At 41.8% G+C, this 72,089-nt stretch overlaps 2 protein-coding genes across 4 annotated transcripts in view; both read right to left on the reverse strand.

The window, feature by feature from the left end:
- Nucleotides 1–222: 222 nt before the first annotated feature.
- Nucleotides 223–33,282, reverse strand: BLOC1S5 (biogenesis of lysosomal organelles complex 1 subunit 5). Its single transcript, XM_039526368.1, has 5 exons — nucleotides 32,961–33,282; nucleotides 31,049–31,131; nucleotides 23,034–23,163; nucleotides 20,876–20,934; nucleotides 223–1,735 (listed from the first exon to the last, which is right to left on the reverse strand). Exons 1-5 carry the CDS (start codon nucleotides 33,061–33,063, stop codon nucleotides 1,556–1,558), a joined length of 555 nt encoding a protein of 184 aa, XP_039382302.1. The 5' UTR covers nucleotides 33,064–33,282; the 3' UTR covers nucleotides 223–1,555.
- A 27,552-nt stretch (nucleotides 33,283–60,834) lies between these two features.
- The window catches only part of EEF1E1 (eukaryotic translation elongation factor 1 epsilon 1), a 26,725-nt gene continuing 15,470 nt past the window's right edge, over nucleotides 60,835–72,089 (reverse strand). The window contains exons 3-5 of one of the 3 annotated variants that reach the window (XR_005595066.1): nucleotides 71,108–71,203; nucleotides 70,631–70,744; nucleotides 61,011–61,143 (exon numbers count right to left, since the gene is read on the reverse strand). Coding sequence is in view for 2 of the 3 variants with exons in the window: in XM_039527391.1 (XP_039383325.1) it covers nucleotides 68,959–69,129; nucleotides 71,108–71,203 (267 nt within the window). In the remaining variant the exon portion in view is untranslated. Of the gene's footprint in view, nucleotides 61,144–68,870; nucleotides 69,130–70,630; nucleotides 70,745–71,107; nucleotides 71,204–72,089 lie in introns of those variants that run through there. The other 2 variants (XM_039527392.1, XM_039527391.1) reach the window with 2 other exon arrangements.

Genomic DNA, 72,089 nt, shown 5'->3' on the forward strand with positions numbered 1-72,089 from the left:
AGGTTCTCCTCACTTTTTATATGTGGAATACTTTGGAGCCATCTATTTTTTTTCCATCCACAACAGAATTAACAACATTCCACCATGCTCCAGTGTCAGCAAGTGCTCTTTTCAGTCCAGGTACCTGATGATGATTGATGAAGCTGTCAGGCCTACAGTAGCGGATAGAGCAGTTTGGCAGGAATTCAGTGTTATTGAAAGAAATCTCAAATACTTATTCCATCTCCTCTGCTAACTTTAATCACATTATCAACTTGCTGCCAGGAATGGAGCCTTGACACCAAGCCATAAATTTACACAGGCACCATTGTCTGCATAGTGCAATTCCAACACAGATAATGAGCAAGTTCTGTTTATTTTTACCTGTTTTTATTTTATATTGCATAGTACTTAAAATAATACTTGAAAGATCTTCCAATCTCTCAGGTTAGCTTGCATCAAGTTTCATTCTGTTATTGCATTTAATTTCACTTGGTTTACAAAAGGATAATTAAGCTAGTCATTCAGTTATATTGCTATTACATGAAGATTTTAAATAAAAAGAAAAGACCACAGTGATCACAGGAGCTCGCAAATACTCCTGTTAATCAGAACACAAATTAATACTGCAGATGCTTCACTTTTAATGCCACTTACTTGACTGCCATGCTGACAAAAACAAAGATCTTTCCTCAACTGTATTAAGGTTATCACAACAGATTTTAGGTAATAAGTCCGAATAAGGTGGGCACTGCTCATCCTACTGAGTGCACCAATGGCAGGACAAATACTTAAGGTAAATACCATACCTGATAAAAGGCTAATGGAAGGACTGATATACTTTTAAAAGTTACTTTTAGGTGGTTTGGGTGGGGGGAGGTATTCTTAGGAGTGTAAAGCTACAAGAATGCTATGAGCCAGTTACACAGAGAAAAATCATGGTTTCCTGTGACCTCACAGCCACTCCTGTGGTGCCTATTTTAGAGAGCAATTAATATCTCAACTCGACTTCATAACAGTGCAGCTGTAACTGTACCTGAGTAACGCATTCTAGCCTTTCAGAATCCACTGATTTGCAAGACATGCTGGTTTTCCCAAAATAACTGTTAACTAGTGTGTACATCCTAATTTCAGCCAAGCATGGCTTGCATTTATAATACCTGCTCTCTATGGCAGGGCTGTGGCCTTATACAGAGAGATAATTTAGTTTTTGTTTTCTTTCCCGCAGACTTCCTCCTGTCTTCACAAGCCAAGGAATTCTAGTTTGCAACTCCCGAAATTGATGTAGCCATGGTATAAAGGCATTACTCCATTTCTAGACCTGCCTGTCCTATAAACTAAGATAATGATAACACTAATCACCTTGAACAAAACAAGCTTGTAGAGGCACTTAAAGTTGGAGGTATGCAAAACTCTTCTTGCTAAATCAAACTTTTGTTATAGTTACAGCAGGATGTGGGGGTTTTTTTTAACCTCTATTTTGATTAGGCTTTCTGAAAGAACCTCAGTGTTGTTCTGATAAGTCTGAAGCAAGAGAGTACTGGCACACAAAACAACAACAACAATGAAAAAGGTCTTAAAAAGAAGAATATTTAGCCAGGTCCTTCTCCATCTCAGCATATTGTTCTTTAAGGCGCTCCATAGCTTTTCTGTGCTCTTCATCCACTTCTGCTCGTTTGTTGTGTTGGTCTTTCATGAACACTTCCCAATGGGCTAGACGCTGCTTTTCACCAGCCATTAGCGTGTCAGTCTGAAGCTGAGAGGAGAAAGGGAAGTTATAGAAACCGTTTCTAGATGAAGACAGTGGGTTAATGCAGATTTGATGACCTTACAAAAGCAAGCATATTAAAGAGTCCAACTTTCATTCCAGCATCAGAAAGTAAAAGTTATATTCATCTAGTCACACTGCACAAATCAAAAGAAAAGTGATAACCATGCAGCCTCACCACAGAACTAATGGCAACTTGCCTCCTTTCTAGACTAGTCACCAAAAAAAGAAAAAAAATAATAATCAAACTCTAAAGCTAACACTTCCATTCAGCTACAATCCAAGTAATTTCTGTTATCTGATGTTGGAAAAACTATTCTTAACACTACTCCTGATCTTAGTATGGCCTACTCCACTTGCCCACATTTTGTTTTAAAAAAGCACTTTTGATCACAGGAATATGCTATTCATTGTAATCTCCATCTTGGTTACGTACACTGCAGATATGTAGAGTGGAAATGGACACAGCATTATCTTGTTCATGTTGAAAGAAACTGGCCAGACCCTCAGACAGAGAAATTAATCATTTAAGCAAGATTTTTTTTGGCTATTTCAGCATGGCTTAGAGTTTGGAAGGGGAATTGTTTAAGTAAACTCCAGCTCATTTTAAAAAAAAAAAGTCTTAGCCCAGTTCTTTCTGACCAGCCACGGAGCTATGCCTGGCACAGCAAAGTCAAAGATAGAATCACCTATGGCTTAACAATGCTTTCAAAATACATCTACTTTGTGTTACAAAAGGCTGATATTGGAAAATATTGTGCCCACTATATTTCCCATCTGAGAGAGAGAGAAATAAAGTAGAATTTTAGGGCATCAAATGTGTTCATTTACTGTGTGCATTTGCACTGAGGATTCCTGACTTCCAGCACTGGAAGCTAAAAACAGAGGTGGTTCTTCAAACATCACAAGGACAAGTGCAAAATCATTGCCTCTTACAACGGCTGAAATCCCATCACAACTATAAATATAGAGTGCCTCAAAATGTAGTACAACAGACCAAGATGGGTAACAAAATAGTGTGTACTATACACCTCTACCCCAATATAACGCTGTCCTCAGGAGCCAAAAATCTTACCATGTTATAGGTGAAACCGCGTTATATCAAACTTGCATTGATCTGCCGGAGTGCACAGCCCCGCCCCTCCAGAGCACTGCTTTTCCGCGTTACATCCGAATTCGTGTTATATTGGGGTAGAGGTGTACATTAGTATACTTCAGTCCATCCTTCATTGTGTTAGTTCTATTTTTCTGTTGGTCATTACCTTACACACCAAGCTCTGTATAAAAATTAGTGTTTTGGTAATTGAAACAAGAACATGTTTACATATCTCAATGGACATTTTAAAACTAGTAACAAAAAAAATTTCTAAAACACTATAATGGTAAGGTTCTATATTACCACCAGAAACAAATCTTGAAGGAACCTCTAAGGTCAAAGGAAAAGACAGACCATCTTTGTAGTTCTTATTTTCATATTTTGACTTTTGGGAATTGGTAGATTGTTTCTCTCTCTTAGCCAAGAAGTTCTCACTGTGCCTAATGGTTTTTATACATATTTACTATCAGTAATTTTTCCTCAAGCTTCCACATTACTCATTGTTTTTGGTAAATGGGATTCTGTTCACCTCCTTGTCTTGAAAGGAAGACAGTTCTAAAGAAAGGTGTACAGACATTAAAAGATGAGCTTTTACCGAATATTTGTAAGCAATAGTAATAGCCTGACCTTCTAGTGTTTTATTCCAAGAACACAGAAATCACAACAACTCTGTACAGCACTTCAGTTCTGTTGATCCTCCATGGGTGAAGGTATATCAGCATTTTCTATCCATCAGCTACTATTTTCTACATAGAGTAGTTCAGCATAGGAGCAGTACAATTATGCAAACTCATATTTATCCAATATTTTAGCAAATTAAGATGGATTGACACTACATGATGTCTAGCTTGTTTTTATTTCTCCATATTATGGATTTAGCTTTTTCATGCAAAAATAAATCATGGTGTGAACATGCTAATTTTACTACATAGCACTCAAAAGTACTGTTACAGTATCACTCATTGAAAAGTTCTGCATATCTCCTATACAAAACAGAGCAGCTGTTAAAAAAATATGTACCTATAGTCCCACCAAAGAGCTGGAATTTCTACACCTTTTCAATTTTTGAAGTGTTAATGAATTGTTTATGCAGTTATTAATACTGTATCTGAATGATTATAAAGTGCCTACCTGTAAATAACCACAGTTCAGACTGGACTAGACTGCACCCCTGATGACATGAATGGTTTGCAGGGAAAACAGCAAGTATCACCATGTTCTGCAGTACCATTTCCACCCATGTATAAAGTCACTGAGCTGATAAAACCACTGGACATTTGGGGAGCCTTAGATATAATATTATATCTAAGGCTCCCCAAACGATTTAGGATATTAAAAACCACTGGTCAGAAGGCAGAAGGTTGCTTCCTTCCCCACCCTTTTTCCTTCTGCTCCAAAACAGGTCTTTCTAGTTTGTCTTGGCCTAAAAGAAAGACATTGACAAAGTGACATTAACAGCCAGGCTCTTTGGGTTCCTCAAAAATATGATCAAATAGGATTAAACAATTTAATACTGAAAAACAATTACTGTAATTTTTACCGTTTAAATAAATACAGGCAGTGTACTAATGAGAAAGTAAATATATCTTAACAGAATTGTCCTAACTTCCATAGAGTAATGATTTTATGCACAAAATAAAAATGAGTCCACAGGGTTGTAAACGGATCCACAATATAAACGGAGACTTGAAGATACGAATATGAAGATATGAATACTATACATTTTAAAAATCAGAACGCAAAGATGACATTAACACTAGCTTATGCCACAGCAAACAAGCAGGAATGATCGGGTGACAAACAGTACACAGTAGTGTGTTCATTCTCTCCAGACATATAATGCTCTGGAAATTTCAACCCAAAAAAAAGAGACTCAGTGGTTTGGGGGTATTGAGCCTTTCACTTCTAGATCACAGGTTCAAGCACTGACCTAACTCAGTAAAACCCTTAAATCAATGCTATTTGATGGCTGTTGAGTGGCCTGTATAAAATGAGTTTATGGTCTCAAGAGGACAGGTACCCATATCACAAAGAACACTGCCTTGACATACCTTTGGCAGTCTCAGCAGGTAAAAATGGAAGTCCTGGGCACGAAGAGTGAACTATCCTCTTTCCCCTCTATTTGAAGGCCCAGGCACACAAGGTGGGAATGTATGCAGAAGCTTGCATTGCTGCTTCCTGTGAATGGAGGATTTGGGTCTCCAGGGCTGTCAGTCCTGCACATTTGACACATGCTACAATTTTAAAAAGTACATAGCCCATGTTTTCTCCTACTGTTTCAGGGAGTTCCCTTCCTCCCCCCAAAATGTCTGCATTACCAAGAGGTAGCTGCATGACTCCGTCAGCCTTAAGTCTAACATTTTATTCACTGACACCCAAAACCATCTCCATCAACGCACCTACAAAATTATATTCTAATTTACCCAACTGCTAGTTCTGTCATTAATACTCTCACTTCTGGCCAGGAAATTCAATATTACTCTCAACATAAAAACATAACAGGACTATGTACATTACTAAGCCTTAACAGGAAGCTTCTTGTCTATGCAGCTGGTCTTTAAGAATGACAGCATGAGCAATAAGAAGAAGGTTCTTTGGTACTTGACTTAATTTTACTAGGTAAATCGATATTCACCTATGGTGAAAAAACCAAAGGACTGCACAACCTTAAGGTATACTATCAGTCACATACAGCAACTTGAAACTACTCTGGTTCATATATCAAGTGAAGCAGCAAAAAAAAAATATGATCATACAACAAAATGGCTTTTATCTCACAGCTTCCAAGGGTATGTCTAAACGATGAAATCAGGTCAATTTTATAGAAGTTGATTTTTTAGAAATTGATTTTATATAGTCGATTGTGTCTCCCCACTAAGAGCATTAAGTCTGTGGAATGCGTCCACAGTACCGAGGCTAGCGTCGACTTTCGGAGCGTTGCACTGTGGGTAGCTATCCCGCAGTTCCCGCTGCCCATTGGAATTCTGGGTTGAGCTCCCAATGCCTGATGGGGCAATAACATTGTCACAGGTGGTTCTGGGTACATGTCATCAGGCCCCCCTCCCTCCGTGAAAGCAACAGCAAAAAATAGTTTCTTGCCTTTTCTCCTGGGTTACTCGTGCAGATGACATACCATGGCAAGCATGGAGCCTGCTCAGCTCACTGTCACCGTATGTCTCCTGGGTGCTGCTGGCAGATGCAGTACTGCAGTGCTACACAGCAGCATCCCCTTGCCTTGCCTTGCCTTGCGGACGGCAGACTGCAATACGACTGCTAACCGTCGTCGTTGTCCTGTGAGTGCTCCTGGCCAACCTTGGTTAGGTTGGTCGGGATCCCTGGGCAGACATGGGTGTTTCTGGCCGACCTCAGGGAGGTCAGTAGGGGGCGCCTAGACAAAAACGGGAATGACTCCAGGTCATTCTCTTCTTTAAGTTTCATCTAATGGAGATTCAATCCTTCCTGGTATATCATGCCAGCTGGAGGCTTCTGCCTCAGGCTGCTCTCCCAGTCAGCAGCACCGTGTGGTTGCACCTACCCCAACCTACCCCTGGCTCCCATGGCTCATGAAGCCTGGACAGTAGTAAGGAGCAGTTCAACTATAGGCTGAGCAAGTGCAGAATGGTGATAGAATGTGCCTTTGGATGTTTAAAAGCGCGCTGGCACAGTTTACTGACTTTGTTAAACCTCAGTGAAAGCAATATTCCCATCATTATTACTGCTTGCTGTGTGCTCCACAATATCTGTGAGAGTAAGGGGGAGATGTTTATGGCGGGGTGGGAGGTTGAGGCAAATTGCCTGGCTGCTGATTACGTGCAGCCAGACACCAGGGTGGTTAGAAGAGAACAGTAGGGCGCGCTGCGCATCAGAGAAGCTTTGAAAACCAGTTTCACCACTGGCCAAGCTATGGTGTGAAAGTTTGGTTTGTTTCTCCTTGATGAAAACCCACCCCCTTGGTTCACTCTACTTCCCTGTAAGCCAACTGCCCTCCCCTCCCCACTTTGATCTCTGCTCGCAGAGGCAATAAAGTCATTGTTGTTTCAAATTCATGGATTCTTTATTAATTCGTCACACAAATGGGGGGATAATTGCCAAGATAGCCTGGGAGGGGTGGCAGAGGAGGGAAGCACCGGGGGGGGGGGGGGGGGTGGCAGAGGAGGGAAGGACAAGGCCACACTGCACTTCAAAACTTACTGAATGCCAGCTTTCTGTTGCTTGGGAATTCCTCTGGGGTGGAGTGGTTGGGTGGCTGGAGGCCCCCCGCACCGCGTTCTTTGGCGTCTGGGTGAGGAGACTATGGAACTTGAGGAGGAGGGTAGTTGGTTACACAGGCGCTACAGCGGTGGTCTGTGCTCCTGATGACTTTCCTGCACCTCAACAATACGCCGGAGAATATCAGTTTGATCCTCCAGTAGCCTAAGCATTGCTTCCTGCCGCCTCTCATCACCCTGACACCACCGATCATCTTGATCTCACCATCTCTCCTCTTGCTTCTGCCACCTGTCTTCATGTTCATTTTGTGCTTTCCTGCACTCTGACAGTGTCTGCCTCCAGGCATTCTGCTGGGCTCTTTCAGTGTGGGAGGACTTCATGAGCTCAGAGAACATTTTGTTGTGAGTGTTTTTTTCGCCTTCTAATCTTCGCTAGCCTCTGGGATGGAGATGATACGGGGAGCACTGAAACATTTGCAGCTGCGGGAGGAAAAAAAGGGAGTAGTATTTGAAGAGACACATTTTAGGGAACAATGGGTAGACTCTTTCACAGTGAACCAAGCTGTTAACATTACATAGAACGTATGCTTTCTTTAAAAGGTCACATTTTGCCTCTTATATTGAGGGCCTGCCAGTTTGGTGTGAGAGATCACACACGCAGGGCCAGTGGGCAACAGAATTTGGCTGTTGGGTTGGCCATTTAAAAGGAGGGGCTGCGGTTTTCAGGTTAATGTGCAGCACAAACCCAACTAACCCCCCCGCACTCCCAATTCTCTGGGATGATCGCTTCACCCCTCCCCGCACCGTATGGCTAACAGCGGGGATGATTTCTGTTCAGCCACAGGCAAACAGCCCAGCAGGAACAGCCACCTCTGAATGCCCCCTTAATAAAATTCCCCTATTTCAACCAGATGACCCTGGGAGTACATCCAGGAGAGCTTTATTGAGATGTCCCTGGAGGATTTCCGCTCCATCCCCATACACGTTAACAGACTTTTCCAGTAGCTGTACTGGCCACCAATTCATCCCAAGTTTTCAGGGCAAATCAATCATTAAACAGGCTTGCTTTTAAACCATGTATTATATTTACAAAAAGGTACACTTACCAGAGGTCCCTTCTCTGCCTTCAAGGTCCGGAAGCCCACCTTGGATGGACTGAGAGGGTACTAGATCCAGGGTGAAAAACAGTTGCTGGCTGTCGGGGAAAACGGCTTCTCCGCTTGCTTGCTGTGCACTATCTTCCTTGTTCCCAAAATCCACATCCCTGTTGTGTGAAAATCCATTGACGGAGTCCATACACAGGAGTGGGGTAGTTGTAGGGGCACCCCCTAGAATGGCATGCAGCTCATTATAGAAGCGGCATGTCTGCGACTCTGACCCAGAGTGGCCATTTGCCTCTCTGGTTCTTTGGTAGGCTTGCCTGTTCCTTAAGTTTCACGCGGCAGTGCTGCGGGTCCCTGTTATAGCCTCTGTCCTTCATGGCCTTGGAGATTTTTTCAAATATTCCAGCATTTCGTCTTTTGAAACGGAGTTCTGATAGCACAGATTCGCCTGCCCATACAGCCATCAGATCCAGTACCTCCTGTTTGGTCCATGCTGGAGCTCTTTTGTGATTCTGGGACTCCATGGTCACATGTGCTGATGAGCTCTGCATAGTCATCTATGCTGATGAGTTCACCACGCTGGCCAAGCAGGAAATGAAATTCAAAAGTTCACGGGGCTTTTCTGGTCTACCTGGCCAGTGCATCTGAGTTGAGTGCTGTCCAGAGCAGTCACCATGGAGCACTCTGGGATAGCTCCCGGAGGCCAATACCGTCGAATTGCATCCACACTACCGCAAATTTGATCCAGCAGGGTCAATTTCAATGCTAATCCCCTTGTCAAGGAGGAGAATTTTAAGAGCCCTTTAAGTCAACAAAAATGGCTTCGTCGTGTGGACGGGTGCAGGGTTAAAATCGATCTAACACCGCTAAATTCGACCTAAACTCGTAGTGTAGACCCGGGCCAAGAGAGAAAGGAGAAATGTTTGGAGTTTATTCTCGCCTTAATTGTTTTATGGAAATTTTCCAGCCTTGTTAACTAACACTATGTTCCAAAAGAACCAGAAGGGAGGAAGAATCTTTCACCAAACACAGTTTAGTCACTGCATAGATAAAAACTAGGAGGATCTCTCCGTAGAATTCAGAAATAACATTGATACATTCTATACTAACAAACTAGAGGGATTAGTACACTAGCTCCCTTTAGTACTGTACTACATGCAAAAAATATTAGCTTGCAGATAAGGGTTATATTATTCCCTATATCATCCTTAAACAAAATACTTAAGTACATTAACATTAAAAACACCTAATCCCTAAAGGAGGGAAACAGCAAGTAAAAGTAGAAGCAGCAAAGAATCCTGTGGCACCTTATAGACTAACAGACGTTTTGCAGCATGAGCTTTCGTGGGTGAATACCCACTTCTTATTCACCCACGAAAGCTCATGCTGCAAAACGTCTGTTAGTCTATAAGGTGCCACAGGATTCTTTGCTGCTTCTACAGAACCAGACTAACACGGCTACCCCTCTGATACAAGTAAAAGTAGTTTATTAAAATGTGAAAATCCATTTCACACTTTCCAACAACATCCTTAAGTAACCAGAGAGATTTAAAAGCTTTTCAAAATAGACATGATCAATCATATAACATACTAGAGATATATACAAGAATTTTCTTCAAAAATACACTGCCCCACACCCACACCAACTCCAGTTATCTGATCTATAAGGCACACTTGAGTGACTCTTAGTATAAACAGGTGAATTTTCACAAGTCAATGTTATTAGGTGATACTATGAATTCTAGGTACAACAAAACATTATACAAATTCATCAATACCATATTTTAAGATTTAAGGCAAGTTAATTTTTGATGGCCACAAAAATAAAATGTGTGTGTTAACAGCCTAGGTACAAGTCCATTTTGTGCATGTCCTGGTAAATTTTCATGACAATTTGCAAGATTGTGGAAAAGTACTAAGTTGTTTTCATCTTAAAGGAATGTTATTTCAGATTATTTCCAATTGAGATATTCTCTTCCTTGGGAACCCTTCCATACCCCATACCCTCACTTCATATTTCTCACACCTCAAAGTCAAACCACTTGCAAGCCTAGGGCATAAACGTAACCATATGTATTAATGTATAAGATAGACAAAGCACTAACCTCTTAGTGCTGACAATTAAGACTCCCTGTTTTGAAGCACTAGTTGATTTTCACATCATGCTGAGTAAAAGCTACACAGCACAAGGATTTTACAGTGCATATCATTAAAAGGTGACTGATTACTCAAGATATGCAATAATCTCCCAGACAAATATAGCCTCTCCTATTGCTAATGTAAGCTACAAATTTAAAAAAAGAGTGTTTAGTATACTAGAGTTTATTGATACAGGTATGACATCAGGCAGCCAAACTTTATGTCCAGACATTTAAATCTCAATTTGTTTATATGAGCACTTACTTGAGTTCTCTTATGAGTTAAAACAAACTGTGATGAATAAAAATGTCAGAAGTTTTAATGTTTCATTCTGCAATTGCTATAGGTTCTCAGAAATACTAGGAAGTCTGGCATTCAGGAAACGTTTACTAGCTCACTGTGGAACCTGAATACATCACCACTTCCCCGTGCTTCGGTCATGTCAGCTGGAAAACTAGTTAAGAAAAGATGTCACTGTAGAAAGGATAAAGACAGCTCAAACAAACTATCCTTTGTCAATGAATATTGATACTTGTACGTAGATCCATGTGTTGAAGAAATACCTTACTGTTTGTTACCAGAAATAAATGGCCAACAAAGGAAAACTAGTCTAGTTTGTTTAAAATAAAGAAAATTTCAATTAAAACAAGAATATACTATAGTGTACGGGGAGACTTTGGCAAACCAGTAAAGTTCCTAAAACCACTATGGCTTATTGTTAAAGGCGGCCTAGTCAGCAAGCTGTAAATTGGCCATTCAGCAATCTCAGCTTGACCAAGGCAGGAAGAGAGGGCATTCTGGGTGCCACAGAAAGGGCAGCTTGACCCCGCGTCCTTCCTGATAAGAACTGTGTTGAAGTTGCTGATACATGCATTTTAAAAGAGCAGGATGTACCCTCAGGAATGACTGTTGGGGTCTCAAGGCTGCAAACTCTGGAAAGACCCACACCTGGTTAATCAATAATCAGAGGAGCCTCTTGCTTGATCATTGAAACTGCTTACTTAACAAGGTGTCTTTAAGGGACACGTCATTCTATTACTAATGTATAAATAAGGCGAAAAAGCTTGAGACAGTTGGACTCATTCAGAGACTCTTTTTGGACTCTTCCTCTGGATACACCTTCCGTCTGCCGGTGGGGACCGCAAGATTTGGCCACCGGAAGCCTGCCGCTGTGTCACTCGAAAGCCACACTCAGCTTTGGTAATTATCAAGGGCTGGGGGTGTTTTACTAATCTTGTTGAGGACGTGTGCAAGTGCTTAAGACTACGTAAAGTGTAGTTTTAAGTGAAAGCACTCGTGTGTTGTCCTGTTTGTGCCAGCCATCTATCGGTCGGACGGCCATGTCTCCCCTGATTTATTTCCTGACACCTCCTCGCACAGAGTAAAAGTTACCAAGAGCTTTGGGTTGAAAGAACCGTGGGTAACAACAGAGGATACAAGATGGTTACTTACCAACATGACTGTAGTTCCTACCTGCACAGTTTCATGGTGTAGGAATATGTACACCCATACATGCAATTTCAAAACTTTCCAATAGCAGTGTCCATTAGAGCTGGGTATCCATATGTTTATGTCTTTATGTTTCCCCATTTGAGAATATACCAGCATAGCACCAAATGCCACTCAGTTTCTTCCATTCACTAAAGAACCTATTGTAAAACTCTGAAATAGTGGGGGAGGAGGATGGGAATTGTGGACCCAGGCAGTCAATTTTCTCAAAGACCCAATTAGTATAGTAAGTATCTACTTTGTCCTTCTTTGAAAATGCATGCAAGTAGGTGAGTGACTAGCAGCTCCGTAGACCACAATGAGGAGGGTCTGAGGACTGCTTGAAAGAGATTATAGGTCTAACTCTCCCAAGTTGAGTACACAAATCGAAATGCTAACTCCAGGGAGTAATGCTGTAAAATATGGATAGAATTCCAGGCAGCAGCTTTGCATATACCCTGCATGTTGGAAGACATTTGAGACATGCAATACAGATCACCTTAGACAAGGAGGAATGCATCCTCGGGCCAGTTGGCATTAGCATCCCTGCTTACTCAAGTGTGGATGCAGAGTCTGATCCAATTTGACAGTCTTGGAGTGGAAGTTCACTGGCCCCTGGCATAATCTCCATGTGCTATACATACTCTGGGTGATTTACAGAACAGGTTAATCTTACTCAGATAAGAATTCAGAGTCTTCTTGACATTTAGACAATGCAACCTACTGTTCCCACATGTAGCTGAGAAACAGGTGGAAGCAGAGGTTCACCACAAGCATGTTAGACTGATTTAAGTGGAAATCAGAAGTCACGTAAAAAAGGGAACTTCGGGTGAGAAAGAACATGGTATACGGTAGGTCAGGGGTAGGCAACCTATGGCACGTGTGCCGAAGGCGGCACATGAGCTGATTTTCAGTGGCCCTCACACTGCCTGGGTCCTGGCCCGGGTCCGGGGGGCTCTGCATTTTAATTTAAATTTTAAATGAAGCTTCTTAAACATTTTAAAAACCTTATTTACTTTACATACAACAGTAGTTTAGTTATATATTATAGACTTATAGAAACAGACCTTCTAAAAAGGTTAAAATGTACCGGTATTACCAGCAGGCGAAGCCTTAAATTAGAGAGTGAATAAATGAACACTCGGCACACCACTTCTGAAAGGTTGCCGACCCCTGCGGTAGGTCAACCATTAGTGTCTACATCTCATAAGCTCTTTGGGCCAATGTGATTATCATTAAGAACAGTCTTTGGTAGGATATGGTACAGAGAGCAATCAAACCACATGTCAAGTGGTGGTTCCATTAGTTTGGCAAACCCATTTAAGTCCCAAGACAGCATTAGCTCCCAGATGGAAGACAACACATGAAGCAGGCATTTTAGGAATCCTGGCACTGTAGCATGTGAGAAAACACATTAAATCCTGAATTGAAGGATAAAAGGCTGAGACTGCAGCCAGGAAAACTCTTTACAGAGCTGAGGGAGAAAAAGGATTGTCTGAGATGAAGGCAGTATAGAATAAAGAGCATGAAAGACTGGTAAGGACCAGAACCTTTATCTTGCCCAGATGCAGAAATACTTCATAGAGTAGAAATATCTTGTGGAAGATTTTTTGATGTCCAGCAGCTGACCAATACATCCAAATTAGACCAAAGATTATTCAATTTACTAATTAACAAAAGATCTCTTGCTCTTTTGTAGTTGGTGCTGGATTCCACTTCCGTGCCAGTACCTACAGGAGGCAGAACAAAACTGAGGGGGGTCTTTGGAAAGCAGGGGCTAGTCCCTCATCAACTGTCCAATCAGCTTTGATTCTAACCCCCTACATCTACAGACAGGCTACACTGAGGATCTGTGGACCTAGCCCTGAAAAAGAATACAAGATGCCCACCCAGTTAAGGACACATGTATGTGCTAAGTACTCCTGCTAATCAGCCTGTACTGTGAACATGGTGGTATAAACTGGATTTTATGGAAGGAAGCTCATGTGCATCACAGTTCCAGTGGTAATGTTGACTGAAATTTTGACATCTGCATTATTTATTTATTTATTTAAAAGGCGTAACACGTTAGCCTAGCAGTCTGGTGGCCAGGCATTTCAGGTCAGCAGGAGCTAGAACCACTGTAAAAACAGCAATCTTAGATTCTTCATGTGCTTGAGCTCCTCACAGCACACTTTCAGCTAATTTGGTTTATGTCTGTGGAAATCAACTCTCTGAAGTTTGTGGATACCATAGTGAAGTGGTGCTCAGACTTTTCCAGTTGCACTCCCTCCACCCCCCACCAGTAACAGAACATGTCTGCGTCCCCCTCCATTACAGCACAGCCAAGGCTTCCTCAGCAGTGGAGCTTGGACTGAAGGTGGAGCTGGGGGTGGAACTGGGGATGGGAGCAGAGAGAGAATGAGGGCAGAGCTGGACTGGAGTCGGAGCGTTGCGCTCCCTCCCTGGCCCCTTGGGGGCTGGCCAAGGCTTGGAGGCAGAGCAGGACTGGGTTCTGAAGAGGATTGGAGGAGGAGCTGGTCTGGAAGTGTAATGCTCCCTCCCTGACGCTGATGGGGGCTGGCCCAGACACCACCATGCGTCCCCCGAATGTTCCTCTGTGCCCCCCTGGGAGGGTGCACCCCACAGTTTTGGGACCTCTGCTTTGAACAACTGGGGTACTGGAGTGGGAGCCTTACAACATTAATTTGTAATTTCAGCAATGCCCGCAAGAAATATCCTGGATTCTTCATTTCCAGAATTTTCAATTTTTATTTTTTGACTCCTCTACAAAGCTAAAGTTAAATTTAGATAGATACATTTATAATCTGTTCTAACGTGCCACAGAAGCGAAAATATTTACTATAACCCAAGCATTTGATATTTTTCTGTAGATATTTAAATTCAAGTAACAAACCAAAAGATCTTTATGGAATTCTGCACATGTGTAAATATAGACTGTCCAAATGAGAACCAATGTTTTCCAAAGCTTATTCTTCCTGTCTTAAGGGATAATAAATATTTGAAGACTGGGAGATCTGGATGGAAATTCAGCTACCTCTGGACACAGAATAATAAAACAGAGCAGGCTTAACATGTAAATACTACAACCTTTGTGGGAAGCTGCGCTTCCACTGCCTATATATTCTGAAAGGAAAGGGAAATAAATTAAAAATGAAAATCTACTAGTGTTTTAAAATGTTAATATGAACATATACCATAAAAATACTGGCTTTATATAGGCAAGGTACCTGAAGAACTTAATACACAGCGGATTGATTTACTAGGCAGTGAAGTTATTAGATTTAGTAGTTAATCACTATGCGTATTGGAGGGGAGGTGAAGTAAATGAGAAAGCAAACATATTAGTTTTTCATTATTTCCCCAGCTGAGGTGCATACTGTTACTGTGTCATGTAATTTCTGAACCATCTATATTCACCAGGTCAAGGAATTATGTGTAGCATGGAAGGTTTGTATTTTGGAAGTCACTCCCCCTTCTATAATAATGCAGGGAACTTCCACAGATAATTAGAAGTGGCACATTCCTAAGCATACAAAACTTAAGATATTGCTAACTTGAAGTTCCTTTACAATATAGGTAACTCCAGCTGTGAAGTGTCTATTACAAATAACAAAACTAAAACTAAAAATGCATCAAGCACTTTGAATAAATTCATATTCATGTACTAGGAGCTAGAAGGATTAGACTTTCTGTAATCTTCAAAAAATGTCAACACATCTAGAAAACTCCTTTTGACTTGTTAAATTCAAAGCCTTTGCTACTGCAAAGTTATAAATGACGCCTACATTTTTAAAGTGCAGTTATACTAATAAAAGCAACTATGAAAACAGCACCTTTCCCCCTCAGATTTGTTCCTTATATGTAGTCACAGTAACAACTATTTACTTTTCTATAAGCTTTTACTACTTCATATTTCTGTTAGCACTGTGGAACCAATGCAGCTACTGGAACGTGAGCTTGATTATATTCTTGCCTAGACACAACCAGCAGAATAAACTCCTCACCACCACCACCCCAGGAGAGTAGGGGTATTTTTAGAGAAAAGTTTTAAAACTTCCAATTGCAGATTCTGGATTGCAAATAAGGATGAATAAACCAGAAAGAACCAACTTGATTTTCAAATCTCACCATAAGTTTACAGGGCTGCCAGTTAGAAAAGACATTTTAACTTGAAAACTGACAATGTTTGACACTGGATAAGAAACACAAAGAATGAACTCACTTTAATGTTTTTTTACAGAGTAGTTTTTCAAAGTATAATCTAATTTTAACTCTTCACTTCTGTATTGTCATTTGTGCAACAATCCTAATTCAACAGCATGAGACTGCCTGTACAGAAATTCTTTCATTGTACTGAAAAAACTTTTAGAAAGTTCTATAATTTAAGTCCTTAGTTCCTAAAATGTATGTTAAAATAGAACGCTTACCAATTTTTTAATGCACATTCTAATGTTCCAAAAAGCAAATTAAGTCAGACCTAAGTAAATTAAAGACAGCACTACCTACTAATCACAATCCAATGATCAAAGAATTCACACACCAGAAGCCCCATGATTTTCTTTACAGATGTTATTTGGCCACAGTACAATGCATCATCATATATGTAATAAGTTGCATCCTGACCTAAATTGTTGTAGTATTGTATCCTTGTGTCTAAGATGTCAACACACATGATATGCCAATGCCTCCCTACGTGTGGAAGAACTGAAATGCAAGTTCATATATGCACACACAACTACACCTGATCAGAAAATAAGTCTTACATAATTCATAGTATTGTACTAGGATATGTAGCCAGGAATCATTAGGCAAAGTCATATTTTAACTCCTGGTTAGCTATAATTAAGGATCTATGTCTTAAGTATTAGACAAGCCAATAATTTCCTGCTGTTCAAATATGCCCACAGCATTTCATGGCAATGTGGTACTGGGCAAAAATTTAATTAAAAAAAAATTGAAAAAAAGCCATTTAAAAAGAAAATGTATTAAAAAGACACACTTTTATATAAAGTTCTGTGACATCGCTCTGCAGAAAAATTAATGACACTCATAGGAAGAATAAAATATAGATGTATTTTGTTTACCCAGAGATAGAATGAATAAGAATTTTCAAGTCCAATTTTTTTAAATAAAATAATCCTCAACTGTCTTTTAATGTCCAAAACAGTTGGATTAGCACCATTTGCAGTTTCTAAGCGACAGTGGCAGGGAAGAGATGACATTTAAAAACAGAAAGCCATGTTATGACCTTTGTTAAATTCTGAAGCTGAAGTGAATTAAGCCACACCAATGCAACTATATTGGCAAATGAAAAAGATATTCCATAAGCAAAGCTACATTAAGTGTGTGGTAAGGTTGCACTGTTAGAAACTCAGAAGTCAAGATAAATCAGAGTTAAGGTTATATATGCAACTCCACTATGGCTCCTTGTACATACACGATATTATGGGTTTCAAGATGATCAGGTACCACAGTGACAGGTATGGCATAAGAATCCAATCGGCAAAAAAAAAGGAATATATAAATCATATTCTAAAAACGTTTGCAATGAATGGGATAAGGGAGATTATATCTATATCTCTTTTCCATGTAAAACAAATACTTTAAAAACATTAAGTTTGCAAAGCCAAGCACTCAGAAGACAAGAAATTCTAGAATTAAGACTGCCTGTTCCTGATGCAGGGTTGCATAATCAATTAGGCTGTTTGTAGGACCCTTGCCACATTCTTAGTTTTATTTTATTAAAATAACTTTAAAAACCTCAGAATTTCTGTTGTGTGCAATCATAACCACCATCACATATCATTCATCATCAGGGTTCAGACAAAGGATTTCAAGACCAACAACACTGACCTCTAATCACAAAAGTTACAGTTACTAAGAGAGTAACTTCTGACAGCAGTAATAGTTTGTTATCTTCAATGTGGACCACCCATTAGAGAAGAGAGTGATACTTTAATAGATTCTAAGGCCAGAAGGGACCATCATCTAGTCTGACCTCTTGCATAATACAGGTCATAGACTTTCACCCAGGTTGAACAAGTTCTACTATGCTATAGAAATGGCAATTTCTCCTGGCTGTTCATTAATTTGGCAGAATCTGGAGTGATTTTCACAGGGATAGCAAAAGGTACCTTGCTATCCCCCTATGAAATTAAGTTTTTGCTCTACATTGCAAAAACACTTAATTATTAAAAATTCTGAACCCTTCCTGCATCAAACGTTGCTTAGTGGACAAACAAGGCTGTGCCATTTCTGTCTGTCTATCTCGACTCACTCTTTGCATGTTCGCTGTCATTCAGTCCCATAAGTTTCCCTATGAGTGGTGTTTGGAGGCATTCCTTTGGTCAACCCCTTTTGCATATTCTTCCAGCTGTCCAATAGCACACACACGACATGGTGGACTCTCTGGTTTCACTCTTAACATGTCTCAAATATATCCATCTTCTTTTCTGGGAACTTCACAGATAAAAAGGTGCTGAACTCTCTGACAAATCATGGTATTTGTTATACATTGATTCCATTTAATACCTAGTGTTTTTCTAAGGCATTTGTTTTGCATGGCATTTAGATATCTGTCTGTACCATTTGGTGGATTTCCAGTTGTCACATCTTACATTAAGATGGAACCAACATTTGAGTTAAAGATTCAGTTTGTTCTTTATGACCAAATCTTGTTTAAACTGGTGAACGCAGCCTCCACCATGCCAATTTGTGATGTTATTTCCTTGTGGGCACTGCCACTGATTTGCACTTTACTATCAAGGTATGAAAATTGACTCACTTCTTGTATTCCTTTGCCTCATAAATCAAATACTTGAGTTGGGTGTTGCTGGGTTTCTCAGATTTATTTTTCATAAGTAAGTATTAACCCTGTTTTATGCGATGCTGGACAGTCTCCCAGGTCTTTACTTGCATATTGGCTGAACTGTCATTGAAAGCTATTGTCAGCAGCAAAATCGAGATCTTCTAGAGTACTGTTGAGACATGTGATACGTGTTCTGAATGTGTTACGTTTTTGGCAATGCCAAAACCACAACCACATGAAAAAAAACATGAACCAAAAAACCCACACTTTGGCAAAGATACCCATTTTCCCCTAACCTCACTCTTTGAAACAGTTGAACTATTTTTGTTGAAACTATTAAAAAGATTCAAACTGAGGCAGAGACCAAACATGGAAAATTTCACCCAATGTTTAAAATTAAAAGCAATTGAAAATGGGGATTTATACTTGGAAATGTTAGGTAATCTGATCTACAAGCACTGCTCCACCTCATACACACACAAAAAAATTAGAAAGAAAAAAGAATTATGCAATTCACAGGCATGTTCTCAAAACTTTTTAATGGATATTTTTATGGTTTCCTACCTATCTTTGAGGATAGGGGAAAGGGAAAAAAAAGAAAAAAAACACCACACATTCCACAACCTGGAACTATATGACTAGACCACCAGTTATGGATGAGGATGAGAGCCCATACAGTGCTTCCTTGTACAATGGACACCTCTGGTGGCACACAAAAATCACTCTACACCTAAATTAATCAGATATGTATGCACAGTACCGCACTCTTTCATTTAGAAGTTTCATAATAGCAGCTAAGTGGAATTGTACAAGTGGAGAGAGTATTTTCAAACTAATACCACAAACAAGACCAGTTTTCATTGGAACACTCAAAGTGCACTTGCCTCCTCAATGAGAAGTATTTCCCCAACTACTTTCAAGTTGCTAATGCCAGCCATTTTGACATTAGCGCTATAGAAAAAGCCAAAACAGTTTGTAAAAAAACAAAAACAAAAAAAAACAACCATGCAATAAGGGAAAGCATTTTGTCCCATTCTTCTCTCTCTCTAAAGTGGCTGAATCATTTATTCAAATTAAAATAAAATAAACAAAAAGTCACCATCCCTGATAGTGACCAGACTTGGGAAGTTTCAACCCAAGAAGTTAAAGTTTTACCATACCTTAAAAGAAACATGCACACAACCTTAACTGTAGCTGTGATTAGTGCTCCAGCTATAAACTTGATACTTGACTAGGGAGATACAGTAATATGAACATTCTGAAACAGGGCAAGCCACCTTTTTCAATTTCACTTCAGAAAGAATAGCAGAACTACAAGAGGCAGTAGGTTTATCTAGTTTCCTAGCTACATTTCAGCGTTAGGTACAATGAACCTAAATGTTGGCAGGGCCCATGACATGATACTATTCACACAGTGCCAGTACTCTACTGCAGCTAGATTAGCCATCTCTGATGATCATGAAAAGCATGACATATTGCAAGGAAAAAGAAGGAAAAATCTGAACACCTGCTGTTACACATCACTGCACGTCTTAGTTCATGCGACTAGGCCAGAATGGCAGTTCTGGCATTTTCTGCATCTCTACAGAATTATAAAATACCATTTTGAAATACAATCATGAAAGGTGAAATGGGAAAATGCAGATGTACCATAGGAAACTAATTTCTTGTACAATTTTCCAAATTTGAGGTTTAGGGTAGATGTAATTCAAACAAGCAAAGTGCAGCCCATTGAGGGATTCCAATGATTCACATATTCCTATAATATGGCCTTTCATTAAATAACCAGTGCACAAGCATGAAATGCTTCCTTTTCAACAAGCAATAACATGCTCACTGTTTTCAGCTAACCAGGAAAGCTTTACATTTCCATTCTGGTAGATTCGTGAGTGTTTTTTGTTCCACAGAAAATAAGGTGGGGTTTTTTTGTTTTGTTTTTTTAATTTCTCCTGTATGTGACAAATACCACTCTGAGCAAAGAGGGGGAAAATATTGAAAAGGAAATTTTAAGACATTTCCATACATTTGGAGAGTGAGGGAGGAGCTGGTGGCTCTATCAGTCTTGTGCTCCTATAACACAGACTGCTGGCTGCTTTATTCAGCTCCTTCTTACAGCTGCAGATGTCATTCCAAAGAAAGTTGCATTTTTAGCAAATGACAGTAAAAATGTATTCCTAAATCATGTTTTACTGAAGAATTTTTAGGTAACAAGCAGATTTGCTGTGGATGAGTTTGAGAGTCTTATATTTAGGTTACACTATAAATCCACCCATCTGTCTTTACCTTTCTTTCTTCCTGCTCCCTCTGCTGGAGTGTGAGGATCCTATGGTTGGCTGCTTGCACTGAAACAAACAAATTGCAGTCTATTAATCAGCTGCCCTAGCTCAAAGAGAAGCCTGATTGAAAGAGGCTTAAAACGCATGAGGCTACTGGGACACTATCACTGTATGCAAAAAGACTGTGGGTTTTGCCCACTGGGGTCACTTACCTTTGGATTGAAAAGTTTTGCCAGTATTTGTAGGAAGCACTCTACAATGCTAACTATGTGGACACAGAGCACTAAGTTGCACCCTTGGGCTTTCCAGAAGCCAAACAGGAAAGGCAGCCAAGTCCTCCTGTGCCCATATTCCATAATATTGCTGACAAGTTACTGTGCACTACTCAGCACCGCAGAAAAGATCTAAAAGTCTTGTATACCAGTAACTAGAACCAGATGGGGTGAACACTAAGCTTTGGTTATTTCTTTGTTACTTATTATTTTTCAAATATAAATGATTTAGTAAAAAATTATACAAGGAGAACATTTTTAAATTGGAGCTAGTCTCCTCACAATGTGATCCTAGCTCTATGCAAATGTGTTAGCAACAGTGGTAACTGTATTTCTAGCCAGTTTCAGACTTGTTTGACATCATATTCCATACATGCTCTGCACAATGGAACAGACTCGTCTTTCCCTCAACAGGTGTCTTGCTTTCAACACACAAAACTTAGTTTTCTGAAATATTTATCAGTCACTCATTTATTCTTATAATCATTAAAGCAGTAGTACTACTGTATAGATTACACAGCCAAGCACTCAAAAGTCAGATAATGACAATTCCAAGGTTGCTATGCCCCCTAGTGTGTATATATTTGGATACAGGCTTTACTTACATAATTGTATACTACTACTCAAAGAATGCAAAGGATAAATATTTTTCTACAATCTTTACTACACGTGTGTAGTATCTCCTGCTGTGTACTACTCTATATATGCCAGAGACCATATTTATACATATTACAAGTTAATATTTCACTTTGTTATAATTAACAACATATCTAAACTACCTAATTTTACAGCTAGATTGAATTTTGAACCTAATTACCTAATCCCAATTTGTGTCTAAGAAAGGCTGTGCTGCTGGCTGAAATGAAAGTATAAAATACAGAGGCACTGACAAAGCTAGTAAAATATAGACCTTAGAGAGCACATTACATAAAGTCTATGCCATAAAAAGATATAATTGGATGGTTATGACTAGGAAACTAGCACTGTATCCACATACAAAAATGATCTTTTGTCATAATTATATATCTAGATATGAGAGAGAGAGAGAGAGAGAGAAAGAGAGAGAGAGAGAGAATGAATGAGAATGCGCACATCCATACGCAACTTAAAGAAGTTGCGAACAAAAAGTGAAATTTTGCTCCATTTTGGCCCTATCTAATTCCTGTTATGTTACTTTAAAGCTCTTCCATCGACTTCAGTGGGAGTTTTCAGACCTTAAAAATGCAGCCAAACTTACTGTACAAATGGGAGACAGTGAAGCTTGGTAGACAGAATACTGGAGGAGTGCCCTGAGTTCAATTCCAGGGTCTAACATTGGCCTGTGGGGTTACCATGGGCAAGTCACTTCATCTCTCTGAACCTCCATTTCCCAATCTTTAAAATGGAGATAGTGAGCTCCTTTGAAAAACCATACCTTGAGATCTATGGATGAAAAGTGCTCTAAGAGCTTTTTTTAAAAAAAATAAACATACACACAGTGGTGTTTTACAAAGGAGATCATTATCTCCATTTTAAAGATTGAAAAGATGAGGTACAAAAAAGTGAAGTGACTTCCTGTGATCATCCCACAGGATGTCAGAGCCTGGTACTGAACTCAGAGCACTGAAGTTCCAGTCCTGTGTTCTATCTATCAGGCAACACTGCCTCCCATTTACATAGTAGGTTGGGCAGTGGAAAGGCTATAAAGTAACATTAACAGGTATGGTAACTGGATAAGACCAAAGTTCTGTAAGTCTTTTTTAAAGTTGCACAGAGCTGAGAATCAAACATTTGCATGTTTAAGACTTATTATACAATAGCAATTTTAGCAAGGATCATTTTGAGTTCAAATTGTTTCAAATTATTCCTTTTAAAATACTACATTAAAAAAAAAACCAATAGCTTCTTGCTTACATCTCTTCAACACTTCATTCAGATCGCCATGCATCACCTGCTCACATTTAGGGAGAGTTTGGTCATTTGTCTCATAGATCATCGTGTTTAGGTTTTCAAGAACTCTCACTTCTCGGAGGCCACGTTTTTCCTGTTAGGAAAAGTGAAAAAGGAAAGCTCTCCATGTATTACATACTTCATTAGCTGATACTCATATGAAGCTATTTGTAATTATTTAGCTCTAACTGGACTTAAGGTTTGTAATAACATAGCTATTTAAGAACAGTGTGATATAATATGCCTCAAACATTTTATTTAGTTGGAGTAAACTACAGCTGGAGACCCCACTAGCTTTAATGTGATGCATGCAAAACAAACAGGAATCAAATGGATAATTAGGTGGCAATCATGGGTTAATATGAAAATCCATTTTGCAGGTATAATGTGGTTCCCAGGTTAATAAACTATTAAGTTTAGCACAGTTCATCACAGTGAATGAGAGAGATCACTGCCACTTAAAACATCACATCTGCTTATTTACCACTGTTACATTACAGATGAAAGAAGCTTTATTAACAAACGTGAAAGTCCCCTTCTTTCTTGTGCAATGTAGCAACAGTGCTGTTCCCTGTTTCAAATGTTGAAGTTATTTATAACATAGCATATGATGGATTGAGAAAACATAGTAACTTAGATATCTGAGATTTATAACAAGGGTTGGGTATAACAAGGTAAGGGCAAGATAACTGAAATCATCACCCTTACGGATTTGATTAATAAAAGATTACAGACCAATTAAATGATAATAGTTCTACCTTTTGATAGCTTTCACTTTTAGTTTAGCAATGTGATAATACTGGCAGCGTACATGAACTGACAAAGATCCAGGGCCAAAATCAAGGCAAATAAGATTTTGACACTGAAGTATAGTGATGAAATAAAAAACTAAAGGATAATGTAATGCTAATGACTAAACAGGTGGCATCCCTTCTGAACTCATTGCTGATCAGCAAACCCAGTGCTAATTGGATTTTACTAGTTGAGCTGCCTAGGCTCTACTGCTTAGGCTTTTTAAAATAAAGCTTCCAGCAACACCGCACCACTATCGCCTTGTTATTCCGATGGTGTTTTGCTCTTTTTAATTATGCTTGATCTGCAACACAGGACTATCCCAAGAAATCGAAAACACAAAGTTATCCTTGATTTTGTTGTAGCTTGGTCTTTACATTTTGGCAGGTAGAGCTGCAAGTAAACATCCCTGTATTGTAATTTGCCAATCACCAGCCTATAAAATAATGTATAATACAGCAGCTAATAATACTCTTATGTAGTATTTCATAAATGTGGTCAAGCATAATTATTCCCATTTTAAAGATTGGGAAACAGAAATGCAGACAGGTTACATAACTTGCTCTAAGAGTCACAAATAGAAACCAGATTTCCTGATCCTTAGTCCAATATTCACTAGATAACAATCCCTCCAAATATGAAGCTCTTATCAGTGAGGGATGTTAGTGTTCTCACCAAAGGTCACTATTTAGCATATGCTAAAGAAAACACCACTCACACCTGAAGCACTAGACCACTCTGCAAAACTAGAGATAAGTGTCAGCTTTTGAGGAGAAACTCTAAACTAAAGCCATGTTTACACTAGTGAACTTACAGCGGCACAGCTGTAGCAACGCAGCTGCGCTGTTGTAAGCTCACTCATGTAGCCGCTCTATGCTGATGGGAGAGAGCTCTCCCGTTGACATAATTACACTACCTCAACGAGCAGCAGTAGCTATGTCAGCGGAAAAGCGTCTCCTATTCATACAGCTCTGTCCACACCAGTGCTTATACTGGTGAAACTTATGTCACTCAAGGGTGGTTTCCCCCCCACACCCGAGCGACATAACTTATGCTGCCAACCAAAGAGCTAGTGTAGACATAGCCTACGTCTAAGCCTTACCACTTTAAGTAAAAGTGAAACTGTAAACTATCCTTTGCTTTGATAAAAGAAAGGGTGGTTCTTACTAGAAGGATAAGAGTGATGGAAAAAAATCAGCTTTCCAGCAAGAATTTAAGGATACTTGAAATTAGCACAATGAAACCTTAGATGTAATCTGACAGCTATGTTAAGTCTGCTTCTGACCAAGCCCTAAGGCTGGAAAGTCTACCCTATCCTTGTAGTCCCTAACTTAAACTGAAGTGATAAATCCTCCGAAGAGCTACACAGGACATATATGTATTAGAGACAATAGTTATTAGTTAACTTTGGTGACAAGCAATTTTAAAATGTGTGTATGGAGCAAAGTGGGCTTCTCCTGGCAGGAAAAATGGATATAAATTTCTAGATTTGTCTCATCAAATTAGCATGGAGACAAATTAAATCCACTTAAAATGTAACTAAAAATGGCACCTTGTTTTTCCATCAGAGTATAAAAGTTAAAGGGCATACCACCTCTGTGATGCTGGCAGACCAGGTGCCAGCTCATGCCAAGGTCCCTCGGCTTCACTGAACATTGACAAATGCATAGCTGGAAACCAGTCTGCCTCGGCTTTGTTTCAGTATTGCTAAAATAGATATTAGAGTTATAAGAATGTGTTTAGACTTCATGAAATGCTTGCAGGAGGCTGCCTATATTAATCTTACTTATAATATCTGTATCCTATGTTATAAGGTAATATTTCCATGTTTGCTTTGCAACTATAAAAGTTTGCGAAAACTGTAAAACCCCACAGTCAGGGTAGTTTATCGCAAGAGGTATCTCCTCCCCAACAAAAGAAGGCCAATAGACATCAGACATGCTATTGTGGAACATCAGTGGACAAAAAAGACTGATTGCCCCTCCACACACACTAGCAAGTGGAGATGTGCATAAACTCTAGTGCCATCAGTTTGAGGCCTATTGGAAGGGGATAATTTTTCTTGCAAGGGATTTTTAATCCCTGTGCTGCTAGGAATTTGGAGAGGGCAATACTTATAAATATAAGAAAGGGATCCCCAAACTGCTTGGCTTGGGTTAACCCTAAAGCACATACAGAGCTTGCATATTATAGCAGCTACTGTTGCCCTTTAGAACCGAAAACTGTATCTCATTTGTGTGTATGTTTACCTGCGTTAACTGTTTAAATAATACTCCTGGGGGAATTATGCACCACTGCGCAATGCAGAATTTTGCAGAAAATGTTGTGCACACAGAATTTCTTTTCCCCCCACAGAAATGGTCTGCAGTGCTGCTGGTCATCACTAAGAGCCACTGGGCCCGGCACAGCCCAGCGCCGGGCCCAGCTTGCACACAGAAGACACTGCCAGGGGAGAGAGCTAGAGGGTTCCTGGCAGCTACAGTTCCCACACGCCCTGAGGGAAGGAGATGGCGGTGCGCAGGAAACGCCACACAAACGTGGGACTGAGTATCAGGCTGTTTCTCCCTCTGGATCCCTGGGCTCTGGGGGGAAGGGCTGCAGGTATCTGGGCAAGGGGAAGCCCTGTAGTTGGGCTCTAGGTGCGTGCGCGGGTATCTGGGTTTGGGTGCCCCCATAGCTTGGTTTGGGGAGAAGGGGATGTGGGTGTCTGGTCCCCCAGCTGGGCTCGGAGGGGATAGAGAAACAGGAACTGGGTTGTCATAGGGGTTTGTTTTAATTCTCTACTCCTGACGGAATTTGTGTGTGTCTGTATTGTTACAGACATACTTGCTGACAGGTATTTTGAAATAAATTACCAAAATAATTGTAACTGGCATGATTATGTAGTGTTATTTTGACACACAAAATTTGCAGAATTTTAAAATATCATGCACAGAATTTTTAATTTTTTTGGCGTAGAATTCCCCCAGAAGTAAAATAAAATAACTCATATTTCTTTTTCAATACATCTTTAGTTAATATTATAAGGTTGTCTACAAACCTTGTCTTTGATTTGAGATCTGAAGTTCAGCTGACCTGGGAAAAGTGACTGGTCCTTTGGGACTGGGAATCAGTTGGGATTTTTGGTGTAAGGGACCATCTATCACAAAGGCAGGCTTGCGTGGGTGGCAAGATAGACTGGACTGCCAAAGGGGACTGTCTGTTACTCTATGTTAAGGCTGTTATAGTGCATAAGGAGTTCACACTTGTTAACTGGCTGGAGAAATCTAATTATAGAACATATACAACCAGTTTAGGGTTTGTGCCCTGATCCTTGACAGTCTCCCCTGAAGGTGGCACTTATGCTTTTGAGCTACTTTAGACAGCTTGACAACTTCATTATTGTATTAAACAATGTTCGTAAAAGGAAAAATTGAGCAAAAATATTTTAAAAAAGTCTTCATATTATATCAACCTAATCCAATGTTGATCTTACCCTTTCAATGCCATACTCTTTTCCTTCAAAATCTAGATGTGTGAAAACAATTATTCTTAGAATTAATCTTTTAGAAATACAGAATACTATTTACTTTTGCTGCCATCTTGTGGCAATTATTTTTCACTCATTCAAAATTGAGTTGGCAAACATTTTCTCCTTCAACAATGTATCAACCTTGTTCTTAGTTGGATACAAGTCATCATTCTTTAACTGTTCTCTTACCTTTTGTAAAATATAAAAGATGAACAACAGTGTATTTTGCAAGAAGTTAATTACATTGACATCCATAAAACAAATAAACAAACAAACAATATATTAAGGCTGGATTTGTTTTTAAAAATCGAACCATCCACAGAAAGTAACAAGTACATTTCCATCATAGAACACTAACAACTAAATTACTTCAAAACACATTTTCTTTTTAAAAATGGAGATAAATTTGATGGCCAGTCAAATTATGACTAAAAGCACTGGTTAGAATATCATAATGCAAGTAGGCTCTGTACCAGTTTCCACACACGATACCTCTGTAAAGCATGTCAGGAATCCTTCATGATGAAAGATTCATAAATATATACATGCACTGAACCTGCAAACTGCTCCATACAGACAGACCCCTGCACTCATGGAGAGCTCCACTGACACCAGTGGGGCTCCACACAGGCACATAGCCCCACCAGGTGCAGAGGTCCTCCCAGAAAGATTCATTTGCAAAATAAGTCTTAGTATAACCAAGATAATATCACCCACCAATGAAGCTAGTAGCTGTTTAAAAACAATCACCAGCACCTATACAACAGAGTAGGATTGGAAGTAAAGAATACTGTACTCTTTGAAAACTGCAGGGTAAGTTTAGTATGTGTACAGAAGCAGTTAACCAAGTTGGACTTCTGCCAGGATACCTGGGCTAACACCTTCATCAATATTGAAAGATCTTGCAGCACTTATATCCACAAATGCTCATGTTATTTTTAAGGCTCAACACCTCAGTTCTCATAATGATCCCCATAAAATTATGCTATGAATTGAGGTTGTCATATACTGCATCTTATCTAGCAATACATTCTCCCATTGAACTAATGACCCAGTCAGACCCTGTTTAGCTTGAGATCCAGTAAGACCACAGCATGAGGTGTTATGCATAGGTTAAACATAGCACAGTTATATAAACAGTGCAAAGATATTTTTAAATAGCCATTAGACCAAACGAATAACTAGGCGGATCTAATCAGCACACAAAAGTAGATGCACACATTAAGAGAATAGCCCTTTATGTGCCAAACACAATTTGATTACTTTCAGTTTGTTTGGGAGTTATGAGCACAAACTATCAAGGAAAACTCACTGATTCACTCACCAACTCTCTCAAAAACTTTTGGGAGGTGGGGGGTGGGAGAGGGGGGCTGACAGAGGAGAAAGAAGAACTAATCACATTTTTTAAACAGCTACACTACACTTCCAGTTATCTGAATTCCCTTTATCCAAAAATCCTAGTTATCCGAATCCACGTCCCCCATGTATCCCTATCAATCACAAGCAATACATTTTTAAGGATAGATATACATATCCTTCTGGTTTATAGAAAACATGATGTGTAATTCATGCTACACCAGTATAACAATGTATCCACTCACAGAGTGGTTCCATGACACAAAATTGTGTCCAGTTCAAAGCACAGCCCCTGTAACCAGCTGTATCCACAGCTGCATCTCGAGTCAGTGTTCCTCTTCCATCACAGAGCCTCGCAGCCTGGGTCATGGCCCTTCCTAGTAAAAAGTGTGGTGGGGATGTCACTGATGTTGCAATCACCACTGAGGGTAAAGCAAAGCCCAAGTGACTTTTCAGACTGCCATTCCCAGCTGTTTACTGCCTCCCAGCCTACAGCTAGAATCAGGCTCAAAATAGTACTTCTATTTATCTGAATGCCCAGATATCCAAAAGTTTCGTATGTCCCCCAGGAGATTCAGATAAATGTGATAGTACTGTATATATTTACTACACACTTTCTGGATCTTAAAAAAAGTTCTTCATTTACAGCATTCAGAGTCAGTATGGATCCACTGCTCTCCTGAAGTCTCAGATATTTGCTGCAATACAGAGCCTTTCCATCTACAGCCAACCAGGAGGCTGCAACCATTCCTCTGATGATTCATCCACATCAGTGACTTTGTAACATTAGACTAGATTACTGCACTATACTCCAGCCAAAGCTTTTGAGAGACCTTTGTAATAACAGTAAATGTGCGTGTTTGTAAACGAGCAGTTGTTATATTTTGATAATTTTTAATTGATTGCTTGTATTGATATAGAGTGACCAAGATGCATTGGTGATAAGTGCCAGCGTATCCAAATAATACCAATAATTCCAAATAAAAAATAAAATATTTCTACTTCACCTATAATACCCTATAATACACTTGTACATTTGCAGGTGTCTGGAAAATTAAGTTATTTTGTTCTTTATATAGCAACAAATACAGTAGATGGAACAAGAGATTTGGTCAGTGTCAATGTGGCCGGTGCTGAGGAATTGGCTGGTGTTGAAAAGAACGCCAGTGCCGGCGGTTTTGTCAGTGCTGTAGCTCCTGAAGTCGGTCAGAGCTGAGAAACAGGGCTGAGACCGTAGGTCTGCCCAGTAACGGTCTTTGGACAATTTCTTCGTATCACTACCAGAGAAACTTGGACAGGCCTTGGAGCTATGTCTCCTGTCATACGACGTTGAGGCAACTGACCTCACAGGGGATTGTGTTCTGACAGGCTGTGCCTCAAAGTTTGAGGAGGGAGTCCATTTCTTTTAGTCCTAGCAAGAAAGAGATTACTTTCTCTTCAAGGGATGCGGGGAATGAGGATTGGCAGACAACCTGGCAGAGCGTGAGGGCCTCACAGGAGGAGAGTCTGGGCCCAGATCCAATGCAGGTCATAATTTCCCCATGAGGAGAAATTTTAACCCAATGTCCCGGTCTTTTCTGGCTCTGGCTGTCAGGCCGTGACAGTGGGAACAATTTTGTGGGATGTGTCCTTCTCCCAGACAGTGAATACTCTGCAAATAGTCATCCATTACCAGCAAGGTGGCCCACAAGAGACATACCTCTTAAACCCAGGGGATTTAGGCATAATGGTGAGGGGAAAACAGCTTCTCGGTCTGGAAGGCACGAAGCAGGGAAAAGAAAAAACTAAGCTATGAAATAATTGTAAAGGTAAATTTAAAAAACAAAAACAAAAATTTTCTTTTTAAGATAGAAGAAAGGAGAACGAGGAGAAAATACTAACTACAACTAACAGATAAGGCACTATCTACTGAGGGAACAGGAAAAGTGGGCTCGGCTGCAGATTCCATCCAAGACCAAAGGCGGGAGAGAAGGAACTGGGGGCAGCTGGACCGCACAGCTCTCTCTATATGTCCCGCTCACAGTGTGAGAGCGGAGAGATATTCATCAGCAGTGCCTGTCAAACTGCACATGCATATCGCTGATCCCAGGTGCAGGGGCTGCTGCCGCACCTACAAGTGGGGCACCCATAGGGACATCACTCGAAGAAGTAGTATACATCTATTCTGGGCAGGAAATGCATGTCAAACAAGATTCTCTAAGAAGGTGCTAAAAACCTGTTTCAAATCTCAGTATATATAACAGGCCACTGGTAATATAAAAGCATGCTAAATGAAGTTTTATAATTATACTAGATCTTCTCTTTTAAAACAAATACTTACTTCAAATTCTTTAATAAAGTAACGTATTTCTCCTTGAATAACTGGCCTGTGATCCAGCAGTCGGGAATGAATTTCTCCAATGTCTAGAAGAGTAATGAAATCCAAAGTTTTAATTTTCTAAAGACACAATCCATACTAGGTAAAAAACAACACAGTGAAGCACTGAATATTTCAAAAGGAGGAAAAGTTAAAAGACACCATTATCCAATGGACAAGCAAGCTAATACAAAATTTCAACTAATGCTATGATAGTATCAGATGGCTTTCCTAGCTAATTCAACAAACCCACCATCTTAAAACAAACGCCACAAAAAAAGAATATTCTGCCAGACTTTCCTGGCTGCTACGAGAGAACATGAGGGGGTTCCATTCCCCCACTTATCACCCACTATTGGAGGCCTCATCCCCAAAGGACAGCTGCAGTATTTGCCTTTGCTGCTCCATATAATTGACAAGAAGCAGAGTAGAGTGAAACTAACTTAATTCTTGTCAGTTTCCACTCCGCAACAGTTTGGGAAAGCTGTAAGCATCAGTGGAAGAACATCCACAACTCTAGAAGACTGTACTATATCAGTTTAGAACTAGTCTGGAAAGTTTTCTTTGCAACTATAATGCCTACAAATATATTTTTCTTAAATGAAAGCTTAGATTCAGCAGTTGATGGAACTCACCTACAAAAACTTCCCACAAATGTAGATTATTTCATGTTTGAGAAAATGGAAAAGATGGACAAAGTGTGCAACAAATACAGAGTGTATGGTAAAATGTTAAATAGTATCACTGAATGATTCTTGTAAGTTCTGATTTTTGCCCTGCTTCAATTTCTATTTAAAAATATCTGAACAGTGGACAGCATGGTAGAGGAAGGCAAAAAGATGTGGCTTCCAAGGAGAAATTGAAAGGAGAGGAGCAAGAATCCCTAAATCAAAATATTGAAGATATTGGTGCTTAAAGTTAGGGGTCTAAATAAGTGGCTCGATTTTCCAATGTGTAGAGCTCCCAAGATTTCCATTGACTTACTCAAAGCAAATGTGATCTTCCAGCACCTCTGAAGATCAGAATGACTATTAAGGGGTTTAAACTCAGACACCTAAATCTGAAAATGTGGGCCTTACTACACAGAAACAGAACGTCCTTTTAGGTGGTGAAAGCAATGCAAGAAAAGGCACGAAGGTGAGATCAGACACAGATCAGGCCATCCATCACAGAGGTTTTGCTACTATGCAAGATGTAGGTCTATGAATCGTTAGCATTTGAGCTGCAGAAGATACAAAGAAAATTAAAAGGCAGCAATGCCACTCAGTGATTAACGATGCTATCCTTGACAGGACAACCTCGGAAGTGGAGAGTGACACCAGGAGGAAGAGATAGAAAACAAGTGTTATAAAAAAAATGAAATAATAAAAACTGCCGTCCCAGATGACACTGCTGTCAGAGGCAGGCTACAGGACTGGATGGCCACCAATCAAGTATGAGCTAATTCAGAGGAAGGTACAAGAAACGCTGTAGTGAAGTTAGGCAATGACTTGTCCATAGGGGAAGTTTCTGCCTAACACCAGGCGATTAGCAGGGGCTTTCTGGCTTGAAACTCGAGTATGGAGATGGCTGTTAAATACGTGCACCTCCCCCCCTCTGCAATGCCATCACGGGTGCGCTTTAGCCCCACGCCTCCGACCCTTCCCTCGAGCTCGCAGCCTCGCGCCACAAGCTCCCGGGGCGAATTATGCTACAGGGGAGGGAGCGGCTCTCGCGCCGCCAGTGTCCGAGGCGCTACCCGGGGGGGCGGGGCTCGGACACCGCCCCTCGCGCTTGCCCAGCGGCCGTTGCGCGGCGCTCAGCGGGCGCGGGCCCGGGCGGGGGGCACAGACCGGCGGAGACAGACAGCAGGGGCGGGGCCAGGCCCCCTCCTTACCCTTGATAACGGGGAGGGCCGGCGGCCCCCCCGAGTCCCGTTTCCTGCCGGCGGGGAGCGGGGATCCCGCAGCTTTCCCCGGGGTGCCGGGGCCGCTGCTCATGGTGCCGCACTTCCAGCTCCGGCCGCAGCGGGGCGGCGGCCACCGAGCTACCGCAGGCGCGCGCCGCGCATAGAGGGCTCGGCAGGAGCGCGGGGCCCGCGCTGGGGCGTTCCGGCGGTGTTACGTAGCTCTTCGCAGCCCGCTTTGGTTCTTAGCTTCCGCCTCCTTCACAACGCCTCGGTATGACGTCACGGGGCTGCGCCGAACTCTGGCCTCAGAACTTAAACCCAGGCCGCCCTTCGTTAGGGGGGTTTTTTAAGTGGCTAGATTTCAAATTGTTAGTATCTCTTTAACAAACAATATTTGTGCAAAAATGAAAGCCATCACATGGCTTTCTATACTACAGCTGTTCACAGAAGTTTCCTTCCTTCATGGCATTGCTCACCACCCTGCTCCAGTCCCTCTGTCGCCTCTCACATCCATTTAAAAGAGGGTACAAAAGAGAGAATGAGAAAGGGAACTGTGGGGCGCACCTCCCTGGAGGGTGCGGAGAAATGTTTGGGGGGGCATGTGGCAGAGCCTAGGCCAGCCCTCGTGGGGGATGGGGAGGGAGCGCCACCCAGCCCTGCTCTGGCTCCAGCCACAGCTCAACTCCACCGCCTGCTCCACCCCAAGTCCTGCCTTCATTCCCTCTCCACCCCCAGGCCAGCTCTACCTCTATCCCCAGTTCAGTCCCCAGTCCAAGCTCCTCTGCTGAGCAACTGTTTAGCTGGCCGACAGAGACTCCTGCGACTGTGGGGCTTGTTTCCGGTCCCTCGTCCGCTCACGTCTCCGGGCGGAGTTCCTCTGGGCGGCGTCCGCTGGCTCCCTTGACGCCTTCGAGGAGCAGTGGGCGCTGTCCGGGGTTCTCTGCTCGGTGTCCCCATCAGGCTCCCTCCTTATGACCCTTTGACCTCACTCCTGTCCCTGTTCTTTTATTAGTTGTCCCCCGCACTTAGTGGGTTTCCGTGGCCCTGTGGATCCTCCCCTTAGGCTGGGGGGGGGGGATCCGTTAGCATGGGGCGGGCTTCCGCCCGCCCCCTCTCCCAGATAACCCAATAGTACAACGGCCTTGACATTGGTACAAACTCCAATTTAGCCTCCCTGTGAGGATGCAGTCACACCAGTACAAAGGTATTTATCATCCACCATTTATCGAAATAAACTATAGCAGTGATGCCCAAACTCTTCCTGTCGCACCTCCCTCCCCCGATCCCGGTAATGGAATCTGTCCATGCCCCACCTTCATTACTAAACAGTTGCTCAGCCCTTCGTTAGGGTGAATGACTCGCGCTGCCGCCATGGCAACCGTGACCGCCCTGTTGGATTCGGCAGAGCCGCGGAGAGTACACGCCCCCGCTACTGTGACGGTGGCAGCAGCCCAGCGGCTACACTGGGCCCTGTCTGCCACGCGCACATCGCGTAGGCCCCGCCCTCGCTGCATCCCCCGGGGGTCCTCTGAGCGGCGGCTGCAGCCCCCAGCCTGGTTCTCCCCGGGTCACAGCAGCGTCCCGCCGCGGGGCAGCCCCGTCCCAAGCTGGCCGGGAGGTGACACAGCTGCTCCTCCTGGCAAGGCTTTCTCACCCCAGACTAGTTCACTCACCTGCTCAGGACAGCGGCACAGACCGACCAACTAGAGTGCAAAACGGGTTTTCTATACAACAGCTGGGTGGCTGCAGCTTGAAATTTAAACAGTGCCACCGAAAATCATACCAAAATGAGGAAATTCAGAGTACAGTTCCCCACAGCAACCTTAACTCTGCCTTCTTGTGCCTATGCATTACAAATGGACCTTTATCAGGCCCTGCCAGAGTTTTAAAAAAAAGTACATAATGTATAGGGTTTTTTGTATTGTGCTGTTTAGTAAATAGCCTCTGTTGCAGTAGTCTGGATTATTGTAATGAAATACCTTAATGTAAAATCATATGTAAGAGTAGTTTTTTTAAAAGGAAAAATGGGACAATTTTCATCATATATGAAATGGGATAGAAGGATGCTCATCAAATTTTTGATTGGGTCATTCGGGGAAACAAGTGTAAAGCTTCTGAGCCTTGCACTTTGATACATCTTTCTGAAGATCAGGAAACTAAAATAATTAATATTGTGCTGACTGGATTTGTGCTACAGTGCCATGGGTGTGCCACTCACCAACATCCCTCAACTGGTTGAACTTTCTCTTATTTGGGAAGGAGTCCTGGTTCAGGAAGTTATTCTGAGAAGTAGTCAGAAATATGTCTGTTTTTCCTGCCTCTGTAAGAGGAAGTGTAGATAAATCAGCTGATAGGTTCTCTATGTATTGTCTTCCAACAATAAACAAACATAAGAATACTTACCTCTTATAAAACATTTGTCATTAGTACGTCTCAAAGAGCTTTACAATGGAGGTCAGTATCATTATCCTTATTTTACAAATAGGGAAACTGAGGTACAGAGAGGCAAAGTGACTCACCCAGCAGGCAAGTGGCAAAGCCAGGAATAGAATCTAGGTCTCCTGAGTTGCATGGTCCATGGTCTGTACATTAGGCGAGCAGCTCTCAATGGTGCTATGATAATTAGTGTCACCATCTGGGATTTAGCAGAGCCATGGAGAGTAAACACCCCCACAATTGTGATTCTATGGCACTGAGCTCCCCTATCCCGTGACTCCTCTTTGTTTAATGAATTTGTTTGCTTCCATTTTTCTTCTGACTGTCCCTTTCTATGTTAGTTTACTAGAAAGACAGCCTAGGAGGTTTGTATACCAGCTATTTTCAAAATTCATACTTTGATATTTTTTCAAACATAAATCTTCTGTTCATTCACCTTCCAGGCAAAAAGTGAATGAAAATGGATATGATATATGGTTACTTGTCTACGTGAGGTTCACAGGGTTTTTACATACATCCCTTTATAAGAAGTCCTAATTTCCCCTTTTTACAATGCCATATCCATTGCCTAAATTGCTAAAGGAATGAAGAACACCCTTTAATTCTGCGATGCTACTCTTTGGTGAGCTGCCAGTTTCTTGGGAGAGGTACAGTCTGCACATCACCCCCGTTCCGCTCTGTGATCCTCACAGATAACAATGGTCAAATGTACAGAAAATAGCCAATAATACTAACTCTACCATATGATAACATCTTATGCAGAAAGAATAACTATATTTTCAGATTGCAGGCTACATTTTCAGGGCTGGAATTAAGAGAAACAGTCAATTAACCTGTAAACTGAGTAAATTTGATGAGGAGTACTGAATAGGGAATTTCACAGCGTGAGAGAATTAAGTATAGAATCTCAAAATGTCTTGATAACAGCATCTCTTCACACAATGTGAAGTATTTTTCCAGAAACATTCATAGTGAAAAACAAGTAGATGCATGGTCTAACAAAACAGAAAGCATATCTCAGAGGTGGGCAAACTTTTGGGCCTGAGGGCCACTTCTGGGTATGGAAATTGTATGGCGGGCCATGAATGCTCATGAAATTGGGGGTTGGGGTGTGGGAAGGGGTAAGGGCTGTGGCTGGGGGTGCGGGCTCTGGGGTGGGGCCAGAAATGAGTTCAGTGTGCAGGAGGGGGCTCCAGGCTGGGGCAGGGGGTTGGGATCTGGGAGGGGGTGAGGGCTCTGGCTGGGGGTGCGGGCTCTGGGGTGGGGCCAGGGATGAGTTCAGGATGCAGGAGGGGGCTCCGGGCTGAGGCAGGGGGTTGGGGTGTGGGAGCGGCTATGGGCTCTGGACTGGGGGTGCGGGCTCTGGGCTGGGGCCAGGGATGAGGAGGTCAGGGGTGCAGGCTCTGGGCAGTGCTTACCTCAAGCAGCGGCATGTCCCCCCCCTTCCGGCTCTTACGCAGAGGCGTGGCCAGGCAGCTCTGCGCGCTGACATGTCCGCAGGCGCCGCTCCTGCAGCTCCCTTTGGCCATGGTTCCCAGCCAATGTGAGCTGAATAGCCGGCGGTTGGGGTGGGGGCAGCATTCGTAGCCCCCTGGCTGCCCCTACGAGTAGGAGCAGAGGGGGGACATGCCGCTGCTTCTGGGAGCCGCACGGAATGGGGCAAGTCCCCGACCCCGCTCCCCGGCTGGAGTTCAAGGCCCAGATTAAAAGGTCTGAGGAGCTGGATGTAGTTTGCGCACCCCTGGCATATATATATATATATATATAAAGTGGGTGACATTTAATAAGCAACAAAAGGAAAAGGTCTCCAACTGTGGTATTTTAAAGCAATTTGAGACTATCAGTGTGATATTATTTTCAATAAACTTTTTCACATTTAATTCAACTTGCATCTTGTTAACTTTTGCAAAGACTGTCTTTTTTGCATGTGTGTACAGTGGCTAGTAGAATTGGCCCAAATCCCTACTTGGGCTTTTATGTACTACTGCAGTACAAATAAATAATAATAATAATAACAATTAATAATACATTGTTATTATTTGCACCAGATAAAACACCATACAGTACGTTAAAATAATAACTAAATACAATATTCTAAAGAGCTGGCCCATAACAATACCAGAGCAGCAGCAGCACTCGTACTAGAAACACCAGAGATCTCCCAAAGTAGCTGTAGCAGCTACCGTTACAGTAGCAGAGGGGTGAAGCATAATGGTTTCATGTTCCCTCATTAGAAGATTAATTTGCGGCTTCACAAATAACACCCTCTCTGCCTGGCAAAAAGGTAACAAATATAATAGTATTATTTTAGGCCCATTTCCCCCCCTTCCATTACAACCCCTTTAAACAATTTTTGACAGTGAAAAAAGATGAAATAAAAGTTCAAATCTTCAAAAACTACTCTGAGATATTACACACTGCAAAGTACATTAAAAGAAAGGAAGTTTACTTCACGCACATTCCATTCACAGATCATGTGTGCCCCATGACTCTGAGTTCAAGAGTCTTTTGGCCAGCTGTGTATGAGCACTGAGTGTCCTCATGCCCCACACCAAAGGCATAAAAAGGTAGAGTGGGCCAACCACCACTCAGTTTCCTTTCCACTGTAGAATCTTGGTTGGTGGTATAGGACTGAGATAAAGAGGATAGAGGGCAAGTTGTGGAATGTGCATATGCATAACATCTCAAAGAACTCAAGTTACTGTACAAGTAAGTAACTTTCCTTTCTCCTTCAAGTGATTCTCCATGCACATTCCAGTTACGGTGACTCCCAGTCAGTGAACCAATGTAATCAAGATGGGAGCTTGGAGTCTTAAGAAATTAGAGATTGTAACCACCTTTCCAAACACACCATCTGATCTGCAGGTTTCACTGATATTGTAATGCTTCATAAATGTGTGAATAGATCCCTGGTAGCTGCTTTACATATGTCTGCAACAGAAACATTTCTCAATAATGTTGACAAGGCTGCCTAAGCTCTGATGGAGTGAACCTTGAGAGAAGCACGAGGGTCCATTTTAGCCACTTCATAAGAGGTCCTCACACAGTCAGATATCCATCTGGACAATCTCTGAGATGAGAGGGATTCACTTTTTATCCTCTCTCCAATGGAGATGAAACATCTGGGTGAAGATCATAAAGGTTTTGTTATTTGCAAATAAAATGCCAAAGCACATCTGACATCTAATGTATGAAGCAAAGCCTTTGCTTTAGAAGCATGTGGGTTATGGGAAAATATAGGCAGGTGAAGCTGCTGATTCAGATGTAAGTCTGTGACAAACTTCAGTAGGAATTTAGGATGTTCCTAAGAAACACTCTATCTAGAAAGGTGACTAAAAATGAGTTTTCATACACAGATGTAATAATGAACATGTTGCCATCCATCCAAAGGGTGGACCCATTAGAGCAGAAGACACTAAATTGAGGTCCCATGGAGAGATCAGTTCTCTATCTGGTGGTAACACCACAATAAGACTCTTCAAAAATCTTACTACAGTTGGATGAGAAAAAACTGTCCATCCCCTGGAGGATGGTGTGCAGAAATAGCAGTCAAACCAGGACTGAGCTAAGCAACAGGTTTTAATGTTTCAAATCAAGTAGGTATTCCAAAATATCAGGCACAGAAGTTTCTTGTGGATTCAAAGACCTCTGGAGACACCAGGAAGAAAACCTTGTCCATTTCACCAGGAAACGTCCGTCTTGAAGAATCTTTCCTACTGTTTAATACAATATTTCATATAGGAGATGAGCAGGACCTCTCTAAAAGTTTAACATCCATCCAGCTGCCAAACCATGAGATGAAAAGACTTCAGATCTGGATGAAGGATCTTTCCTTCTCACTGTGAAAGCAGTTCTGGAAGTGGAGGCTAAGTCTTTGACTGGCACACTGAAAAGTTCAGAATATTGAGGAACCAGAACTGTCTTGGCCTCTTTGGAGCTATCAGTATTAGTTATCTTGCGCATCACTCTTGGAATCATTAAGACTGGTGAGTAAGCATAGGTCAGGGCCTCCCAACCAAGAGATTAAAAAGGCATGATAGTGTGGCATCTGAGAGCCTCTCAGATAAACGACCTGACACTGGTGAGTTGTGAATAGGCAGAAGAGGATGGCCCTAATCTGAAAAGAAATCCTGAAATCCTGTGTTTGATCTCCAACTCATGATTCGAGAACAGCCTTCTCAGTTTGTCTAGCTTTTCTGCAGGCCAAGTAAGGGTACTGCTGAGAGGGAGATCTGGTGCCTGATGCACCAATTCCATAACCTGAATGTTCCTTGCACCTTTCCCTCCCCCATTTGTTGATATAAATCAGGGTGGTGTTTTGTCCATCGTTATTTGGACAGATTGCTCTGGATGTGATGGAGAAAGGACTTGCAAGCTCTGAGCACTGCCCTGATGTCTAGCAGAGCGATGTGCATCTGTGCTTCCCATGTGGTCCAAAAATCCTGAGCCTGTAGACCAGAGGTGGGCAAACTATGGCCTGCGGACCACTTCCAGCCTGCGGGACCCTCCTGCCCAGACCCCAAGCTCCTGGCCTGGAAGGCTAGCCCCCAGCCCCTCCCCTGCTTTTCCCCCCCACCCCCGCAGCCTCCACTCACTGTGCCGCTGGCACAATGCTCTGGGTGGCAGGGCTGTGAGCTCCTGGGGCAGCGCAGGTGCAGAACTTGGCCTGACCCAGTGCTCTGTGCTGTGCAGTGGTGTGGCTGGCTCCAGCCGGGCAGCGCGGCAGGGAGCAGGGGGGGTTGGATAGAGGGCAGAGTAGTTTGAGGTAGTGGTCAGGGGGGCAGGGGTGTGGATAGGGGTTGGGGTGGTCAGAGGGTGGGGAATGGGTTGAATGGGGCAGGGATCCCGGAGTCAGTCAGGAAGGAGGGGGGGTGAATGGGGGGGGGGGCGGGGGCAGTCAGGGGCGGGAATTCTGGGGTTGTCAGAGGACAGGGAGCGAGGGGGGTGGATGGGGCAGGAGTCTGGGGGGGGCATTGGGGCGAGAAGCAGGGGGGGTCAGATAGGGGACGGGGGCAGGCCACAGTCTCCCCTAGCCGGCCCTCCATACAATTTCTGAAACCTGATGTGGCCCTCAGGCCAAAAAGTTTGCCCACCCCTGCTGTAGACAGTCCATGTGAGCTCTCTACCCCAAGAGTTAGGCATCCATCCTTGAAGGTTGAGATAGGCAAACCAGCCCCTGGGATCCAGATAGGGAATTATGGATGCTAGCAGGACCATCCTGAACTTCAGCCTGTGCATGAAGGTGTTGTGCCTTAAGTCCAAGGTGGGCTCCCATCCTCCTTTCTTTTTGGGATCAGGAAGTATTTGCCTTGAAGAGGCTTGGGGAATGGAGGTGGGATTTGGCACAGTGTTATACTGGATAGAATATCCCACAGTAATTGTGTCCATAACACAATGGTTTGAGGAGGGAGGACCACTGGAAGATGATGTGTGCCTGAAGAAAGTCAAATGAGCCCTAAAAGGAAGGGTTGGGGTTTCTGAATCCCTGGAAATGCCTTGACATCTCGACTGTCCCATCAAAATGAGTGTTTTGGTACAGATGTAGATTGCAAAGAACAAGCAGCAGAGGCAATCAGTCTTTTCCTGTGGAAATGTTGCCTGGTTTTGGGGTGGGAGTTGATCAGTCTCTGATGAAAGAAAACAGTAAATAGTACCACTGTTGTACCTAAACTTTGGTACCATGCTGAGGTCAAGCTTCAGAAGTAACCATACTAGATCTTGAAGTCTCACAATGGTGTGCAGAAGTCACCCTTGTCTTCAAGGAAATCATAGTCAGGGACCTACTCTGGAATCTCCCCTGCTCTGTGTCTCTCTTGCAGACAGTTTCTTGTTGACCTGTCAGATTTTGAAGCAGGAGATGATCCTGCAGAGGCCTGGGAAGTTACAGCCCTGGTATTAGCATTTTTAGGATCTAAAGCTGACTCAGCACCCAAAGCTGGTCTCATTGATTTGTGCATTAAGTAGATTTGGAGCTGAGCTTCCCTATTTTGTGGATCAGATGAGTGAGGACTTTCAAATGGCACATTTTCCAGGGATGTGCTACTGTCCCAATCAAAACAAACATTTTAAGTGCTCATCAGGGGATTTTGAAGAAGTCATCCTAATACCAGAAACAAATAGCTATTTCTGGTAAAATTAAACCCATTTCTAATAAAAATTAACAAAATGTCAGTGGGCAACAACTAACTGTTCTATTTACAAATTGAAGAAAGAGCCAGCAGTTTGTTGAACAATGGATAGCAAGCAGCTCCATCTTGAAGCCAGGAGGCAGTGAGAGGAACTGAATGGTAGTTAGTCCGCTCTGCCCTTTTATGCCCTTGTAGAGGAAACAAGTAAACTCAAGGTGCATGTGTGGTTGCCACAGACATTGCTGGCTAAAAGACTGAATTTATAAGCGTGGGCTGCACTACAAATGGAATGTGCATATGGACAATCATTCAGAGATTGTTATGGTTGCAAAGTCAAGCTCTCAAAAGCTAGATGCCAGAATTAAGGTTGCCTGTACAACCTTAATTCAGCCACCTTGAGTGTATGCATCATGATATATACAGTTGACAATTAACAGCATGGGAAGTTTCATTCAGAATGGTTAAAGTTTGGCAAGGTGATAAGCATCTAAAAACAAGGTCTTATAACTGGAAAGGTCGGGCAACCTTCAGGATAGGTGGTGCTCACCTATAATATGTGTAATTTAAAAGTTCTCGTATAATGTGCAATTTAAAAATGTTGTTCTTTATTCTCTGAGTATTGCATGTTCCATAAATATTATATGCCAAAGGCTATTGCCAGATTATTCTTGCCAGAGATAAAATATTGTAAGCAAAAAATCTCTAATCACCTAAAGTCCTAGGAAGTTACAGGGGTTTCACAAGTAATAATACCTACTGCTACTTTGCACTTTCATCCAAAGATCCCAAAGCACATTACAATCATTAACTGATTACATTATTATTGTGACTGCATTATTAACATCTACAGGATATTCTATTTATTCTACTGATAATGGACAAAGCTGCTCAACTGATTTTCTCCCTGCTGAACCCTAGCAGCAGTCCTCTCAAGGTTCCACATTCTTTACATCTCCCCAGGGCAGCAAGTCTCAGAGTCCAGGTCAAGTGACTCGGGCTCATACTACTGGGCTAAAAATAGTGGGGTTGACGTTCTTGCTCAGTCTGGAGCCAGGCTCTGAGACCCTCTCCTCTCCCCCAGTTTCAAAGCCTGGGGCCAGCGGCCAGCCTGAACAGGAATATCTACACTGCCCCATGAGCCCAAGTCAGTTGACCCAGGCTCAGAGATTCGCTTCCCCAAAGTTTTGGGGTTTTTTTTGTTTTCAGTGTAAATGTACCCTGTGTGTCCCAGGCAAATTCTACCCCTCCTTGCCTCCAAGCATTAGAATTCAGCTTTCCCCTTATTTGCTAATGGGAAAATCCTGTTGTTGAAAGAGCAAGAGTTTAGAATCACTTCATTTCTAGGACAGAATTTTTGTATCATGAACAATGTCAGGTTCTGTGTTATAGGACTGAACCAAGGGCAAACATTGTGACAGGTAAGTGCCTAAGTCTTCAGAGCTAGTATCCTGAAATTATCCCTGTTCTTTGTTTTGCTTTTTTCTTACCTTTAAATAAATGCTTTATTTGCTGCTCCATGTTCCCCCTCCCTCCTTGCTCACACAGCCTTGTCTAACTTATTAACAAAGCATATTAAAAAAAATTAAGGGAGGCTGAAGAAGGTGATTATTATAAAAAGGCAATATTTGCGGAGCCCTTACCTGTCAGTTTATAAGAAACAGTCATCAAGTCTTAAAAATATGGAAATATCTATGGCTTGGAGCATGAAAATCAACATATGTAGTCATCATGTATTTTTTGGAAGATTTACTAAACAAACTCTGTCATTTTTGCCTTGCAATAGAACCCGCTTTCTCTTTTAGGGATCATTGTGCCATTTGCTATTAGTGTTAGCAGCATTCTGGATTGCAAAATATTCAGATTAACATGCTGAATCCTGTCATCTTTCCCACAGGCTGTCTAGCAATAATAATGCACTAAAGGATTGTTTCATCCAAGTGGCGGTGTCCAAGTCAAATGCTGGCAACAGGCAGGGAAACCCAAACCTGTTGAGGCAGACTTCTCCTGAGATACAAGGAATTGAAATGACATCCCTTAAGAGAAGGAGATGGGGGGACATACTTTATGTGAGCAGAATAAGTCCATGGGCTGCATCTGTGATGGAAGACTGAGACTGCAGTCATGATAGTTGGAAGTTTGTGGGCCGTGATGCTGATCCTGGTCAAAGCAGGCCTGGGGCTGTACTGTTTGGAGTAGTGCCTTGTCAGATTAGCCGTATGGCTACTGTATTTGATGCTCAACCTGGACAGACAGGCCTGCCAGGCAGAAACTGCTCAGGCAGATGATGTTAGGGAGGACAAAAATTATCCACCGCAAGACTAAGAAGACAGATGACACCCAGCAGGAACAGCAAGCCAAATCTGCAGAATCCACAATACAGCTGGCTAGCCTTAGGCTACCTGCCTCTTTGAAGTGGAATAGACATCACCGAAGAGCTGTCAAATTAGATCACCAGGCTGGAAACGCTAAAAAGGATTAGTTCTTCCAATAGAGAAGGGAAAGTTTAATAGATCAAAATCGTCCTAAAGGGGCCAAGGTAATGTGGGAAGGGAAAGGGGAATCCTTAAGATGTAACAACAATAAAAAAATACTAACCTCCCTCCTCCCTGCCCAGTAAAAGATGAGCCTGGCTGTGTTCTGCAATAAAAGGAATTATTATAGTCACTACCAGTACATGAAATAAAGGCAAAGTCTGCAGGAATGTGAGCACAGAAGCAACAAGTAATTATTACTGCACAATCAAATTCTCTTTGCTATCTATGATATCCCTATTTATTACCCTAGAGGTGGGCCCCCCAGTGTTATAAATCCAGTACACAAGACATGAAGCCCCTGTGTGGATCCAAAAGCTTTGTTCAGCCAAGAAATATATGATGGCAACATTACATCCATTGCTTTTGCAATAAAATTCACCCTGAGCTCAAAAAAGGGCAAGGAGTATAATTCAGTTTCAATAAATTAAGAATAAAATGAAGATTGTTTAATACATAGAAGTGTGTTCAGATGTATGGAGAATATGAAACTTAGATCTCCAGTAACAGACAGCAGTAAGATGAGCTAAACATGGATGCTAAGAAGAAATATTGGTCTTTGGGGGCAAAAGACAAGTGTACTAATCCATTAAACAGGCACATCTGCACAACTTTTATATTGTCAATAAAGACCATGAAATATACCTGAGTTTAAAATAAATAAATGATTAAATGGAAAAGTAGAAGGGAAAGTGAACAGATTATGTCTCATTTTAACAGTATCAATAAAATAGCACACATTTACGTACGTATGTAGTTTACGTACACACACATATAAGAACAATTTATGGCCACACTAGTGAAAATGTAGTTGTGGGAAGGGCACAGCAAGCCCCCTTCTCCCACTAGCACATCCATGCAGCAGATAACTATAATTCAGCTGCAGGAAGCTGGAAAGCACAGGGGAGAGAAAAGATGCTAGTGGTCCCAGAGACCTGTATAGGTAGAGTCATAACTTGACCCCTTCGAACTGGAATGGCTGTCCTAGGTGAAGTCTTTGATGCATCTGTAGATATTCCTATCAATCATTATTATCTATGGGTCTACCTCCAACTTTCTCTGGTAGTTCTCTCTGCTAACACTCTTGTGAGTTACTTGCCTTCTTTTTTTGCAATTCGCAGCTGTGGGGATCAGACCCTTTCAACAAAGACAAGGGGGAGTGATCCAGTTCCAGAACCCTCTCCCTACATGCCCCTTTTGTGCGTGTTGTTCCTTTCAGAGGCCAGGTCTACACGAGGAAATTAGGTGGGTATAGCTTCATCACTCAGAGATGTGAAAAATCCACACTCCTGCATGACACAGTTAAACCAATCTAATCCCCAGTGTAGACAGCTCTAGATTGATGGGAGAACTCCCCCATTGACATAGCTACTGGCTCTTGGGGAGGTGGAGTACCTATGCTGATATTAGAAGCCCTCCGATTGGCGCAGGTAGCATCTTCACTACAGCTTTTTCGGTAACTTGCTTAAGTGGACAGTGGGATAAACTTCTTTTTAGTTAACCAGAAGAGAAATCTATGCAAACTAGTTTCTGTGCATACAATTGGGACATATGTGGTGGCTGGTGGGACCACGACAGAAAGAAAATGGAGAATGATGAAGAAGGAAGGAAATCATGAAAAGTGAGCATGTTATACTACTAGTGTGACTTAATGTTGAGATTATGTGCCCCTCTAGTTGCTGCCCCAGTGACTATGACAGCTTATTATTTACACACAGCAACTGAGTTCTTCTTAGCTCATGCTTTGGTGCCAAAGGACTCATATTTTGATTCTTGTTGATGACCATTGTGGCTGTGTGGGGGGTCGCAACCATGAATGTGGTCATGATTGTTATATGATGCTGTTTCCTGGAAAAAAAAACCTAGACTGGTTTAATAATTATGTGGGGTCCTCCATCCTCTTACATCTCTCCTTTCCACTCATCTCCTCAAGTCTCTTCTTTACTTCCCTACATACATTACATAGTCACATATTTAATTTGGTTTGTCCTGTAGTTTGGAATGAAGAAACTCCTCACTCAGAGGTTTTGAGACTCCCAGTTTTGAGACTGGTCTGACTACCCATGCAAAAATTAAATTACATGTAAAGACTAAGCAAGTAAATTGTATATAATTATGTATTTCCAATATACCAATGGCGTATCTGGTCACCAATTTCAACTTTGTCTGAAAGTGGTGATCATCAGCCTGATTTTGGTCCACTGGGAATCAGAAGTACACAGGGCCGCCCACAACATTTTGGCACCTGAAGCGGGGAGCTCAAATGATGCCCCCATACCTCCTCGCTTGGGCCAAAACTTTGAAAGGTCTCAATTCTGCCTTCTTCCTGTTCTACTCCTCTCATGGTACTGCTCTGCTACCTACTCCAATAAAGGAGAGCTAACAACTTAAAATGCCTTGTTCAAAAATGTTAAGTAATACTTAACTTTCAAACGCCAGAACAGCAAATGAACTTTTCTTGTCTGCATAGTAAACACTGGCATTTTTATCTGTTTGAATAATCAAAGTGGTGCTTTCTGTGCCTTCTTGGTTGCAAAGATTTGAACTGCTTCCTGCTGAAGGTCCACAGTCTGGGCCAGCTCATGCTCTATTGAGATGGTTGCAAGGCCGACCAGCCTCTCCTGTGGCATTGTGGAGCGTAGATGTGTTTTTATTAACTTCAGCTTGGAGAAGCTGCATTCTTCACTGACAACTATTACAGGAAGTGGTAGAAGTATGCACAGAGCAACAAAAGCATTTGGAAAGAGGGTGGTCATCTTATTTGTGCACATATATTCCAGAACAGCCTTTGGAGTTGATACCGCTGAAATGTATCTTGAAAGGGCTTTCAGTTCATCACCTAAATCACTCGCATCAATGTCGCGCATGTCATCATGTGTCAACATTGTCTCTAGTGCCCTGCATTGCTGGTGTACGTCTTCTTTAGGTATAGTGAGGAGTTTGGGAATATCATACAACATCCCAAATATACTGCTGTTTTCCTTGAGCTGCATGAAACGTTCTTCAACTGACTGTATTGCACAATCTAGCACCTGGTTAAAGAATTCGACTTTGAATTGTTGCTTGGGGTCTCTATCCCATGCCTTGTAATTAAAATGTCTTCTTCCTTGGTGACTCTTGTATTATTGAATAGGTGGGAAAATAGCTTCAGTGCTAAGTTCCTCTGCCAACTTCTGTGCACTCTTCAGAATGTTTTGAAATCCCTCATCTGACCGATAAGACTGTAGGTCTGACTTTGCTTTGTCCAGTTGTTCCATTGCTCCAGATATATCAAGGTCAACACCTTGGAGTCTCTTGCTTACAACATTTATTTCAAACAGTATGTCATGCCACAACACTAAGCCACACAGAAATTTGAAGTTATGTATGTTTCTGGTGATTACATTTCCCTCTGCCACTGTTCTCCCACAAACAGTTCCTGTCATAGCATTATCCTCCATAATGGCAACTATGGCATCATCTATCTTCCCAATTTGGTGTTTGATAGGCTTTATCGCCTCCACTCAACTTTCCCATCGTGTGGCACTCAGTGGTTTCAGTGTCAGAAAGGATGTTCCCAGATGTTGCTTCAAAATTTGCCATCGATGAGTTGATGCAGAGAAAAATACATAGATGCTTTGAATTACATTAAAAAATTCAGCAGCCTCACTAGAAGCTGATGCTGCATCACTGACCACCAAGTTCAATGAATGAGAACTGCATGGGACAAAAAAAGCTCAAGGGTTTAACTCTTGGATCCATGTCTGCACTCCTCTGTTCTTTCCTCTCATGTTGGCACCATTATCGTAGCCCTGACCTCTCATGTTAGCTATCGCAATTCCCGTATCTTCCAACTTTTTAAGAAGCACATTTGTCATACTAGCTCCTGTAGTATCATCAATGTCAATAAATTCTAGAAAATGCTCTCTGACAGTCACCATTGTAGGGACATTTTCACTAGGTTCTGTTGTTGTTACAAAACGCACCATTAAAGTCATTTGTTCTGTATAGCTCATGTCAGGTGTGCAGTCCAGAATAACCGAGTAATATCTTGCTGACTTCAGATCTGCCACAATCTTCTGTTTGACTTTTGTTGCCAGTAACTGTATGATCTCATTTTGAATTGTTTTTCCAAGATAGTGGTGTATGTACATTTCTTGTAGTGGTGACTTTTCTTAGATGCTCCTGGAGTACAGCATCAAACTCAGCCATCAGCTCCACAATTTTAAGGAAGTTTCCATTGTTTGGCACATACAACTGATCTGAAGTGCCATGCAGTGCTAGGTTTTGGGTAGCAAGCATTCTCACAATGGTAATGAGCCTTCTCAGAACATTTTGCCAGTAAAGAGACTGATGCAATCTTCTCTTGATGCTGATCATCTATGGTGGTGACAGTGGGGTGGTCACCTGCTCTTGCCTTAAAAGGCTTAAAACAGCCCGGGGAGAGGGCTGTGGCAGGGAAGAAAAAGCGAGGCTGATTGGGGAAAGAAGCCTCAGATGGGGGCCACGCCCCAACCAGGCCAAAGCTGGCTTAATGAGGGCCCAGCTGGCCCTTATAAGAGGGCTGGGGCCAGAAGCCAGAAACAGAGTCTCTATCTAGCGGTAGAGAGGGAAGGGCCTGGCTGCCTGGAAGCTGATAGGGTACCAAGACTGGAGCAGGAAGGCCAGAGGAGCTGGGGAGCCCGGCCTAGAAACCCCACCAGGCTGCAGGCCTTGTTAAAGGCCAAAGAAGGTACTGGGGTTGTAGAGCGCAGCCCAGGGCAGGCAGAGACAGCAAGTCCAAAACCCTCCTTGCCAGTGATTAGTGGCAATTATACTGCAGTCCGCCCCAGTGAACGGGGGCTAGATAGTGACTGTCAGTAGCCAAAGACTGAGGTGAGGTGGGGATAGAGGGTAGGGGTTCCCTGGGGAGGGGAGACCCAGATCTGTGGGGGTACTGCCAGGGAGCGGCACCCTGGCCTGAAAGGGGCACCGGGGTCCAGGAGGGACTTGGGCCCAGTGGCAAGCGGGACACCGGCCTGCAGAGGGTGCTCCTGGGTCGAAGAGCTAATTCCCAGGACGACTGACAGGAGGCGCCGCAGGGGTGAGTCCCGCCATGTTACAGTGGCCTTTAAGCTTAGTCTCTTCTCTAGCTCTTTCCACCTATGGAATGTTCTCTGATGATTTGCTGCCTTCTCATGGCATGCCAGATTTCTAGTCAGACTTTTCCAGTCCTTTGTTCCTGTAGAACCCAATGTGGCTGGAACATTAGACTGGAAGAGTTTGCAACAAAAACAGTATGCAGCATTCTGGGTTTTTGAGTACATAAGCCATGGCCTCTCTACTTTGTCACCATTGGGGATTTCACGCCAGTAATGTGTTGGATGGAAACTTCTATTTTCATTGTCTTTGGGGAACATGAAGTTTTTCACTTGCCGTGGCCCATGCAGTACAAGGAAGTCCCTCAGGCTACAGCTCAAGTGGGTCCACAGTCCTGGATCATCTAGACTTAAGGAACAAAACTCAGCAGCAGCTGTTTCTTGTGCCTCCACCACACTCTTCTCTGGTCTACACTTTTCTTCAGGAGTGTGCATGGTTACATCCATTGAGATGGAGATATGGGTGCTGCAGTAGCTGCCAGGTCACCTGCACTCTGACTAACTGGAAGATCAGGTATCTCCTCACCACTCACATCCTCACTGGGACCGGAAGGCTGATAGTGAACATTTGTGTCTATGTATTTCAGGAGAGCTCCTTCCTGCTTAAATAGAAAAGCTTCCTTTGCTTTCTTTCTTTTTCTGAATGCTGTCCCAGAGGGGCATTTTCTTCTTTCACTCATGACTGCTGATCTATGCCAGCTATAGTGGCTCAACACTCAGTTGAAGGGGACAAATAAGCAGGCTGGCAGCAGGGCCGGAGTGAGGGAAGATATCAGCGTTTTAAGGGCCTAACTGGCTCCTACTACTTCAGTTGACTGCCTGTTCTCCTCAAGTGGGTTCAGGGAAGCGGCAGGAAACAGGAAGCTCCCTGAGAAGCTGGTGTTAATCAGTCCAGGCTCCTGGGGGTGCTAGATAGGTACATAAGAGGCTCCTCCTCCTCTCTCTCTCCCTGCAGCTCCTGCTGCTTTCTGTTATTCCCTCTCACCTTTTCTCCTGCCTACCTGTTATGTCTCTTGTGCCCTCCTTCCTCAAGCACAGTGTGACAGATTTTAGTTACCAATCTGCCTGGGCCCATAGTTGATCAGGCTGGGACCACAGGATCTTTTTGGGGAGGAGATGACGAGGCACACCACACATCTGAATTTTAAAGCTTTATTGATAAAATAATAAAACAACAGTGGAGAGTGCTGGAAATGCTTCCACAGCACTCAAAGGAAGGAAGAAAGTGTTAATGCCCCAAGCTCTAACCCACTTTCATACTCAGACCATGTACGACCCAGACTGGCCTAGTCTAGGTGTAATGTCAGAAGAAGGGCAGGGAGTGGGGGGGGGCGGTGGATGGGGAGTGCTGTCCTGGGCCCAGGTTGTCCAAGAATCCACTGTGTTCTCCGAATTGCTCCAGCTCTCGGGATGGTTTTTAAGTCCTGGGTTCCTTTGGGGTGTTGTCATCCAGGGCCCTCTATGCCTGGTGCTCTTTCCAATCCCAATCGGCTTGCTGTGGCCTCCTTGGCTTCCCAAAACACACTGGCTCCAGGGACGCCCGGCTCTGCGCCCCGCTTTTGTCGTCCTGTCTGTGTTTTCACACTTTGCTAGTTATTTTCTTTAGTTGGCCTTGCTGGTTTGCAGGTCTGGGCAATAGGATTCTTCTTTCTCACAGCTGCTTGGAAAGTGTTCAAGCCCCCGTCTTTCTTGTCTCGCAGCCAAGCCTTGGCTGTGAGCTGTGTCCTTGAGCTGGCTGGGGCCAGCTCTTATCTTCGGATTCAGCTAGCTGGAGTGTTGAATTGATTCGTTCTCTGCTCTCTTCTTTCTCCCTCCCCTCTCAGCCTCTCGTATCTGTTGAGAAAACTTCCACTCCGCACTCACACACCTTTGACCCTCCCCAAAATGCTTTGTGATGCTTGCAACAATGTTAGTCACATACAATGCTGATCTGACTTCCCTGGGGACTCCCTGAGGGAGGGGGCCATTGGGGTGTGACAACTCCACCATCTCTGTGCATATAGAGCGGAGAGAATACATATGCACCACAGCAGACACAATTTTCTACACACTGGGTCCTAGTGGCGCCCCCGCACAGTCTGGCACCTGAGGTGCCCGCCTCAGTTCGCCTCATGTTAAGGCCAGCCCTGGAAGTACAGTAAGTCAAGGCAGCATGATAAATAGACGTTTAAGTGCACACTAACAATGATCACATTTATTCTTCTACTGAATTCTTCAGTTATTGAAAGGTTTTCATGCAGTGCTATCACACCATATGGCAGCAACCTTAAATCCCAGAGGCACATACTTAAAATACCATAACATGTCAGGCCCTTGAATAAATTGGATCAAACAATTATGCAACAACAATAATAATAATAAGCAATGATGAGATGCATTAAACAAGAGTGTCATTGTTCATGAAATGCTGTGAAAATAAATTCATCACATCATTACGGTCATCATCATAATCATCAGTTTGTGAAGCAACAAAACAAAGTAAAATACCATCACACTATTTATTGCACCCTTAAGCGAACAGAAGTTTAAGAAAGTGAAAGGGGAGGGGAAAAGGAAAAACTACAGCACTTTTATTGAGGTTTAGTGAGTGTATAATGAACTATTACAAAACTGAAGCAGAAGGACAAGGAGTAACTGTCTTTAAAGAGTGGAACATTTATTTATCTGCATTCCATACAGAATTATCAGAATGTCAATTTCACAAAGATCATCTACATTAATAAATAAGCATCAGCTGTACATCATGTGTAGGTTAATTTTATCTTTAAAAATGCACCCCATACAACCTTAATTAGGTCAAGCTGCACTAATGGTCATGTTTTCTCAACATTCTCTTATAAGCCTAATTGCCTCTAATAATTTAAAATATAAATAAACATAGAAAATAAATCAATATAGTCTAATTCTATCAGCTTTTTCTTAAGGCAAAAGTACTACTAACCCATCCTTTTTCACTCCATTCTGAAAAAAATCCTAAGTGGAGAATAAAAAAAATCAAGTATTTTAACAGTGCTTGTAATGTTGAAGTTAGAATATATGCTACTTGAGCAAATGCCTTTCCAGCCATTGGGAATAATGTTCATTTTACTAATTCCCACATTTCTAGGCACATTTTTAAGACAGAGTGACAACATTATGATACATAATCACCTTTATTTACTGCATTAGTTTTCTGGTAATATTTGTGATATTTTAAATCTTTTATTCAGTATGATGGTTGAACCTCCTCCATTTCTATTAGCTGAGACTAACTAAAACTGACAACACATGCTGGAAGGTGTAGGATGGTGGGAGAGTGCTGGATCCATGCAATGCAGTCAAGATGTTCAAGATGATATAGAAACCTCTTCGGGGATCCAGGGAAATTTGAGAATAAGAGTGGATGGAGATGGAGAAGAGCCACAATTCTGTAGCATGTTCTCCTCCAAATATCTGAATGGGCATTAATATTGCTCCAAGCAGCATTAACTCCTCTGGTTTGTTTCTGCAGCTGCTACTAGACAGTCATAGGTAGAGCCCTACCAAATTCATAGCCGTGAAAAACGCATTGTGAAATCTGGTCTTTTGTGTACTTTTACCCTATACTATATAGGTTTAATGGGGAAGATCAGCATTTCCTGACCCAAAAGGGAGTTGTGGTGGGGGTCACAAAGTTATTGTAGGGAATTGCAGTATTGCCATCCTTACTTCTGCACTGCCTTCAAAGTTGGGTGGCCAGAGAGTGGCAGCTACTAGCCAGGCGTTCAGCTCTGAAGGCAGCACCCTGCCAGCCGCAGCACAGAAGTAAGGGTGGCAATACCATACCATTCCACGTTTACTTCTACGTTGCTGCCTTCTGAGCTGGGTGGCTGGAGAGTGGCAGCTGCTGACTGAGGGCCCAGCTCTGAAGGCAGCAGCTCAGAAGTAAGGGTGGCAATAACGTACCACGCCATCCTTCTGCGTTGCTGCTGGTGGCAGCTCTGTCTTCAGAGCTGGGCTCCCAGCCAGCTACCGCCGCTTTTCAGCTGCCTAATTCTGAAGGCAGTGCTGCCGCCAGCAACTGCACAGAAGTAAGGGTGGCAGTACCGCGACCCTCCCCGAACCCTCTTTTGGGTCAGGTCCCTTACAGTTACAACACTGTGAAATTTCAGATTTAAATATCTGAAATCATGAAATTTATGATTTAAAAAATCCTATGACCGTGAAAGTGACCAAAATGGACCGTGAATTTGGTAGGGCTCCAGCACAAAGTGCGGTGTGGTGGAGAGCAGGCTAAAGGTTCTGTAATTTGGAGGGTCAGGTTCTTGTGGAAACCTGGAATCCAGGGGTTAAGGGCTACACCCACATCTCCTTTGCAGTATAAAACCCTCCCACATCTTCTGCCCTGTTTATCCCTATCCCCATCCCAGCTTCTAACCTCATCCCCCGACCTGTTCCTATGTTCTAAGGTTCCTGCCCCTTCCTCTCCAATCCCATCTTGTTCCTATTTCCACCCTCCCACCCTCTAATTTTTTCCACATCACCTCCATATTGGTGCACATAAAATTCATGTGGTGGTGCTGGGGCCGAGGGGTTTGGAGTGTGGGAGAGGGCTCAGGGCAGGGGCAGAGGATTGGGGTGCGCAGGGGTATGTGTGTGAGGGCTCTGGCTGGTGGTGCAGACTCTGGGGTGGGGCCAGGGATGAGGGGCTCAGGGCTGGGTCAGAGGGTTGGGGTGCAGGGGGGTGAGGGCTCTGGCTGGGCATACAGGCTCTGGAGTCGGGCCAGGGATGAGGGGCTCAGGGCTTGGGCAGAGGGTTGGGGTGCGCGGGGGTATATGTATGAGGGCTCCAGCTAGGGGTGTGGGCTCTGGGGTAGGGCTGAGGATGAGGGGTTGGGGTGAAGGCTGCCCCGGGGCTACGGCAGGGAGAGAGGACTCCCCCCAGCTCTCTGCCCCCACAGCAGCACCTGGGCTGGGGGGGAGAGACGCTTCTTCCCTGGCCGTGGCAGGTCTGGGCCGCCTCTTCCCTGGTTGCGGCAGGTCCAGGGCTGAGGGGGAGAGGCATCTCTCCCCGCTGCAGCCTGAGCACCTGCGCGTCATTTAATAGGCTGCTTTGCCACCCTGCCACTTAGAGGGAACTTAGCTCCCATCCCATCTTTTGCCTGTCCCACTTCCCCAGTTCTTTCAGACATAGGAAAAGGCACATCCCTGACAGCAGGAAGAACACTGCCAAATTCCATGTTCCTGATCCAAAGCATGGGGTGCTAAGAGTTTCCCAACGAAACTGTTGGAAGAATTATTTTTTTTAAAAGAGCAAATACAATGTATTTTTCCCTAACTCCATTCTTGGAAATGGGTGAACCATTTTACCTGAAACTTTCCTAAAATTTTTTGCTAGAGGCAGACATCCAAACATGGATAATTTCAGCCCAAACAGTTTGAATTTGGCAAAGCTCTGAGCAATTGAACACAGGGTCCTATACTGGGAAGTGTTGTGTAATCTTTGTTATAGATGTTGCAAACTATGCCATCTATAATAATGAGCTTCGTCATCCTGTTCTGTGATAAAATCAGCAAGAGAAGGAATTTTCCAAAGCCCTGTGAGGATCTCTCAGTTCACCCAACATCATTCTGTAGGAGTCCGCTTCCTCCCACTTCGAAAAGGCCACAGTGGCCCACTGCTGATCCCAGGGGATCCACAGGATGCCATTCACCTGGGACACTGTTCCTCAGGCCCCCCCTCATCCTGCATTCTTGGTAGTTTTGCTCCACTGGGATTGCACCAGGGAGACTCTTGACTAACTGGTCTCAAATTCCTTAGGGAGGTGAGGTTTAGAAGATGTGTAGAAAAGGTAATAGTGTGTGTGATGCTGACAGACCAGGTGCCAGCTCATGTCAAGGCCCCTAGTTCTCAAGTGAACACTGACATACATAGCTGGAACCAGTCTGGCTCACATATGTTAGTATTGTTAAAATAGGTATTACAGTTCTACAAATACATTTAGACTTTATGGAATGTTTGTAAGTTGACACATAGATATATCTCACTTATAATATTTGTATCCCATGTTACAAGGTAATATGTAAGTGTTTGATCTGTAACTGTAAATCACCAGTCAGGAGAGAAGCATTACCAAGTGTGAAATACTAGTTTGCCATAGGCTTTTCTCCCCTGCCAAAAAAAAGGCGGCCCATCAACACCAGACAAACCATTGTGGAACAGAGGACAAAAGACTGTTGTTTCCCCCACCCCCCGCCACTCCCCTCATGAAGAGGAGAGGTGCAACTGAATGCCTCCCAACAGCTGAACTTGCAACTTGAAGCAGAAGGGAGGGAGGAATAAAAGGTCCTAACAAAGATAAACTATCTTTGTGCTGCTTGGACGCTGCGGGGCAAGGATTACTAAGCATAAGCAAGAGATCCCCAGTACTTGGCCTGGGTAAACCCTAAAGGACAATAGTGCTTGCTTATTATAGAAGCTTCTATTACCTTTTGAAACTTAAGACTGGAACTCATTTGTATGTATATATGTTTACCTGCTTTAACCTTGTAAATAATTTAATAAATCTTTAGACAGTTTATTATAGTTGTGACGTTGCATGCTATATGATTTTATGAAAGTATGCCGATGAGTGTGAATATAATGTAACTAAAATATGCTTCATGAAAAAGGTCTCTTGTAAGGTATCATTACAAAGCTTATCTACTGAGTGTGGTCATACTATTTGTATAAATGTATCATCACTCTTGTATCTGAAACTAGAAATATGAAAAAGCAGCAAAGAATCCTGTGGCACCTTATAGACTAACAGACGTTTTGGAGCATGAGCTTTCGTGGGTGAATATCCACTTCATCGGATGCAAGTAGTAGAAATTTCCAGGGGCAGGTATATATAAGCAAGCAAGAAGCAAGCTAGAGATAACGAGGTTAGTTCAATCAGGGAGGATGAGGCCCTGTTCTAGCAGTTGAGGTGTGAAAACCAAGGGAGGAGAAACTGGTTCTGTAGTTGGCAAGCCACAGTCTTTGTTTAATCCTGAGCTGATGGTGTCAAATTTGCAGATGAACTGAAGCTCAGCAGTTTCTCTTTGAAGTCTGGTCCTGAAGTTTTTTTGCTGCAGGATGGCCACCTTAAGATCTGCTATTGTGTGGCCAGGGAGGTTGAAGTGTTCTCCTACAGGTTTTTGTATATTGCCATTCCTAATATCTGATTTGTGTCCATTTATCCTTTTCCTTAGAGACTGTCCAGTTTGGCCGATGTACATAGCAGAGAGGCACTGCTGACATATGATAGCATATATTACATTGGTGGACGTGCAGGTGAATGAACCGGTGATGGTGTGGCAGATCTGGTTAGGTCCTGTGATGGTGTCGCTGGTATAGATATGTGGGCAGAGTTGGCATCAAGGTTTGTTGCATGGATTGGTTCCTGAGCTAGAGTTACTATGGTGCGGTGTGCAGTTACTGGTGAGAATATGCTTCAGGTTGTCAGGTTGTCTGTGGGTGAGGACTGGCCTGTCACCCAAGAAATATGAAATATAACTCTGAGGGCCTATTGTAATTATGCAAAGTGTGGGCCATTAATGGTGGTTTGGAATCTTGATGGCTCCCATCAGCCAGGACAATTGACTGTGGATGGCTCTGTTTGCAGGCAGGCCTTCTTGTGAGTCAGGCTGGGAGGAATGAAGGCTTGGGGACTTAGTGACATGTGATCATGTCACCTGAACTGGAATCCATCTTTAACCTGGTGTTTTTCCATTGAGGACGGGTGGGAACCCAAAGGGACAAAGGATTCCCGCCTTATACAAAAGATATATAAGTGGGTGGAACAGAACATGAGAAATCCCCTAGCTCCCACCTGAGCTGGAACAACAGCTGCACCAGGGGAAAGGATTGTGCCCAGATTAGGAAGGCATCCCATCTGTGAAAGAAATTTATTGAAACATCTCTGAGGGTGAGATTTTATCTGTATTAATTTTTATTACTGTACTAGGCTTAGACTTGCATGTTTTATTTTGCTTGGTAATTCACTTTGTTCTGTCTGTTACTTGGAAGCACTTAAATCCTACTTTGTGTATTTAATAAAATCACTTTTTACTTATTAACCCAGAGTATGCATTAATATGGGGCGGGGGAGGGCAAACAGCTGTGCCTACCTCTCTATCAGTGTTATAGTGTGAGAACAATTTAAAGCTTATACAAGGTAAGCTCAATCTGAGTGTTAAAGACAGGAACACTTCTGTAAGTTGCTTTCAGTTAAGTCTGCAGCTTTGGGGCATGTGGTTCAGACCCTGGGTCTGGGCTGGAGCAGACTGGCGTGTCTGGCTCAACAAGACAGGGTGCTGGAGCCCCAAGCTAGCAGGGAAAGCAGGGGCAGAAGTCTTGGCACATCAGTTGGCAGCCACAAGAGGTTTTTTGTGATCCAATCTGTCACACTAGTATTAGCTACAAGCATTATATTTGGTGGGAGATATAAGGTGCAACTGACCTGAGGTACTTTGGGCCTGGGAGTAATCATCAGATGTTCAGCTGCGTGTGCATCCTCTGTGTGCTGTCCCAGCTCTGCGCAGACAGCTGGCAGAGCAGACCTCGAGCGAACCGCCCAATGACCATAAAATCCATTAAGGTGCGAAGGCGCTTGGTCACATTTATTGTCTGCAAAGCATGGTCCTAGCTCCCCAGATCAATGTCTACAATTACACTAGCACATGTATGCCTGTGACAATGGATGCAGTTCAGTCGGTGGTGAGACTTTCCACTGCCCCTTCAGGTGGACAAGGACACTCCCTCTGAGATACATCTTTATACCCCAATACAAACAAGTTATGTATCCTCTTGACGTATCAGGGTATTACCATCTGACATATTAGAGTGTCACCCACTGCCTTATATCTGTAGGTTCGATCAAAACATCTCTAGCCATCATGCTGTCACCCTGACCTTATCCTTAAGATGGGGCAGCATGTTATTGTTTTCTTTGGGGAATGTGTTTATCAGGGTCCCGTGGCACCTTATAGACTAACAAGCGTTTTGGAGCATGAGCTTTCATGGGTGAATATTTACCCATGAAAGCTCATGCTCCAAAACGTTAGTCTATAAGGTGCCACGGGACTCTTTGCTGCTTTTACAGATCCAGACTAACACGGCTATCCCTCTGATACTGTTTATCAGGGTGTTCAGGTACCACCCTTCTAGAATGTGCTTGTGTGAGTGTTTTTGCAATATCAGGCTTATGCTTGCCAAATTCTGTGAGCAGGGCCTGCCTCTTCCTCACAACTGAACTCTGCTTTATATCAGCAAGGTTTTGACTACTTTAGCCCAGGCCTCAGACCAGACCTCATGGGCTTACATTTCAGGCCCTCTTCCTACTACAGGAGTAACCTGAATATTGCTGTCAAGTATCAGAGGGGTAGCCGTGTTAGTCTGGATCTGTAAAAGCAGCAAAGAGTCCTGTGGCACCTTATAGACTAACAGACATATTGGAGCATGAGCTTTCGTATCGGAGCATGCATCCGACAAAGTGGTTATTCACCCACGAAAGCTCATGCTCCAATACATCTGTTAGTCTATAAGGTGCCACAGGACTCTTTGCTGCTTTTACTGAATATTGCTGTGATCTTCGGTGTAAGAGACCATCTAATACAAAGGCAAATTTAGTTGGGTGGCAAGATAGATCAGAATCAAGGCCAGATTTCCAATTAGGCAAAATAGGCATGTGCCTAGGGATACTGGTGTTCTAGGGGCACCTACAAGTTAAAACTGGGTTAAAAGTATTATTTTTTAATGGAAAAGCACAAAGGTCAGCTATAGGCAGGGGGGGACACTGAAGATTCTGTGCCTAGGGATGTGTAAGATGTAAATCCAGCCCTGATTGGACTTACTCCATGTTAAGGCTGTTAATAGTGCTTGAGTTCACACTTGATAACTGGTGAAATCTAAGTATAGAACTCTCAGCCAATTTCGGGTTTGTGCCCTGCTTCTTAACAGTCTGCCCTGAGGTTGGTACTCATGGTCCTGAACCACTATAGGACAACTTGACAGTATGGGACCAGAGTATCCCTCTAGTTCTACCCTGAGCCCAGCACTGCTCCCCTATTACCCAAGAGGCATACTTATTTCAAAACTCAAAAACTGCACTCCATGAGGCAGTACCTTGAGGGAGCCCTTTCCTCAGTGTGTGTGGGGGTGGTGGAGGTGGGGTGTTGAAAGTATTTTTCTACTATCGAGCATAATTTTAAGAAATTCCATATAAAAAGCTATATTAAAAATATATACGTTACAAAATGAAGGCGCACTGAAGTTAAGAAATGCCAAAATTAAAGTTTCCAAATAATGCAGGATATGCATTCTGGTCCAGATTCAGTCAGAACTGTAGAAACTAAATTATACGAACTAAACAGTTGTTTCAGGAACTACTTATAGAAAAAAAAGAAGGACAATTGCCTGAAACTATGCAGAAGTTAGGCAATGTTAGGCAATTAAATTATGCATCTCAGTGCAGTAATAGTGCTAAGCATTTCCATTTTAGATCACTAATTTCCAAAGACTTGGAAGAGCCACATATTCACTAACCCACACTATTCAATAGAGGTTCGAATAAAAAAAGATTTTAATCCTACTTTAAAACAAAACAAAACACGTAGAACACTTTTTTTCCCTCTCCTTTTTTTACCCACAGAAATTAAATCAATGCGAGTTAAAAAAAAAAAGACTTTACTAAGTACCCCATTATTGCCTTAGGGAAGTTGAATGCATTTTTAAAAATCATGTTTTCAGAGTTTTCAAACTTTTATTTCTTTTTGGGTGGAAATGTGTAGACATTCTGAAAAAATGCATAGTGTTGCTTAGGCAGATTTTACACTTCTGTAACTTTTTCAAATTAAAAATTTCATGATTCATTTTTGGGAAATAATGTCAAACTTAATATGCAAACCAAAAATTAACTATTGCTTCTACCTGGTCAGAGTCTAAATTCCTTTGTAGGCCAACTCACACTAACCAATGCAAATGTTTTTTAAAAAAGCTTATGGACACCCCCCGATTTACGCAATCGTTACATTCTGGAAAGCCTTGCGTAACTCAAATTTTGTATAAGTAGGAAACATATACCTGTACGTTATGCAAAAATTTCCACAACTTGGAAATCCTATTTCTGGCTTATGGAACTTTTCCCATAAAAGTGTGAATTTGCATAAGTCGGGTCTGGCGTAACCCGGGGAGCGTCTGTATTTGAGTTCAGATATTTTAACTTTTAATTTCATACCAAACAATATTTTAAGAAATAAAAGTATCGCAACCAAATTAAGACTAGACTTTTTAAATAAATTTATTAGATCACATAAATATTGTTTGCAACTGATACATTATCTGTTCCCTTTTTCATGTCCTTGGCACACAATATAGCTCTTACCATAATATTTACAAAACTGGTGTAAACATCCATGGAAAATAAAATGAAAATAATGAAGTGCTAAGTATGTAGTGGGTCAATAAATAGCAAAATGGAGTGAATATTGAAGGACAAGTTGTTCATTGGTTTTATATTAAAGATTCAGCTATTACACGGGTAAAAGAATAGTTCACTTAAAAAAATAATTTAAAAAAGATTAAAACTTGATTCTTGATTCCCATTTTTCACTACTGTTGCATTTTAACAAAAACTATACCATTCTTTTATGAAGTTCAAAACTTAAATGATAGTTATTCAACGCAATTTTATTACTTTAGGCATCAGCTGTTCTGGTTCACATAAGGAAGGTTATACATTTATTAAGGTTATACAAGTTAGTGGTTTTGAAATCTAGACAACCGTTCCCATTTTTTCAATTCCCAATCATCCTTCCAATATGGCACAGAAGACCCCTAATGGGGATTAGTATAGAGTCTATTCTTCATGAAGACGATATTAGACAGATGTTGCCTGATACCTGGATAATGTTGAATGTGATTAAACCAGCGAGACACATTAAGGTATTTCTCCTTCTCTTGCACTGTAAGCTCAGCCTAAAGAAGGGAAGAAATACAAGATGTTAAATAATCATATCCTATTAACACAGAAACACATGATAAGTTACAGGAATAAAAAGTAGTTTTATAAAGTCAGTTCTTAAATAGGATAAAAAATTATGACAGTCTAGCAATGCAGTACATTGATTTTATATTTTTTGGTTGTGGAGTTTTAAAACCATATGTTAGCTTTATGGAAGTCTGAAGATTTTCAACCATAATTTGCATAATTCAACATAAAACAGAACTGGAGGCTCAATTGTATGGGTTTAAAGCAGAGATTACAAAGCATACAGGCCTGGTTCTTGTTCCAGTACCTCTAGGAAAGTGAAGAAAGGCTGGAATTTCACATGTTTAGCAAGGGATTACTATATAGTATCCTTACGAAAAGTTCTGAAAGACATACAAGTAATCCTCACTGTTGAGCTCCAGTCTAGGAAGCTGTCTGTTGAACTGCAGCATCTCAGGCCAAATGCCTAGTTTACATTTTTAAAAAGCAGTACTGAACAGACAGATGGACTGTTTCCAAGCATATTCAAGACAGAAATGAATTAAAGGTATGCTTCTAATTTTTTTTACCGTTTGATCTAAGAGTGTCAGCAATAGTTGCTGGGTGTGGTTCAACAACTCTAGAAAAGTCCATAAATGCAACTGTCACATGCAACAGTAACTTATTTTCTTTAGATGTACTCAGATTACTAGTATCTAGGACACAAGTGGCATCATTCAAATCATCACAACCAAAAGCTATAGACTGAGGATCTGTCCACATTAGAAATATAACCATGAATTAGTAGGGTTGTCTGCCATGGTTAGAGGTGTATAAATGTAGTAATCTGAACCCTGGAACTAGCCCCTAGTGCAGTTGTGATGAAGAGAGTTGGCCAGTAAGAGGGGGCTCAGAATCCACGTGACAGAGCCCTGTGCGGATACAAATTTATATCTGTGGATAGAAACTGGTATCCACTGAACTGCAGGGCTTTCTCAGGAACCGCAGTGGTGAAAGGAGCAGAACATGGGGCTGCCAATCCCAGGAGCCAGTGCCCCATGCTGGCAGCTCCTACTGTGATGCATCTGTACAGACCCCAGACAGGAGACACAGTCACGCAGACAGCTGCGTGGAAGGGATGGGGCGGTACAGCCACACGGGAGGAACTGCCAGTGCAGGCTCCTGGGAGTAGCGGCCTCACATTCTTTCCTTTCGCCACTGCGGTTCCCTGGAGAGCCCTTCAGTTCAGTGAATACTGATTTGTATCCGCGGATACAAATCCGCATCCGTGCAGAGCTCTACTGACAGGGAACTGGGAAAAAGCTATTGGAGAAGGAGAAGAATGGAGCTATGAGCTAGCGGATTGACTGAAGCCTGGGTAGGAAGGGAAGTGATAAAAAGAAAGAAGAACAGGAGAATAAAAGTAAGGGATTGGGAAGTGAGAAGGAAAACAGGAAAGTTTTCATGTCAGAACCAAGGGGGGGGGGGAGGGGAGGAGAAAGACCTGGGTATGTGAGCAGGCAGACACTGTTAGAGAGGGGAAGTAGAATGAAACTCTCTCTCTTTGGTACATCTGTAGATTTTATCAAGGGGAAAAAAAAACCTGAAAGGAAATATAATTGGTGAAGAGAAGGGAAAAAAAAAAGATCAAAAAGCTGCATTTGATAAAAACAGATCCTGAAAACTGTAAACAAGAAGCCCACCCACAAAAGATCTAAAGTGTATGAACAGAGATAATGACTCTTTGAACATCTATTGAAGGAATACAGTTCAAAGGTGCCTAATGGACAAGTGAGGGCCACTAGGGCCTGCTTGTGGATAAACTCAGTGAAAATGCATACAGCCACAGGAACATCAAATCTAAGGAACACTTCAAGTCAAAGAGAAGCAAGGTACAGGACTGCAAGAGTGGAGCTGGACTTACCACCAAGGAAAGGAAAAGTTGATTCTCCTCTGAAGTGACACAGTATATTGTTCTCTCTTGTTCTTGTTAACAACAAAGCATTTGGCACTAACTGCACAGTGTATACAAGCTCACAAAGGTTAATGAGTTGGTAACCTATAGTTTATTATTATAAGTAGCAAGTCATTGGTAATGTTCTATATTATTTATGCTCCTGGTATAATTTTTGGGGTTTCCTTATAAAGTTCTAAAGAATTAAAATTATCCCTTTTGTCTTGGTTTGCGCCTCTGCCTCTCCTTTCAATTAGTATAGCCTTACCTAGCCAGGTCACCACAAACATTCAACATTTTTAAAGTATTTTCAAATAAAGACCTTTGGGTTATTGGAATAATCTAGTTGTGAATGTAAATTATCTGGCCATGGGAAGATGAAACTAGAAGGAGCTTCCAGGGCCATTATGCCTTTACGTCCTCTCTCCTTGGTGCTCGTGTAGTAATTGCGAACAGGATTTATTTGCGACCAGCCCATCAGTAAACATCTTAATTATGAACAGCTTTAAAAGCTGCCTCAATGTATGTCTGTAGACACACAGCCAATCCAGGATGAGGACTACAGAGGTGAGCTTTACTCCACTTTTGCATTTGTTTACATTGCATAATTCTTGGTTGCAGTCAAGAAATTGGCCCAAGATTCTCAATGAAATCTAATTACTATTACATTTTCTTTGAAGTCAAAGGTACGGGAGAGGCACTGAAATTCTGACTGTACTGATGGTTCTTCACTGTCTATTTTCCTTTCAGTAGGATTAGGATTTCTCTACAACCGTCCCATTACTATATTGTTTTTTTTTAAATTACCCTTCCTAGAGCCTCCATTGACAGCTTAATTTCCAGCATGCTTTAAAAATGCTCTGTTCCCTCTCCACATCCTTCCATATTAACTGACCTAGTAGTGAGGGACTCGAAAATTGATTAAGCCCAGAAAGGTAGACAGCAATCTACTACGAAGGGACCAAAGAAGATCCTTAGTTGAACCTACCATATCAGACTATATATGCACATACAGACAGAAGCTTGTTTTCTTCTTCCAATCTCTGAATAAAAATTAGGTGTGCAAGAGTGACATCTATTCATTCTAAAAATCTTTAAAAATATAGTGACCAGAACAATCAGTTCAATTCACTAACTACGCATAATGCTTCCTTTGTTTAATGAGTTTTAAATCCACAGCATATTGTGATAGTTTTTTCACCTTGTGTCCAGCAAATTTAAGATAGTTTAACACAAAAACCTTTTAATTTTTGTGCACTTTCAATTGCATTTCCATCCAAAAAGAGCTTTACACAAATCAAAGTAAATGAGTCATCTAGTAAATAAAGAATGATTAATTCAACATTTTCTAACAGAATAGAAAATTGAAAATTAAGTATCTGAATAAATGTAGATTAAGCTATATAACTGCTAACAAATGTTTGTTGAGCTAGTGTATCCTCCTGGTTAGCAAACAAAGAGCCGATTTTAGTATAAAGGCTATACTTTAATTGCAAATCAACATGTTTTAATGGTTACCAACCAATTAAAAAAAAAATCAACCTCTCTGAAGAAGATAACTAAAAAATACAAATGGAAAACATGATTAAAGTTGATGATTTAAATCAATCCATGCTGGCCAGAGCATATGTGAGTACTGTGCTAGAGGAATGTTCCAGCGGGATATTACTGTATCTGAAGATATGCCCTCACAGCATGTGAAGACTGATTGTTCCAAGTTTAGTTTGGAGCTGGAAGCCACATAGAAGATATGTCAACTCCAACTTGCTGGATAATAGGAGCAAAGAGGGAAAAAGAAGGGATAATTCTGAATAGTTTCAGTAGCTAGAGTCTTCATCTTGTAACAGTCAACTTTTAGGTCTGCAAGTGTTGGCTGTAACAGGTACGTTTCCCCCATAGTACTCTATCATAGAGCCGTACCGCACAGAACTGGAGTAAGAGATGCAAAGATAAGAGGGCATGGGGATAGTAAAAATACCAGAGGTTGAATGGGGTGGGATAGGAGTAGGGAAGAAGAGTAGAAAAGAGAACATTTCCTCTTCGCAATATTGATTTTCCAGAACCGCCTTTGCTGAATTATTGTAACTCTGAACTAAGCCAAGCACATCTAAGAGCCCAATAGTCCTTTCAGCAGCTTGAAAACAAGTAGATTTTGCAGCATCACTTACAGCAGACACCACTCATTTCTAGATAAAGGAACTCACTTGTCAGAAAGCAAACATACTATTGCCACTATATTTCTGCAAAAAATTCAACAATTCAAACTCTAATCCCCTTTTCTGGTCCATTCCAGTTTGTTGAAACTTAATTAGCAAGCTCGCCTCCTACTGGTGCAGAAAGGTGAAATCAGCTCTGCATACTGCAACTGACATCACTGTTAGAAGTACACAAACACTTACATGAGAACCCATTTTTTCTGCTGCACTAGAAAATTAAATCAGCATTATCCATGTAGAAAAGAACAAAATTGGTAAGAGAAAAAATGCAGCTTTTTAGAGACCTGACAAACCAAAAAGTGAAAGCTATTAAAAGCAGAATAGAATGGTCTTAATTAAAATACCCTGTAAAACTGCCTGAAGTTCCCCATATATTGGGCACTCAATGACATGCATAGAAAAGACGCCACTGATCACATATGATTGTCCTAAATATTCAGTGTAGTTTGACACTGGTACCCAATATAAACAGCAGCACAATTTACAAAGCAATGAAGAGTATGGGAAGAGCAATGTGTATACCACCCTGAGGCCTTACAAAATTCAGTATTTAAAATATAAAACGTACTGGAACATTCTGGAGCAAACTATAGTATCTTAGTAGCAGCACTGCAGTTAAAATATGTCCTTTTAGTAAAAATCTACTTTTAATGCGGAAGACACTAGGCCCTAAAATATGGAATTACACTGAAATTTAGCAGACAATGGGCCCAAGATTCTCTCACACCAGTAACTCCCAGACTTGAATAATTATTTTTGATTTACAAAAGTGAAAAAGCAGGAGGATTAGTTCTACTAGGGGCTGTTTAGCAGAGTGAAAAAACAGAGGGCAAAAATATCTATTCTGAAAACGAAACCCCTTTTGTACTCTTGGAAAAAAATGGGCAAGATATTTTACCTTATTTACATAATGTACTCTGCTGGTGCAGTATATTAAAAAAAGCACTTTGTGGCATGTTCTAGTGTTTACTCAGATCATAACTCTTATGTTAATTGTTTAGAGATCATCTCCACGGCATTTTTACAACATTTTGTTATAGATGGATATATTCTGTACTTCCTCATTAAATTAGATAATTCCCCCAAGTTAAGAAAAGCTGCTGTTCTGCTATTAAAATAATTATCTGCTATTAAAGCAATTTTAATAGCAAACAAACAGCCACTCAATTTAAGGATTTTTTAAAAAGGAGGAAAACCCTTGATATTTCTATGCAGAGCTGATGAAGGCTCACCAAAGTAGTTATTATACAATGAGCCTAGAACTGAGTTTTTAAAAGGACTATAAATTACATTCTTCAAAGGGTATACAACTTCAATGGCACTGTCAGGGGCGGCTCTAGGGATTTTGCCGCCCCAAGCATGGCAGGCAGGCTGCCTCCAGCAGTTTGCCTGCGGAGGGTCCGCTGGTCCCGCGGCTTCGGGAGGTCCTCCGAAGCTGCGGGACCAGCGGACCCTCCGCAGGCAAACCGCTGAGGGCAGCCTGCCTGCCGTCCTCACAGCGCCGGCAGAGTGCCCGCTGCGGCTTGCCGCCCCAAGCACGCGCTTGGCGTGCTGGGGCCTGGAGCCACCCCTGGGCACTGTGGTTACAGACAAATTCTCATCCTCTAAACTCTGTGGGCAAGAGTCTCACCAAGTTGTTTATGTACCAAACCCTTTAGCATAAGGAGATCATGAGAGCTCAAACACTTGTATAAATTTAAAAGTGCTTAGAAAAAACAGAGGGAATGGTGGTGGTGGGGGAACGACGGTAATAACAACTTGACAGTATCTTACTGGGATGGCTTGATAAGACACCTGACAAATTTAGCAATACTTTGATTAAAAAAAATGTGATATCAACTTCAAGTCAGATCCTGCAGCAAATTCAGCAAGACTATGCTTCATAGAGAGCCACTACATGCAATAGTAAGGATTTATAGGCTCCGGCCCCTAGCTTTAAATAGTATTTGTTATAACAGAATACAGAAGTAAAGGAAAAATGGTAACTATTTGTTATGGCTGTTTTATCTCTTTTTTTAATTTTTAATTAAAAGTCACAGAGTCATCATGGGCAATAGTCATGGTGATCAGTAAAACATCCCAAGAATCATTAACTAGGTTTTGTACCCCCAAATAACATTTATTTCCCTGTTTTGTGTAAACAGATGTTAAAGAGTATTAGCAAATAATTTCAGCTCAGTATTAAGACAAGATGGAAGTTTATTAATGGACATTAACCAAAATATTTACTGGAATATGAACAATAAATGCTGGATAAGTAGTTCAAATATTAATGAACTTGAATTGGGAACTGATTTTTCCTTCTTATATTAAGTTTTTCAGCCAGTCTTATGTTGGGGACCTGCATGTAAGAAGAAGGCCACCTTCCCAGTTTATTAGATAGAATTCATATTAGAATAATTTATTTAATCTGAACTTGTTTATTTGATATGAACCTGATACTCTGATTGAAACTTTTATAGTTTTATTTTTGGTTAGACAGAAAATTCTATGTTAAGTTCAGAGGTAGTTTATTGTGTGATGTATTTTCTTATTTTTATTTTTTCGTTATGGGTGATTAATGCAGTTTATGAACTGGGAGAGTAACCTTAAGTCTCTATCTTTATCTCAGGAAACAGTATGATGTTAAATAGAACTAAGCAGATATTTTACTGATTAGTCCCCAAATGTCCTCATATAGAATAAGCACCTCAGTTCTAACTTACAGTGTACAGATATAAAGGTTGTTTCCATATCAGAGACAATTTTAGTAAAACTAATAATCTATGGAGGAATTAAAGTTCTTACTGAAAGCTCATTGACTGTCCTTTTTGTACCCTAGCAGTACTGCTAAACTTCTGTTTTCTTTGGAACCCATGATTTAACTTGTCAGCTCTACTCTATTTTTCACCATATTCATCTACCCCCACAAAATGTACTCAAAAAATGTCTAAAAACATGAACTCATGACTCCCATGTCAAAAACATAGTCGTACATAGGATTGAAAGAGACTTCTTGGCTCACAGAGTGAGAGGATATCAAACTCTTCACATAAATGCACCATGTGGCCGATTTTATAAACTCAGATTCTGCAGAACCCAAGATTTTATTTATATGTCAGTTTCTAAACTTCCTGGTTGCAAAAATAATTTTTAACATGTTAAATGAACGTAAAAAGATGATGTATAGTTTTCACTGGTTTGCTAACAGCCTGAAAATGGCAGATGCGAACACCACTTTCTTCATTCACCTCACTGTAGTGTTAACTCTACAATAATTTGAACACTAATATTAAACTGTTTAATTACTGACTGTGTTAGCAAATAGGGAGATGGAAGGAATTGGAAGTTATTGCCCATGGGGAATTGCAAAGTGAATAAAAAAAGGAAAATGAACAAAGGCACAGGGAAACGGAAGAGGAAGGGAGAATATGAAGCAAAAGCAAAAAGAGTAGAAGTATCAGCAGTGTTAAAAACAAGCATATTTTCCCAATGAATAGAGGCTGAATGCAACAAAGAGTGTTTTTAGTTTTCCTTATTTATTAAAAAGTTTGATTTCTTCACAATAGTCATACTCTGCCCTTAATCTTTGTACTAACCTACCACTGACAGTGGGAGATCAAGTGTTTACTGGTAGTATGTAATCTGAGGCAGTACTGTATAATCTGATTTTTTTAACAAATTTCTGGGTGGAGGGAGGGAGGGAGGGAGAAGGGCAACTCCTTTGTCCTCCTCCCATCCTTATTTCTGCAGCCAAGAAAGGAAAGAGCTGGGAACTGTTCTCTCTTTGAGGGGAGAGGCGGAAGGGCAGGCAGATCAGCTTCTTTTCCAACAGGCAGAAGGGGCTGGAAATGGGAAGAAAGAAAATCTTCAAAATTTCTCATGGCCTACTAGCCAATACAGATCCCAAAAGGTGGCCCACAAGATAGGTCCCAGGAGCAGTACTGCATTAAGAAGCGCAGCACCTCTCTCTCTGAAGTTTGCATAGAGCAATGTCATCTCAGGTACTCCCCCACTTCAAAAAACAAACACCTCCTCCCACATAAAGTTTTCAAGTTATCATCTGTCATTTTAAATTTAAGTACTGACGTCTGGCTATATCCATAAGGCTACAATATTCAAAACAATTTGTTCTTTGTTGCACCTAGATTTCCTCCCTATTTGTATCAGGTCTGGGATAACTACCCCACTATTTGCACTTTCTACTTTTTGAGACAGGAAATATCTTCCAAGAAATTTAAAAACATTTTTAGACATCAATATTATTCTACATACTTTTCCCAACCAATATATGGATGGTTGACGTCACAGTCCAGGAGAACCAACTCATTTGTTTTTACCACCTGTTCTATTTCCCTAAGCAAGAACGGGTATCTTTTCCTCTTGATTAGATGGTCAATACTGGAGCAAACTCTGACTTTAAACATGCTTGATTTTCCTCGTCTAATTTTTAACTGTACTATCTCACTTGTATTCTTACATCCTCTGTTACTAAATCCTTCATATGATACATAAAAGGTAATCAATCTTAATAACATAATCATACAATATAATACTAATATTCTATAAGATCACCTTTTTTCACGCAATTAATTCCAAGTCAACTGATTATCTACTCTAACATTTTAATAAAATCATCCAAGATAGAACCCTTTTCATTTGCTTCCTTAATCCTCTTATTTTCATTCCTGGACATTTCTACAGATTGCAATTAAATTTACTCTGAACCAGGGACAAGATTATTTTTCTAAAAGCAGTACATTTTATAGTGGTACTGGCTAATCTATCTTGTTGCACTATCCCTTTTCCTCATAGTGTTTTTTCTGAAAAATAATTATCTGTACTTCCTACTTTAGAAGTTTGACTAATCCCATCCAGATTTTTCCCCAGGAAGTTAGAACCCATTTTCTGTAGTAACATTAATTCTTTATAACATAGGAAGTATCAAAAACCACCACCTCAGACAGTGATTTACCTCCTTGATACTACTCCTTCCTTCCTGTCACTACCAGAAGAATCTTGATCTTGCCATATCTTTATGCCTTCTGACTCCGAAGTGAGCTACAACTCTTCCTAACATTGTACTTCTAGCTACATAAAATTATCTAATCTAAAAAAGAATCCAAGGATTTGTCTCCTGCATTTCATGGACTCTGTGTAACAATTCTGGTTCTTGCTTCTTGCAAGCAGCAGTTCTCCATCCTAAATTCGCTGTTCTTTTTATCATCATGTATGATCAAGTCTTAACCTCAAATCCTGAAGCCTGAACACCCTTTTCTTAAAAAAAAAAAAAAAAAATCTTGTCGCCACGTTTGTACACCCTTCTAGCATTTAGCTTATCTTCACCTTCATCTTCTTGGACCAGGTATCATTTCACCAACGTTATCAAGATCAAGGTTTTGCCTTAATTTTTTGTCACTAAGTTCTTCCAGTTTTATCCATTTGTTTCCTCCTCCAATTCTGTGAATGGTAATGATACAAACTTTTGCCACCAAGTTAAGATAGTCAGGAAATAAAAGGCACATATAGTGTCCTTATATTGCATTATATAAAGGACAGTTTTAAATCTCTTTATCCAAACACTATAGATATGATTAACCCTGTTCCACAGCTAAATACTACTTTAAATAGGGAGCCACATTTTAAGGCAAATTAAATCTCAAACACTTGCACAAAATTCTGCCCTTTTATGAATGTTAATTACAGAATGGAAAAATAGTATTTCTACTTAGCTAGCAATCTTCTAAAGCAAGAAATGTTTATTACTCACATGCATTAATGATTATGACTGTTATAACAGAAAAGTAATTAAATATTACTTACTATGATGTGATGTAGCCCATAGTACATTAAAATATCTGCTAAAGTAAAGTTGTTTCCGGCAAGGTAGACTTTGTCTTCAAGGTATAAGTTAAGATCCTAAAAAAATAAAAGAATTACAGAGTCAATACAATAGCAGCTGGACAGAATATTAATGCAACTGATTATATATCCCCCATAGAATTAAGATGCTTGAAAAATTGCCTCTTAGGTCAATTTATATCAGTTAATAAATTGTCAGCTAGTCACAATAGCTGAAGCGATCTTAATTATTCTCAAACAGAAAAGACTTTGTTAGGAAAAGTTGGGGTATGTCTACACTACGAAATTAGGCCTATTTAACAGAAGTAGATTTTTTAGAAATCGATTTGATAGTCGAATGTGTGTCCCCCCACTAAAGTGCATTAAGTCGGCGGTGTGCATCCACAGTACCAAGGCTAGCAACTACCACAGTGCAATGCTCTGAAAGTTGACATCTCACAGTTCCCGCAGTCTCTACCACCCACTGGAATGCTGGGTTGATGGGGCAAAAACATTGTCACAGGTGGTTCTGGGTACATGTCATCAGGCCCCCCTCCCTTCCTCCATGAAAGGAACGGCAAAAAAATTGCTTATCGCCTTTTTTCCTGGGTTATCCGTCCAGACGACATACCACGGCAAGCATGGAGCCTGCTCAGCTCACTGTCACCGTACGTCTCCTGGGTGCTGCTGGCAGACACAGTACTACACAGCAGCATCCCCTTGCCTTGCGGACTGCAGACTGCAATACGACTGCTAACCATCGTCATCGTCCTGTGAGTGCTCCTGGCCGACCTCGGTTAGGTTGGTCAGGGGCGCCTGGGCAGACATAGGTGCTCCTGGCTGGCCTTGGTGAGGTCGGTCGGGGGTGCCTGTACAAAAATGGGAATGACTCCAGGTCATTCTCTTCTTTAAGTTTCATCTAATGGAGATTCAGTCCTTCCTGGAATATCATGCCAGCTAGAGG

This window comes from Mauremys reevesii, linkage group 2, assembly GCF_016161935.1.
Source record: "Mauremys reevesii isolate NIE-2019 linkage group 2, ASM1616193v1, whole genome shotgun sequence".
Lineage (NCBI taxonomy): Eukaryota > Metazoa > Chordata > Testudines > Geoemydidae > Mauremys > Mauremys reevesii.

Coding starts and splice junctions, on each gene's coding strand:
- BLOC1S5 (XM_039526368.1), bottom strand. CDS start 33,063: ATGAGCAGCGGCCCCGGCACCCCGGGGAAAGCTGCGGGATCCCCGCTC. Junction 20,935..23,033: donor GAATGAAGTGTTGAAGAGAT/GTAAGCAAGAAG, acceptor TGTTTGTTTCAG/TGCAAGCAGCCAACCATAGG. Junction 1,736..20,875: donor GGGAGCAGGAAGAAAGAAAG/GTAAAGACAGAT, acceptor TTCTCCTCTCAG/CTTCAGACTGACACGCTAAT.